This window comes from Chlorocebus sabaeus, chromosome 6 (assembly GCF_047675955.1).
Source record: "Chlorocebus sabaeus isolate Y175 chromosome 6, mChlSab1.0.hap1, whole genome shotgun sequence".
NCBI lineage: Eukaryota > Metazoa > Chordata > Mammalia > Primates > Cercopithecidae > Chlorocebus > Chlorocebus sabaeus.
The window spans coordinates 14,617,243-14,689,331 of NC_132909.1; the positions used below are offsets into that span (position 1 = coordinate 14,617,243).

General features: G+C 42.6%; 2 protein-coding genes across 2 annotated transcripts; both read left to right on the plus strand.

Annotated features, from left to right (window-relative positions):
- The first annotated feature begins 7,894 nt into the window (after positions 1-7,894).
- LOC140711841 (pregnancy-specific beta-1-glycoprotein 7-like) lies at positions 7,895-22,800 on the plus strand. Its single transcript, XM_073016361.1, has 6 exons — positions 7,895-7,958; positions 9,174-9,533; positions 15,198-15,476; positions 18,183-18,461; positions 18,845-19,099; positions 22,516-22,800. Exons 1-6 carry the CDS (start codon positions 7,895-7,897, stop codon positions 22,581-22,583), a joined length of 1,305 nt encoding a protein of 434 aa, XP_072872462.1. The 3' UTR covers positions 22,584-22,800.
- A 28,652-nt stretch (positions 22,801-51,452) lies between these two features.
- LOC103247068 (pregnancy-specific beta-1-glycoprotein 2-like) lies at positions 51,453-70,250 on the plus strand. Its single transcript, XM_073017251.1, has 5 exons — positions 51,453-51,846; positions 53,061-53,420; positions 61,683-61,961; positions 65,214-65,468; positions 70,029-70,250. The coding sequence occupies exons 1-5, from the start codon at positions 51,510-51,512 to the stop codon at positions 70,085-70,087; spliced, it is 1,290 nt and encodes a 429-aa protein (XP_072873352.1). The 5' UTR covers positions 51,453-51,509; the 3' UTR covers positions 70,088-70,250.
- The last annotated feature ends 1,839 nt before the right edge of the window (positions 70,251-72,089 follow it).

The window sequence follows — 72,089 nt, forward strand, 5'->3', positions numbered from 1 at the left end:
ATGGGGGCATGTGCCTGTGATTCCAGCTACTCAGGAGGCCAAGGCAGGAGGATCGCTTGAGCTCACAAGGTTGAGGTTGCAGTCAATTATGATCCCACCACTGCACTTCAGCCTGGGTATGAGAGTGAGACAATCGCTCTTAAAATTAAAAACAAAAAAAACCAGTAAAAATAATGTTCTAAGGTGAGATCTAGTACAAAAACTGCATCTTATTCTGTGATGTTTAGATGCTATAATTAAAATAGAACATGGAGGTGTTTCCATATGAATAGCTGACAGATGCTACATTTTTTATGCAGCTGCATCATACTCTATTGTGTAGATATAAGGTAATCTGTTGAATTAGCATCGTGCTGGTGAAAGTCTAGATTGTTCCCAACATTTTGCTGTTAAACAAACAATACAGTGAATAACCCTGATTAGGTGTCATTTTTCATGGCTGGTAGTGTGATAAATTTTTCCCAGTAAAGTTTGGGAGGCAAAAATATATATTTTTAAAATTTTGACATGCATTAAGAAATTTTACTCTCCAAGGTTTGTACATATTTTTATGTTCCAAGAAAAGTAGGGGAGGGTAATATCACCTCAGCTGCTCTCACACAAAAGTCCTGAGTGACAGGACGTTTAGGGACACAGGCACATGGCCATATCCCTGGTGCCCACACAGGGCAGGGGCATCTGGATCCTGGGAAGCTCCAGGAAAGGTGAGGATCCCCTCTAGAGGACACCCAGCTAAGGATCAGAAAGGGGCCAAGGAAGTCCAGAGATTACAGCAGGTCTTTAACTGGGGGAAAGTTCAAGTGGAGGGCACTAAGTTTCAAGGAGAAAGCTGAGGTGAGACAGTGGTAGAGACTGATGGAAGGAGAAGGTAAAAAGCTCCAGGGAAGTTAGGGGAGGCACATCAGGGTTCTCCACTCCTCCTCAGCATTGAACTTTGTAGTGGTCATGCTGGTGGGGCTCTATGAGCTCTAGAATGTTCAACACTATCTGGGGACTCTACCCACTCAAGGCCAGCAGGACTCCCTCCCCCAGCTCTGACAACCAGCAATTTCTCCAGACTTTGTGGAATGCTTTTCCCAATGAAAAACTTTACCCTGGCAGAAGCATTAATCTACACTAATCTATAAAAGCAAATCACCACTAAAATTCATCACCTCTTGGTAGAAGAATTACAAGTGTGAGGGGGTAAAATGGAAGTCTTCAATATCTACTGAAATGACTTTTACTTAATCAGCAATTTGATGTCCCAGAAGGCATGTTTAGCGGTGATGCCACATGGCTGCCTGCACCTCACAGCAGAAAGGGTGTGGGTTTTCCGAGGGTTTTAACCGTGAACTGGAAATGTCTGTAATTGTGAAAGGGAATGACACCCACTGGGTTACATTAAAAAATTGATGTAGGGAATTCTGTAGATATTGGGAGAAAAAAATACATAATGTAAACCCAAACCCCATTCTGATTCTCTCACCATCTTAGGGCCATCTTGTCTATCTATGAATGGTAGCACAGAGATTTTTGTATATTTCCAAAATGGTATACTGTTGGATCATTTTAAAAATAGGAATAAATCCCAAACTGGATGAGGTAACTGGACTCTGCTGGAGTCTCACTTTTGCCCAGGAGAGCTGACAACATCCTGCTCCCCCTGGCCTGGACACTGTCTGACTCAGGGGTCTAAATGCTCTCTTATTATGGAGAAAGATGTTTTGAACATTCTCATCATTCACCCATTCACCTCTCACACCCGTTGACCTCTCAAACCTCTTCCCCACTCCTGAATTTCATTCTCAATTTACTGAGCTCCATTTCTGTCCCTCATCCATTCCAACATGTGGTGGGTCCAGGTGGTGGCTTCTGCCCATGGTTTTGCAAAAAGCAAAAAAACAAAACACAAAACAAACAAACAGAAACAATGAAAAAGACTTTCAAAATTGCTTTGCCTGAATCCTCCTTAAACTGACCTCCACCTGCAGCACCATGATCATACGAGCAGAATTTGGACACTTTTTCTGGTAATCAGATGCTTTCCACCTCTCATTAGGAAATGTGACTCTCTCCACCCTGCATAAAGATTTCCCAGTAGAAATTAACACAGAGATACTGCCTGTGTGTTCCCAAAGGAAATGGATTCTATAAGAACATGTGAAAGCGGCAATTATAGAAAAGACCATGTAAAACATACATTATGTAGATGATTCTCACCATTCTTTTAAAAGATATATAGTAAAACATGACATTAATAATTATTCTAGAAGAATAAAGCATGCATACTGTTTTATTAAATTAATTTTAATAAGGTGGTTCCTCCCATGTGCCCAGGCTGGGACTCTGAACAAAATTCTCCATCTTCAGGGGCAATGCCTGAGAGGATGACATGGACTTAGGCCTGATATGCAGCCATTTCTGTCCACCGTGCCCCTGCTGCAGGACAGTACCAGCCCAGGGCCTAAATCTCCTGCTGAAGAGCTGAGAGAGAAAATGGAATATCCAAAGCCTCTTACCTTTCTCCAGTCTGCTTGAATGGGTACCAGTGCAGTCCATTTGCCCCTGAGGACACCCACCTGCTGGTCTCTGGCTTTTAAGAGTCAGACCTCACTGGCTTCTCTGGGTCCCAGCTGCTTTTACTCTGCTGAGCCCTGCTCTTTCCCATGGGGGTCACTTCTCTTCCAGGCATGTCCTCCAGCTCCAGCTGACAGGTCAGCCAAAGAATCAACAAAGATTTCAATATCTAGTGTGTCCAATAGAATCAACAAAGATTTCAATATCTAGTGTGTCCAGCAGAAATCTAAACTGCACAAAAAAATAAAGAAGTAGAGATGCACACAGCTCCCCTGACAACATTGTGTCCCAAAGCAATGTCTTCTGTGCCCCTCATTAAGGAGCTCACTGTCTCTCACCACATAAGCAAGTGCTTCCAGGGTCTTTCAATTCCTCAACGGGAGGCAACACACATTTTAACCCAGTACCTCAGCAAAGGAAGTGGTGATAATTTACCTATTTGTGATAAAGTTCCTGAAAAGATCCCTAGACTGCAAAATTCCCCTGCAAAATATGACAGAAAAAGCTTTCCAATTGCAAAACATTGGCCTCCTTGCTGTTAAAAAAAGTACCCCTGAAAGAGCCAAAACAATTTTGCCAAAATAAATTGCAGAACTTGAACTTTCTTATTTGAAATCTCACAAAACATTACAAGTACTAAAAACAGAAACTGCTGGCATAAGAATACAAATAGGGACCAAAGGGATAGAATTGAGAGTCCAGAAATAATCTCTCACCCTTATGGTTCATTGCTCTTGCATAAGGGTTTCAAGATAATTTAATGGTGGAACAATCATTCTCTCAAATAATGGTGCAGAAACAACTAGATAACCACATGCAATACAATAAACTTAGAGCACTATGCTTCCAACCATATCAAACAATTATCTAAAAAGGGATGAGTGAGTTAATTATAAGATCTATAACCACAAAAACATCTTAGAAAAAGACATAGGGGAAAAACTTAATGACCTCAAATGTGCAGTGGATTCTCAGGTATGACCCAAATGCATGAGAAAGAAAAAGGAAAAATAGATAAATTGGGCTAAAGATGCAAGCCTTTTGTGCATCAAAGGATATTATCAAGATAATAAAAAGACCAAACACACAATGAGACATAACAGTTGCAAATCACATAGACAATGGTTTCATGCCCAGAATATATAAAGAACTGCTACAACTCAATAACAAAGAGACAAACCGCCCAATTTATATAAATGGGCAAAGGACGCAAATAGGCATTTCTTCAAAGAAGATATACAAATCATCAAGAGGGACATGAAAAGAAAGTCAACATCATTAGTCATTAGGAAAACATAAAGTTAAAGCCACAATGGGATCCCACACCAAACCTACAAATATGGCTACCATTCTTTTCAAATGTTAAATAACAAGTGAAAGCCTTATGTAGAATTTGGAATCCTCATACATTGCTGGTGAGATTATAAAACTGTGCAGCCACTAGGAGAAATAGTTGTGCTGTTCCTCAAGAAGCTAATCTTAGAATTCTCATGTGTAGGCCGGGCACGGTGGCTCACGCCTGTAATCCCAGCACTTTGGGAGGCCGAGGCGGGCGGATCACAAGGTCAGGAGATCGAGACCATGGTGAAACCCCGTCTCTACTAAAAAATAGAAAAAATTAGCTGGGCGCAGTGGCGGGCGCCTGTAGTCCCAGCTACTCGGGAGGCTGAGGTAGGAGAATGGCGTGAACCCGGGAGGCGGAGCTTGCAGTGAGCCGAGATTGCGCCACTGCACTCCAGCCTGGGCCACAGAGCGAGACTCCATCTCAAAAAAAAAAAAAAAAAAAAATTAAAAAAAAGAATGCTCATGTGTAACAGCATCCATTCCTAGGTATATACCCAAAGAATTGAATCCAAGGACTGAAACAGGTACTCACATGGGAATGTTGATTGTAGCATTACTCACAAAAGATAAAATATAAAAACAATCCAAGTGTTCATCAGCACATGAATAAACAAATGTGGTCACACATATAAGAGAATGTTAATCTGCCATAAAGAGGAATGAAGCTCTGACATCCACTGGAAGATGCATGGACTTTGGAAACATTATGCTAAGTGAAATATGTCAGAAACTAAATAACATATGTATATATAATTCCATTTATATGAAACATCAAGAATAGGCAAATTCACAGAGACAGAGTAGAGATGATCAAGGTCTAGGGTGGAAAATACAGGGAGTTATTATAGTTTCAAAGATACAAAGTTTCAGTTTAAAATGATAAAAATTTTCTAGGAAAAATAGTGGTGATGGTAACTTAACACTGTGTTTGTGGTTAATTGCATTTGATTGCACATTTTAAAGTGGTTAAAATAGCACATTATTCACAGAACTGTGAAAAATGGATTTCTATTATTTAATTGACCCAGGCTAAGGTGTTTGTTATGGCAGCTGAAGCCCATGAATACATCATCTGACCCAGTGTTTTCCATGAAACATATCATTTTTTCAGTCAAGTTAGCTGGAAGCTCCTCTCCCCAGAAGAACTGCAGGTCCTGAAACAAGAGCTCCAGCAGGGGTTCAACCAGCACAGGTCCCACAGAGCAGCCTCGATGTGAGGCCCTGGATGGCATGTGAGGCTATAATGATAGAACCACAATGTGAAAGTGTAAGTGTTTTTAGTACTTAGAGACACTGGGGAGCACTCGGCACACCTGGAGACCACAGATACAGAGGTCAGCGACCCCTGGCAGGGAGGAGAGAAGAGAATGGTAAGCCAATGTCTTTAGTAAGTCCAGGTGTTATCTGACAGGTTTCCAGCAGGGAGCTTTAATGGACGTGTTTAACGCAAGCAGCAAACACTGGGATCAGGAGATCATGCTGTGATTGAGAAGTGGTCACTTTAAATGTAAGAGCAAATGTCAGAATATAAGTTTAAAGAAAGTAGATGGAGAGAGAGGAGCCCAGCACACCAAGCAGGAGAGATGCTTCTTAGATTTTATCGCTGGCCACCAACTGCAGCCACTTGAACCAGATACAGTATTGAAAACTGCCATGGTGAGCAAGGCCTGCCTCTGATGTGAGGCAAATAAATTTACACCTTAAAAAATGAATGCCAAGGCAGCATGACACTATGAGCACTCCTGACATCCAGGGACACCAGCAGGGTGTGGTACTCTGCCCTGGAGTCAGAATCCTGGGTTCTAGTTCCTGGGAGTGAAAAAATGAAAATGACTTATCCCTACTCCCCTGGCATTGACCCTCCCGCCCTGCTGCTCCGTCTTCTGTTCCCAAGCCCATGTGCAGTGCTCAGACCCAGACATCGCTGTCCCCAGGGTATACACAGTGCCGCCTACTGCACACACACACAAACTCACAGAAGGTGACAAACATCTGCGTTCGGGACATCTGATCGTGAAAGAGGGAGAACAGTGAATGTAGAGTCACAGAGACTGGGACTCACATGACTGGAAGGTGATGGAGCTGTAACATAACATATGTATGACCTCGTTTGAAACTTGCAGATCCTTGCGGAATAAAACAGGTAGCCTGGCCAGGGACTTCGACCACCCACACTTCCCTTCCAGTCCACCAGAGGGCGGCAGAGTCCCCCCAGCCTGGAGCCTTCCCAGGGGATGCCGACCTCCCTCAGCAGAACCTGTAAGCAAACAGGGTCCACGCTCCCCAGGGTCACCTCGGCCCAAGTCCTCAATGTCTTCCATACTCCCCACACGGATTCTGTCAGTTCCTCCCTGACCTGGCGGCCGCCAACCTAACACCACTCCCTCTGCAGGCAGCTCCTGCCCCACACACCTGCTCCTTCCCTGGGCTCAGTTAAACAGATATCTCCCAGGGCAGCGCTGGTGCACGCGACGCCACACTGCGCACTTTCCCCTCGTGACCTCCCTCCATCCTCATCAACTCTTTCTGTCACTGCTCCCTAAATGTCCGCCTCTGCTCCATCTGTCCTGTTCTGTGGGGCATCCTAGGCCAAGCCTAGCGCTGACACAGAACAGCGGCTGCCTGAGGGCCCACAGCCTCCGGGGAATCAGTCAGGCACCCTGTGACCTGCCTGCCCGCTGCACCCCGTGGGGCTCAGAGCCCGTATGATGATCACACAGGCACCACATAGTATGTAGCCGCCTGCCCCCGGCTGTCCCTTGGGAAGACAGACATCTCCTGTGTCCCTGCCAGGAGAAGGGGGGTATTATTGCTCTTGGCACAACTCACCCCCACCCGCCTTCTCAGGTTTGAGGAACGTCCCTCCAGACAGGCTCTCTGGTGACTGCCTGTTCCTCCTCTACAGAAAACATCTTGGCCGGGTGAAAACCTTCAGGACAGACCCCTGGGTATGTCAGCACATGGAGGGCTGAGCCCATCACGACCACGGAGTAAGTCGGGATGAATCTCTCCAGCTCTGAACCCCTGCTCTGTCCCAGGCTCTCCTTCGTGTGTCTCAAGGAACCATCTTCCACGGGGTTCCTGGGTAACTCCCCACTTCCTCCTGCACCACCACGGGGTCAATCAGATGGGCAGAGAAGAGATGACACCAAAGATGGTCAGGAAGAAACGAGAAACCCTGAGCCCCAGCTCAGCCACCAGTCCCCAGGGAGCAATAGAGTGACTGAGAACTGTCCCTTTGACCGTGGGACTCACAGCCCCCACTGAGCAACCAGCACAGGCCTCTCCTCCCAAGAGGCATGAGAGATTCACCCTGCACACCTCCAGGAAGGACACTTTCCTCTGAGACACCCAGTTCCTGAATGTCCATCCTTGGAAGCTGCAGCCAAGCTAGACACAATTAGAGAAAGGAAACGTCCCTCTCACCAGACGACACACAGCTCACCCACAGCACAATGGGGTGTCACTGTGACACGGACCTGGTAGAGCTCCAGCCTCCTTCACTGAAGGGGAGAGCCAGATGGGATTGAAGAGGGCAAAGGGCGTGAATGTTCACGCGACCCAGAGCCATGGGGATAACAGGAGGCTGAGGCCCAGGACTGCGCTTGCCCAACCTACAGGGTATGTGTGTGACTGTGTGTGTCTGTGCGTGTCTCTTTTGTGTGTGTGTTTGTGTTTCTGCACACAGTGTGTGCCGAGGTTTGGTGACAGAATCAGTGCTGAAAAAGACAGAGGCCTCCACAATTCCCGGGGACCTGATATACAGACAAAAGGAAAAAGAGAAGGAGGGACAAGGAGGCAGGACTGAGAGGGGAGGGGACAGAGAGATGCCCTGGGAACAGACCCCACCCATGAGCCTGAGAAGTGCTCCTGCCCCGGGAAGAGGCTCAGCACAGAAGGAGGAAGGACAGCACAGCTGACAGCTGTGCTCAGAAAGTTTCTGGATCTCAGGCTCATCTCTACAGAGGAGAACACGCAGGCGGCCCAAGCCATGGGGCCCCTGTCAGCGCCTCCCTGCACACTGCACATCACCTGGAAGGAGCTCCTGCTCACAGGTGAGGAGAGAACTTTCTGGGAGAGAACAGGAGGAGGAAGCAGAATGATTGGATGGGGTCTCCTGGAGAGGATGGGATTCTAAAAAATGAAATAAGCCAGCACTTTGAGAGGCTGAGGTGGGTGGATCATGAGGTCAGGAGTTCAAGGGCAGTCTGCTCAACACAGTGAAGCCCAGTCTCTACTAAAAATACAAAAAATTAGCAGGTGTGGTGGTGTGCTCCTGTAATCCTAGCTACTGGGGAATTTGAGGCAGGAGAATTGCATGAACCTGAGAGGCAGAGATTACAGTGAGCCGAGATCGCGCCACTGCACGCCAGCCTGGGCGACAGTACGAGAGTCCGTCTCAAAAAAAAAAAAAAAAAAAAAAAGGAAAGAAGGCACTGTTGGAGCCTGGATAGGGGAAAATATGCCAGAGAGGGATAGGGGTCAAAACAGGAAAATCACATTGAACTGGGAATTGGTAAGAGATAGGAAATTCTCAAGTGTTCTGTTTTGCTGGTTGATCATCACTGGTCACCACATTTTGAAAAATGATAATAATAACTATTATCAGATGACACTTCAAATGAACATATAAGCAGGGCATGAAACATTGTCCACAGCAAAAAACCTCAACAACTGGGGAAACAAAGAAGAAAAGCAAACAAAACACCCTGGGCATGGAGGGCCCTCTCACATGTACAGGAGTCTACAGTCTCTCTGAGGCACTGGGGTGCAACGAAGATCACAAAAGTCCCTGTCCTCACGGAACTCACGCTCTCATGGGCAGGAAGACAGACAAGCAAAGAGATCTAGAATGTGAGGTCAGGTGTTGACAAGAGTTCCGGAGGGAGCAGAGCAGGGAAAGGTCAGAAAGGGAAGACCCAGGATCTCTGAAGGAGGTGTCAGGAAAGAAGTCTGAGGATGTCCTGATGTGAGCAGGACCTGAGGGCAGTGTGGAGGGAGCCGTGCAGACCTCTGGGGAAGAGGATTTCCAAAGAGAAAAATGCCGAGGTCAGAAGCATTGAAGGAATGAGGGTGGTGCCACTGACCTTGACCAAGTAGGACAGTAGGACACAAACACAATAACACACACACACAAAATGGGCGTGTGTGTGTGTATGTGTGTGTCTTCAAGGTTGATGATTGAAGAGATCATCTCAGTACCCAGGGCCCCATCTTTTCACCCCAATACATAGTTCTCAATATTGACTGATACTCTTTCCACCTCCTAGTATTACTTTTCATCTTCTGGAACCCGCCCACCACTGCCCAAGTCACGATTGAAGCCCAGCCAACCAAAGTTTCCGAGGGGAAAGATATTCTTCTACTTGTCCAGAATTTGCCCCAGAATCTTACTGGCTACGTCTGGTTCAAAGGGCAAATAACGAACTACCATCAATTCATTATTGCATATGCAATAGACAGTAAAAATATTACAGTTGGGCCTGCATACAGTGGACGAGAAACAGTATATTCCAATGCATCCCTGCTGATCCAGAATGTCACCCAGAAGGACACAGGATCCTACACCATAGAAATCATAAAGCAAGGTGATGAGACTAAAGGAGTAACTGGACATTTCACCTTATACGGTGAGTGATTCCACATGATCCCTGGGTGTTGGGGGGTGGGGGTCACTTCTACTTTGCACACACAGGATGGTCAGGCCTGGACTGTGCCTGTGTCCCTCTCTGCGTTATGTCCCATGTTGGGATTTTGGCATTTAGTGCAGGACACACACAGAGGAGACAATCCTCAACAGATCAGAATTCCTTTCCTGCCTCCAGACCCTGCAGACACTTGCTGCACAGGAAGGACAGTCTGATGGGGGGTGGGGGGTGCTCAGCAGGAGGAGATCAGTCTCAGCCAAGAACCTCATGCCCTCTTCATAAACTTGACCCTGAGAAAGACCCTGGAGAACTGAGTAGGGCTTTGCCTAAGAGGCCCCCTGAGATACTCTCAGAAAAGCTCAGCCCTAGAAACCTCAACCCCAGACCCCTGTCCCTAAATCCCTACTCCAGATAAAGCTGAGGAGCCTGTGCCACGGCTCAGTTGTGGCAGGGCTTACTGGGACCAAGTATTTACCAGCTGTCTGAGGACTGTGTCTCCTGGAGCTGCTCACTGCCAGGGCTCAGCCCTCAGAGCCTCATCTGGGCAAGGACAGAGCTTCCTTCACCTGAGACTCAGAGTGGAGAGGACAGAAAGACAAGCTTTATAGGCCATCAGCCAACTGCTTTATGAGTCTTAGGACACTCCATAGAAACTCTAATGTCCCCAGAAGCAGAAACAGAAGAGAGAAAATGTACCTGGCAGCAGTTTGTCCACAGGGATCTGACCTAAAGGTGCTCTCTCATGAAAGTGAATAATAATAAATGCTGTTTGTGTGAACACCTCCACTGTGCCACGCATTAGGTCCGATGACTGTGAAGAATTTACAATTTATTCAACGATAGCATGAAAAGCCACAGTCCATTTGCCATTTAGCTTATTTGACTGAGAGAAAACTGAGGCACAGGAAGATACAGTCACTGAACCAGAGTCACACAAACACAAAAGGCAGATCAGGGTCACATGAGGTCTGTCTGCAGTCACAGGCCCATCCTCTCCTCCACCAGAAGTGAGGGCTTATTGGATTCCAAGGACCCCATAGTCATTTATTGGCTCAAATCCTCTCATCTTCGGCATCCAAACCTCAGAGGAGTGAGAGCAATTGTTCAGCTGATTAGTCTGCACTCCAGAACTAAATTACCTGCCTCAACTGTCAGAGTCAGTGCAAAAAATGTCCAGGCCTCCCCCTCAGATCTTAACTCCTATCACTGAACCCGAAATCCTCTGTTTACCAAAGTGTCCATGTCACTGGCATAACAGGATAAAGGACAGGACCTTGTTTTCCTTCCGCACTCACACCCCGCACCAGCACAGGCCCAGTGAGAGACACACACTCAGGAGCTCTCACATAACAAATGAAGGAATTGAATGAAGAAATGAATGACCGATAACCTCTTTAGAGGCTGAATCTTGGATGCAGAATCCTAGGAAGTTCTAGCCACACCTGTCCCTTGTCCTTCAGAGGCTGACACCCATGTTTCATGCCCCCACTACCTCTTGCCCCTAAAGCCACCCCACCTCATGTGTAACTCTGAAGCTCTTTGGTCACTGGAGGGTTTTCTGGATTCCCTAGTCCTGGACTGTGGAACTGGGGGTACCTGGTCCTTGGGGTCTCTGAAGTCACTGTAGGCCCCACTGTTCACTGCCATGCTGTCTCTGCCTCTCTCTGCTTCTCTGTGTCCCTCATCTTCCTCCCACTTCATTCTAACTGGCAAACCCTGTCCTGCACAGCTTCTTCCTCCACCCCTAGGCCTCCCCCAGACACTCCCTCTAACTAGGCTGACTGTTCTGTTCCCTTCCTGCTAACACTGTGGCCTGACCCACCTCCCAGGAAATAGGAAAGACATAGAAATCACCTTGAGTTGCACTCCTGCCAGGCTTCATCACAAGCCAATGTCCCCAGGTCGCTAAGAGAATGAGCTTCCACTGTATCCCCACCCAGGGCTCTTTCCTTTGTGAGGCTGATCTGTGGACAAGACCATGGGACAGGGATAGGCAGCTCCTCCATCCACTCTTATAATTCCCAGACAAGTTCTTCTGGCCTCCTGCACAAACAAAACCAATTTATCCAGATGGTGATTTGCAGTAAATGAAGATTTTAATGACTCCAAGTCTGCCAAACAGGAGGACGGAGGTTTATTATTACTCAAATCAGCCTCCCTAGTGGATCAGGGGTTAGAGATTTTCAAGGATAGTTTCAGGGGCACAGGACTAAAAAATATGTACTGCTGATTGTTTGGGGATGGAATCATGCGGGCGGAGGGAAATGATCTGTTTGTGCTCAAATCTGACTCTAGGTGGGGACCATGTGACTGGCTGGGCCATTAGTCATGGGTATGGATGAGGTCAGTGGGTTACCAGAATGCAAAGAATGAGAAACATCTCAGAAGACCAATCTCAGGTTCTACAATAGTGATGTTATCTAGAGGAGCAATGAGTTACAAATTTTGTAAACTCTGGCCAAATGACATTTGAGCAGTAAGGGATTAGAGAAACTGTGCCTCCATTTTAACAGAATTCAGTTCCCTCCTATAATCTTAGTCTCATGGTCTTTCACCAGTTTTACAAAGGCAATCCCTGGGCAAAATAAGGGAATTAGTGTTATGGAGGAACTGGTATTATTCTTGCTTCAAAGTTAAGCCATAGACTAAATTCCTCCCATGGTTAGCCTGGCCTATGTCCAGGAATGAGTGAGGACAGCCAGCCCGAGACTAGATGCCAGATGGAGTCAGCCATGCCAGTTTGCTGTTACTGTTGTAATCTTTGTACTGACTCACCAGGGTGTCAGAGGCTGGGCAGGCCTGCAGTCTCCAAAGCCCATGGGCTGATTTCACCCATTTCACTCGTGACTCCATCCTCAACCTACTGTGGAGCTCACATTCCCAGTCACTTCCTAGAGACTTCTGCTTTCCTAACAGGTATATAAGAAGCTTGAAATTTGTCACTCGGTTCTAACAGTAAGTAAAAAGCTGAACAATCTCAAAAGTCAACAACTCATTAAAATCCCTCAGAGATGGCCAGGCACAGTGGCTCACATCTGTAATCCCAGCACTTTGGGAGTCTGAGGCGGGCAAATCACAAGGTCAGGAGATCGAGACCAACCTGGCTAACACGGTGAAACCCCGTCTCTACTAAAAATACAAAGAAATTAGCCAGGCGTGGTGTCAGGCGCCTGTAGTCCCAGCTCCTCGGGAGGCTGAGGCAGAAGAGTGGCCTGAACCAGGGAGGCGGAGCTTGCAGTGAGCCAAGATCATGCCAGTACACTCCAACCTGGACAGCAGAGCGAGACTCCATCTCAGAAAAAAAAAAAAAAAAAAAAAAAAAAAAAGAGCTGTTAGAGAAATGAAGAATGCTTTTGATGCTTTCTGGTAGACTCCACACAGCTGAGGAAAGAATCCCTAGCTTGAGGATGTGTCAATAGAAACTTCCAAAAGTGAAACAGGAAAGTTCAAAAAGTGTGGGGGAAAAAAGTGGAACGACATGTTCTACTTCATATTCAACATTTTGTATTGACAATTTAAACTTTGTAGTTGTGGGATTACTACCAAGGCTCTAAAATACACGTAATGGGAATACTGGTGGTTTCGGGGAGCTGTTGCAGGTGGCCAGGTGGGTGCTATCTGGTGCTTTTACTGCCTGTGCCACATACAACTGTTTCCTCATGATGATGCCATTTTCATAAGGTGGGGTTCTTCGTGTTGGGGACACATGAGCCATTGGCGTCTCACTTAGACTCTTCCTAATTCACACAAACTGAAACTCGAGTTGTATTTTCTGAGATGAATAGAAAATGAAGTAAGCATCTCACATACCTATTCTGGGCTCCTCCCCATTTTTCCTAACTCTGCACAGAAATTAGAAACAGGAAGTTCCTTCTATATTTACTACCATAACACACATCACTTCTTTTAATTCGGCATCATTCCTCCTTTATGTAATTGACACACTGACCAGTTCTGTCCTTTTAACGGGATTCTCTCTACTTAAGGAGTTGCTAATTTCAAATCATGGTTGGTATCTTTCTTTGAGCATAATGTGATCCTGCTGGAATTCACCCCACACCTAAACCTTAATTGGGTGTCAAGAGAAATACTCCTACCAGCAATTGATCTTAGATGTTTGGACCATCAGTAAAAATTTCCACTTATGACAACATTTTAATGTTTCCTCCAATTTTTTTTTTTTTTTTGTTACTAGAGTCAGAACATAACATGAGGTCTAAACTCCAGAGAACTTTTTCGGGAAAATTGCAGTATTACAAATTGAGCATCCCAAATCCGGAAATTCAAAATCTGAAATGCTCCAAAATCCAACACTTCTAACCGCTGATGTGATGCTAAAAAGAAGTGCTTACTGGAGCATTTTGGATTTTAAATTTTTCAGATGTGGGATGCTGACCCAGTATATCTACTGCAAATATTCCCAAAAAAAAAAAAAAAAAAAAAAAATTTAGAAATCCAAAACACTTGGTTTTAAACTTTCTGCATAAGGAACACTTTATCTGCATGAACTATAGGCATGAAGCTGTACAGGAGATCTCTAGAACATCCTCAACCTGCCTAACTGAAACCACACAGCCATGGAACAATGCCCTATTCCCCTGACCCCAGCTCCTGGAAATTACTATTCTACTCTCTGATTCACTCTGGAATCCAGTGAGATGAGGTACATGGAGTAGTCAAACTCATAGAATCAAAAAATTGAACGTCTAATGAGAGAAAGCATCTGCAAGACTTCTTCCCAAATATTGTTCTAATAGCCACCAAACACATATGGTCCATGGAGGCCAGACTTCCACCATCAGTTCATGTTCGCCCTTTCCACCAGTCAGTTCCGCATTTGCAAACATCCCCATGTATTTCTAGAAAGATCCACATGGTCCTCACCTGCCTTCTACAGGGGGAAGGGAACATCATGGACACAGAACAGGGAACATGGTCTTGGTCCAAAGCTATCAGCTCTTGCCTGTCCCCTTCACTCTTTGTAGGTCATTCCTTGGACTCTGCTCTATCTTTAGAGGTCACTGGCTCAAGTCAGTCACTATGAGACAGCTGGGAAAACCGCCCCACCTTGTGGCTCCACTGCCTGATGATTGAACTGACCTCCAGGCTTGACTCTGGTCTCCCCTGTGTTATTTCTGCTGAAGTACCCAGTCCAGGCTAGGCTTCCCAGTACCCAAAGGGTTTAAGGACAATGGGAAGTTCCATCATCCATCTCTAGGATGTCCTTGAAAGGGAAACTGCAGAGAAAGCATACCTTGGGGACAAAGTAAGACTGAAACTAAGAAGATTCCAGCACTGCATGCTGCAGGTGAGGACCACAGGGTGGGCCAGGCAGGCAGTTGGAGAGGGAAGGACTCAGAGAGGCACCAGGGGCTGTGACTGCTGGTCATATGTCCTTCCATGACTCAATGCTGCTGCTCAATTCTCACTTGAGAAAATCTGTGCTTCTCCCACATAAAACAGGCAGCCTCACAATCTCTGAGCCCTCAGATTGCCATGCATCTGTCTTGTAACACACACACCTGCTGTGGGCTTTTAGGGACTTGGGTGGGCTGAGAGGTGGGAAATGTCATCTCTGATTGAAAAATGTCTTTGGAGGAATCAAAGGTGCCACACAGGGCAATCTTCTCTCTGTTATCTGCACAGTGGATATTCCCAAGCCCTACATCTCCAGCAGCAACTTAAACCCCAAGGGGGGCGCGGAGACTGTGATCTTATCCTGTGATCCTGACACTCAGGACGTAAGCTACCTGTGGTGGATAAATGGTCAGAGCCTCCCTATCAGTCGCAAGTTGCAGCTGTCCGAAAACAACAGGACCCTCAGTCTATTTGGTGTCACAAAGGATACTGCAGGACCCTATGAATGTGAAATGAAGAACCCAGTGAGTTCCAGCCGCAGTGACCCAGTCACCCTGAATCTCCTCTGTGAGTATCTTCTGTTCCTCTGTGAGCCAGGCTGCCATCCCAAATACACATGACCAGAGGCCAGGCCTCCCAGTCCCTCTCAGGTGCAAGTACAGAGACCTTTACCCCTGGATATCAAAGCTGGCCATGACTACTAAGACTAGTCTTTGGCTTGATCACCAATGGGAGAGAAGAGGCTGCTCCTGTCATGGGAGACTCAGGGTCTACAGCTTACGATGGGAAAAACAGGTGAATGTCTCAGGCTCCAGATCAGTGAACACAGCAGAGATTTGGCTGGGAGTTCAGTGTTGTGACTTAGCTCACAGGGTCACTGTGGCCCTTCCACACACCAGGATTTTCCCTTCCTTCTGACAACATCAGCTGTGCCTTTATTCTCTTTGCTCCAGATGGCCTGGATGCCCCCACCATTTCTTCTTCATATACCTATTAGCACACAGGGGAAGTCCCCAAGCTCTCCTGCCTCACAGACTCTCACTCACTGGCAGAGCATTCTTGGCTGATTGATGGGATGTTCCAGCAATCAGCACAAGTGTTCTTTATCCCCCAGATCACTAAAACATACAGGGGTCTATGTCTGTTTCATCCATAACTCAGCCGCTGGTGGGACAAATCTCATAATAAAAAGGATCGTAGTCCCTTGTAAGTGGATCCCTGGAGCACTGGCAATATGTTTTCCAGTGAATTCTATCTGCCTATCAGGGAAGAGCCACCTGCCCTCTGCTAAGGGAGAGGGAAAATCAAAAACCCAGGACAGGGAATATGTTTCTACTTCAAAACCACCATCTTTTGCCTGTCCCTTTGACTCTTTCTAGATCATTCTTTAGACTATACACTAACAGTGAACAATCTGAAAGGAAATTAAGAAAAGAATTTCAATTCACATTAACATCAAAAGGAATAAAATATTTTGGAATAAGTTTAACGAAAGAGGTCAAAGTGTTATACCCTGATAACTCCAAAACATTACTGAAAGAAATTAAAGATGACATCAATATATGGAAAGATATTTCACTTTCATGGATTGGAAAAATCAATATTGTTAGGATGGCAATACTACCCAAAGTGAGCTGCAGATTCAATGCAACCCCTACCCGAATCCCAGTAACAATTTTTGCAGAATTACAAACATCTGTATTAAATCTGACCTGACAGGCTCTTATTAATGATGGCCACAACAGAGTTACTGAGAAAAAGATACAACCATGAAAAGTCGGAAAGTTTTCATGACATAGAAAGTAGCACTCAGCCTCTCTCACATCCCAAAGCCTTCAAAAATATGAGTGCAGCTTGGGCAGTATGGAACTGACCAAAAACTAATTACCGAGCTACAATCATGGTGAGAGAAAAAAAAGGGCAGGAATGTATTTGGCCTATCACCTCCCACTTTGGCATAGTAATCTGATGTTGAAAAGAAATGTTCACTGGAGCATTTTAGATTTTGAATCCTTCAGATTTGGGATGCTAAACGAGTAAGTATATGACAAATAGTTCAGAATCAAGAAATGTCAGAAATCCAAAACACTTTTTGTCCTAAGCCTTATGCATAAGAAACACTCAATCTGTGTGAACTGTAGGCATCGAGCTGTACAGTAGATCTCTAGAACCTCCCTGTCATGCATAACTGAAACTGCACACCCATGAACAACTTCTGATTCTCCCCACTCCCAGCTCCTGGCAACCAGCAGTCTCTTCTCAGATTCACTCTAGAATTCACTTCCATGAGGTCCCTAGAGTAGTCAAACCCACGGAATCAGAGAGTAGAGCGTACAATAAAAGAAAATATTTCCAAAACTTCTCCCCAAATTTGTCTCATATCCATCAAACACACATGGTCCATGAGGACCAGATTTCCAGCAGTTCATTCCCACCCTTTCCACCAGTCAGTTCTGCATTTGCAAATATCCACATGTATTTCTGGAAAGATCCACATAGTCCTCACCTGCCCTCTGCAGAAGGAGAGGAAACTTAAAGAACCCAGAACAGGGAACATGGTTCTGCTCCAGGGTCACCAGCTGTTGTCTGTCCCCTTCACTCTTTCTAGATCATTCCTTGCACTCTGCTCTATCTTTGGAGGTCACTGGCTCAAGTAAGTCATCATGAAACACCTGCAAAAAACTGCCCCACCTTGTGCCTCCATGGCCTGATGACTGAACTGACCTCCAGGCTTGACTCTAGTCTCTCCTGTCTTCTTTCTGCTGAAACATCCAGTCCCAGGCCAGGCTGCTCAGTATCTTCAGGGTTTCAGGCCAATGGGAAGTCCCATTATTACTCATCTCTAGAATGTCCTTGGAAATGGAAGCCGTAGAGAAATCACATCTAGGGGGGCAAAGTAGGATGGAATTTGGAAGGGACTCAGCAGTTGCACATTCCAGGTAAGGAACCCAAGGTGAGCCAGCCAGTCAGTTCATTGGAGAGGGACTGGTAGGGGTACCAGGGGCTGTGACTCCCACTGAAGTGTCTGTCCATGACCCAACACTGCTGATGAATTCACACTTGAGAAAATCTGTGCTTCCCTAAGACAGAACAGGTGGCCTCACAGTCTTTGAGCCCTTAGATCATCATGCATCTGTCTCGTGACACACGCACCAGCTATTGACTTTCAAGGACTCGGGTGGGCTGAGAGGTGGGAGATGTTAACTCTGATTGAAGGATGCCTGTGGAGGAATCAAAGGTGCCACACAGGAAAAACTTCTGTTATCCACACAGCGGAGCTGCCCAAGCCCTACATCACCAGCAACAACTTCAATCCCATGGAGAATAAGAATGTTGTAGCCTTAACCTGTGAACCTAAGACTGAGGGCTACACCTACTTGTGGAGGGTAAATGGTCAGAGCCTCCCGGTCAGTCCTAGGCTAAAGGAACCCGGTAAAAACAGGATCCTTATTCTAACCAATGTCATAAGAAATGACACAGGACCCTATGAATGTGAAATATGGGACCGAGTTGGTAGCATCTGCAGTGACCCAGTCACCCTAGATGTCCTTTGTATGTTTGGTGGGCCAGGCCACCAGCTAAAATCCAAACAACCAGAGGCCAGGCATCTCAGTCTCTCAGGTTCAAGTACAGACATTTTATTTCTGGACACACGAGGTGGCCATGACTCCCTGCCCTGGGGAAATCTGGGTAGGCACAGCCTTAACCAAGAATATAAGGGGAGGGGCTGCTCATCATGGGAGACTTGGGGTCTACAGCCTGTGATGGGAGGAACAGGTGAATACCTCAGGCCTTGTCTCAGTGAAGACAGAAGGGTTTTGGCTGGGCCTTGAGGGTGCGTCTTGACTCAGAGGGACACTGTGTCCCTTTAAGAGACCAGGAGTATCCCCTTCCCTCGGACAACATCACCTGTGGCTTTATTCTCTTTACTCTAGATGGTCCAGACGTCCCCTTGGTTTTGCCTGCAACTACCTATTACGATGCAGGAACAACCCTCTACTTGTCCTGCTTCGCGGACTCTAACCCACCGGCAGAGTATTCTTGGACGGTTAATGGGAAATTTCTGCAATCAGGATCAGAGCTCTCTATCCCCCAAATTACTACAGAGCATAGTGGGATCTATCGTTGCGCTGCTCGTAACTCAGCCACTGGCAGGGAACGTTACAGATTCAGGAGGATCAAAGTCTTACGTAAGTGGATCCCTGCATCATTGTCAACAGTGTTTTAGGTGGAGTCTATCTGGCTTTCAGAGAAGAGTCAGGAAAACATTTTTATTCCCAGCCTGTGCCCCATAGGTAGAAGCAAATCCTAAATTCTCCTCCTGAACCCTCCCAATTTGTCTCTACAGACTCTTTTCTCCTTGTTTTTCTGTTTTCTCATGGTTGACCTTGTGTCCAGCCTGAGAAAGGTAGGGAGGGGGCTTTGTCAGCCCTGAGCCCTATGTGGTGGAAGAGGCTTCACAGAGGGACAAGAAGGAGAGTCCTCAAGATCAAGTTGCTTCTTGCTGTCAGCCACACATCCCTGTCCACCACGTCTTTGTTTTCTTTTACCTACTCCATGAGCTACAGGGAACATCTGAGGTTTTGAAACAAGCTCACATTTTTCCCCCAAATGAGAGGAGGAAGCCCCTTGGATGAGGGAGGAGCAGCTCAGACTGCTCCCTTCTCTGCTCCGGGCTTCTCTGGTGACTGGCCCTGCCTGACTCCACCTGGGGTGAGACCAGCATGTATGGAGAAAGAGCCCTGGTGGCCTGTTCTGAATTCAGCTAAATCGAGCTGCCAGTTGAAGTGAAGCCTAGGTTGCAGGGAATTAAGAAGAGAGGGAACCTCGGGGCAGACTCTTGAGTTGTGTCCTGGCTCTGAAGTCACCGGCTGTATGAGGCTGTGGGCACTGCATGTGGGACACAGCACAGAGGACAGTGAGTGATGCACACTTGGAGAAATAGTGAGATTCACTTCTGGGGCTCTTCATGGCAGGAAAGGGGCAATGAAAAAAGTGTGTATTTATAGAGTGTAAGACTACCAGGACACTTTATATGTATTAATATTAAGACTTATCATTAACTATTTCTAAATGTGCAATTTAGTGTTGTGTAACCATCACACTATCTATTTCCAGAGCTTTTTCCTTTTACCATATTAAACCTCTATACCCTATAAACAGTAACTCTCACTTCTTCTCCCCCTATGCCTTAGCACATACCATTCTACTTTCTGTCTCTATGTAACTGGCTATTCTATCTTTTATAAATGGAATTATAGAATAATTATCCTTTTGTGTCTGGCTTATATCAGTGAGCATAATGTCTTCAAGGTTCATCCACTTTGCACGATATATTGGAATTTTATTCCTTGTTAAGTTTGAATAACATTTTGATGTATACATATACCTCATTTGGCCTACCCACTTATCTTTCAATGGACTTTTCTGTTGTTTCCATTTTTTGGCTACTGTGAGTAATGCTTCTCTGAACATCAATGTGCAAATATTTGTTCAAATTTCCTTCCATTCTATAGGCAGTATGTCCAGAAGTGGAATTGCTGGGTCGAATGGTAATTTATTGTTTAATGTTTTGAGAAACAGCCACACCACTTTTTACAGTGGGTATAACATTTTTCATTCCCATCAGCAATGCACTAGAGCTCCAATTTTTCCATCTATTTGAAAACACTTGTTGTTTTGTGTTGTTGTCATTGTTGTTTATCAAAGCCATCCTAAAGTGTGTGAAGTGGTGTCACATTGTGGTTTTGATTTGCATATCTCTACGTATTCATGACGCTGAGGAATTCTGCATGGGCTTATTGGATATTTGCATATCTTCCTTGGAGAAAACTCTATTTTAATCGTTTGTTCATTTTTTAATTGGGTTTCTGGATGTTTGCTGTTGTTGACTTGTAGTTTTTCATGTATTCTGGAAATTAATTTCTTTTCACACTCATAATTTGCAATTATTTTTCTCATTTCATGGGTTGCCTTTTTACTTTCTTGATAATGTTCTTCAATATATAAAAGATTTTGATTTTTATGAAGTTCAATTTATCCATTTTATTTGTTGCCTATGCTTTTGTTGTTACAGCCAAGAAATCATTGTGAAATCCAATATCATGAAGGTTTTCTCCTATGTTTTCTTTTAAGAGTTGTATAGATTTTGCTCTTACATTTAGATCTTTGAGCTATTGTGGGTTAATTTTTGTATATGATGTTAGGTAAAGGTTCCACTTATTCTTGCCCTTGGATATCCAGCTTTCCCAATATCATTTGGTGAGAACACTGTCCTTTCCCCATTGAACGATCTTGGCACAGTCGATGAAAATCATTTGGCCATATGTGTAAGAATTTCTTTCTGGGCTCTCTGTTCTATCTCATTAATTTCTACGTCCTCCTTTATGCCAGTACCACACTGTATTGGTTACTGGGGCTTTGTAGTAAATGCTGAGATCAGGAAGTGTGAGTCCTCCAGCCTCATTGTTCCTCTTCAAAGTTGTTTGTCTATTTATAGTCATGAGATTTAATATAAATTTTAGGACGGATTTTTCTTTTAGTGTAAAAATGTCACTGAGATTCTGAAGGAATTGTATTGAATCTGTAGCTCACTTTGGGTAGCACTGTCCTAACAACAGTGAGTCTTCTATTTCATGAAAACAAAATGTCTTTCATTTTATTGATGTCATCATTAAGTAATATTTTATGGATTTCAGGTATAATCATTTCACCTCTTTGGTTAAACTTATTCCTAAGTATATTATTCTTTTTGATATTAATACAAATTAAATTGTTTTTCTTAACTTCCCTTCACATTGTTCATTGTTAGTGTATTGAAATACGACTGATGTTTGAACGTTGATTTTGTATTGTGGAACATTACTGAATTCATTTATTAATTCTAATAGGTTTGTTCCATCTTTAGGATTTTCTACATATAAGTTCAAGTTATCTACAAACAGATTAATTTTACTCCTTTCTTCCAATTTGAATGTCTTTTTAAAAATCTTACCTAATTTTTCTGACTAAACCTTTCAATATTACATTGAATAGAAGTGTCAAAAGCAGCATCCTTGTCTTGTTCCTGCTCATACAGGGAAACCTTTCAGTCTTTCTCCACAGAGTATGATGTTAGCATTGGGTTTTTCCCGTATTACCTTTATGTTGAGGTGGTTTCCTTCCATTCTTAGTTAGAATGCTTTTATTACAAAAAAATACTGAATTTCATCAAATGCTTTTACTGATTCAATCTTATTACTGATTATAGTTCCATTCATATTTTTGTGTTTTTCTAGGAATTTATCTATTTCTTCTAGGTTATCCAATTTATTGGCATACAATTATTTACAGTACTTTCATAATCATTATTTTATTAGAATTGGTAGTAATCATTTTCTGTTTCTTTACTTCACTTGTTTTTTTCTTTTTTTTTTTTTTTTAAGAGAGAGAGACAGGCTCTCACTTTGTAGGCCAGCCCAGGCTGAAATACAGTGGTGTGATTATGGCTTGCTGCAGCCTCAATCTCCTGGGCTCAAGCAATTCTCCTTCTTCAGCCTCCCAAGATACTAGGATTACAGATGCATGCCACCATACCCAGCTAATTGGTTTTTAAGTTTTTTTGTAGAGGGAGGGTCTCCCCAGGTTACCTATGCTGGTCAAAACACCGGGCCTCAAGAAATCCTCCCATTGTGACCTTCCAAAATGCTAGGATTAAGAGATGACCCACCATGCTCGGACTCCATTTTCATTTCTGATTTTGGTAATTTTAATCTTCTCTCTTTTTTTCTTAGTCAGTCTAGTTAATGGTCGTCAATTTTGTTGATTTTACTTTGAAGAATCAACTTTGGTTTCATAAATTTCCTCTATTCTTTTTCCATTCTCCATTTTATTTTTATCCACTCTAATCTGTATTGTGTCCTTCAATCACTGTGCTCGGGTTTAGTTTGTTCTTCTTTCATATCCTGAAGTAGGAGAGAGCTTGCTCATACCATTCTTTTAAAGGTTTCATGTAGTCAATGAAACAAGATGCCACACACAGACGAACCAATGTCAGCTGTTATATTACTTCCATCATCATTAGCCTTGAGGTCAATAGTCCTAGAATCAAATCTCAGATCCACCTATTACTAGCCATATGACACCAGGAGAGATTTTACACTACTCTAAGCTTGTGTCTTTTCATTGGCAAAATGGAAATAATGTCTACCTGACAGGGTTACTGTGTGAACTAAATGAGGTACAGGTAAAGTATTTAGCACAGGACCTGGCACATAGGACGTGCCCCTGAACAGTACCTATTTCCATATATATATAGAAAAAGAGGTACCATATAAAACGCTAGGACATGGTGACTGACTACTTGTGGGAGAGAAAGGAAAAAAGCTAAGTGCAAAGAATCAAGAGTGGTATGTTACTTTTTACCAACTGAGATGCATCCCGGTTGGGATTGGACATATGAGATAATTTATCATGGAAGACACCTGTGAGGGAATGTGGGGCAGGCATGAAGGTAGTATGGGAGAACCCACAGACCACTATGCAAAGCTGACTCGTGTGTAAAAGAAAGAGAAAGAAGTTTTAGGTATCAACGCAGTTCTAAGAGAATTTTTGAAAGGCTGATAGGGAATCCTCCAACCAGTCACCCATTAAAGTTAAAGAGAGCCTGAGAGAACTAGGATTGCTTTCACGCCCTTGCTGGGAGCCTGTGGGAAGAAAGCTTTCTGTGCAAAGGAGGTGGTGAATTTGAAATGCACTGACCTGGGCCTTCTGTCAATCAGGTCCCTGGCGTGGAGACCTGGCAGGGTCTGATTCATGGCTGCCACCACAGAGACACTGAGAAAAAGATGCAACCATGAAAAGGTGGAAAGGTCTAAAGTTCTAATGACATAGAAAATAGCAATCAGCCTTTCTCACATCTGAAAGTTTTCTGAAATATCTGAGTGCAGTAGAGAATTGACAGAGGACTGATCACCAACCTAGAAACATGGTGAGAGGGGAAAAAAACTGCAAGAATATAATCATCTCCCATCAACTTTCCAACAGAAATAATGTATTCCTTGAAGAAACAATTATAGAGTACCTCATGTTACATGCTTGTTCCTGAGGCTCCCCCCTGTAAAATAACATCAACTCCATTCCTTCTTTTCTTTGCTTTTCTTTCCATGACAGCTCCTGTAGAATTAGGACGTCCATCCTGGTCTTAATCTGATATAGCAGCCGTGATGTCATTTCTGTATTTCGGGAAAACTGGCAGGTATGATGGCCTTTTCTCTTGTCCCATTTCCTGAAGGGCTGACTGCCATGCTTGGGAGAGGGAGAAGACTTATTTGCCTGTATCTGGGACTGGATCTCCTCCTTCCTCCACCAAACTCCTGCTTCTTAACACTAATTCCTGCAGTTTCCTTTCTCCCTGGCCTTTATGCTCCCTGTACCCTAGTGTCTTTTAAACCTAATTATCTCCAGCCTCTGCTCGTTCAAATGAGAAACACAATTTCACATTTTGAAACCCTCTTCATTATTTTTCACATCTCTCAATAGTGTAATTCTCTCCATTCCCATAAAGCTCAACCACTTCTCAAAGTGTTGCTTGACTTTTTGCCTCCAGACTTTGAAACCTTCCTTGCATACGACTGCCTCATTACCTTCCTAAAATCTAGTTAATTCACTTAATCAGGAATCTCCAGGCATCTACTCTAGCCTATTTGGTAAGTTCACATTTTTTTCTATTTATTAATCCTTCTCACTTCCTTTACCTCTACTTCCTAGTATAATTCCTCCATCCTAGTTAGAACTGTCTCCTGACACATCTCTGCCCCTTCACCCACATAGACATAACATAACATTCTTACTTCCAATGCTATGCCTAAAACCAGGGTGAACTCCCCTCCACCATCTGCACTACAGACTTAACCACACCCTTCATCACAAGTAATCTCTGACCTCGTGCAGAACAAAGACTTTAGGATTAGCCTGTGTACCTGAGACTCAGAACACAATGTATGTGTGATTGAGACCTTTTCCTATGACCAATTCACGTGTTCCAAAAAGATACAGAAATGAAGAAGGCAAGGTCTCTACCCCAGGAGACATAAAGCCTAAGACAGGAAATGAGACCTGAAAATAATCATGATACCAAAATAGAAAAAAAGTGAAGGCCACAAGAAACCAGAGAAATCTGATGGGAAATATAGCTACACATTGGAATCACTGGAAAACATTTTTAAAAGTGGATGCTCGAGCCCCACGTATTAGTTCCAGTTTAAAGGTCTGGTGGGGGACCCAGGCACCGGTAATTTTTAAGTCTTCCCTGACACTACAAACATGTAAAGAGGATGGAGAACTCTTGTTGTAATAGGTAGAAATTAAAACTAAATCAATGATTTTCAGGTAAAAGTACCTGATATTACTTCTAAAGGAATTACTTAAAAAGTAATTAAAAAGGAATTACTTCTAAAGGAATTAGTTAAAAAGTAATTAAAAATACTTAAAAAGGAATTACCTAAGGACTTTTTTCAATGTACATAAGACTATACTTTTCGGCCCTAATTATTAATGGGCTACACGAAGAACTCAGTGATCCAGTTGGGAAACAGAAGCTGAATGGAAAAGCCACCTTATTTGGTATGTTATAATATATATAAAACATGTTCAAATGAGTGATAAGTGATGCTAAACCTTCTCTAAATAATATTTATGGGAATGTTGATAATATGAGTATTCTAGACTGGGCGCGGTGGCTCACGCCTGTAGTCCCAGCACTTTAGGAGGTCGAGACGGCAGATCATGAGGTCAGGAGATCGAGACCATCCTGGCTAACATGGTGAAACCCCAGCTCTACTAAATATACAAAAACAAAATTAGCCGGGTGTAGTGGCAGGGGCTTGTAGTCCCAGCTACTCCGGAAGCTGAGGCAGGAAATGGCATGAACCTGGGAATCGGAGCTTGCAGTGAGCAGACATCGTGCCACTGCACTCCAGCCTGGGTGACAGGGCGAGACTCCATCTCAAAAAAATAAAAATAAAAATGAAAAAATTAAAAAAAATTAGTACTCTGAAAACTATATGACATTTCTGGAAATCGAGTATGTTATCAGTCATAGTGTCATACACCACAGGAGTAACTAGATTTCTATGTGAGCTGTTTCTTTACCACAATCAGCCTAATAAAAACCTCATTAGATTTTTAACCATAGTCATTTTAAATCTTTGTCATTCCCAGACAGTTGCTTTGATTCTTCCTTGAAGTATTTATAATCAGTTACAGTCCAAAATTGCTTTTTCTTTGAGGAGATATATGGAAAAGACTCTGACAACGACTCTTGAATACAAGTTTCTGATAACTTCAAGATCATACCACTGGACTCTCTGAGAACTTTCAAAATTTTAATGAACAGTCTGATACCTTCATGAAATTTATGACAAAGAAGAAAAAAATCATCTGTTTTATTGGGCTAAATAATCAAAAAGATGTTTTCATAATTTTTTATTTGAGAATGTGCTGCTTCTTTGTATGTTTTAATCTCCAGATTTGTGAACTTTCTCTTTTAAGCTATTTATAGTTTACAGCAGTGTGATAAAGTATACTTTTGTAAACAAAAATGGAAACATTTGCTTTTGCTCCGAATCTGAGTGCCCCAGAATTAGGAAACTATTCATGAGGATTCATATGCTTACGGTAATAAAGTTATTTGCACAAGTTCAGTAAGAATCTACTCTCTTTATAACAGGATACATTTGAAAACATTGGTTATATTACTAAGGCTTTGACTGGGATGTTTTATTTGAGAATATACATAGAATAAACCCATAGGGAATGCAGGGAAAGTCTGAAGTTGGCCTTTGTTTGGCTTCCTAGTCTCAAGATATTTTTAAAAGTTTAATCTGAGAGTCTTATAAAACTTCTAGCAAAGCAAAGTTTAAAAAGGGCCTCTATGGTCCCTTGCTACTCTTGCTGCATTTAGGTAAAAAATCTAGGCAAGTTCGGTGAGACTCAACCTATTTTGCAAACAAATTCATCCTACTGGGATTATCCTTGGTAAAAATAGAGACCCCTATATAGAGACATTATTTTGAAAAGAAAAACTGTGGCACACCTGTTACCATATTGAACCACTGTTCATTATCTTTGAGTATTTATAATCCATTGGTAGACTGGACTGGACCCTGAATTCTTTTATTTCTTCCAATTCATTTTTTCCAATGAAATCATTAAGAGCAAGAACAGCTCTGTTCCTGAAGCCATATAAGCTGGAGGTGGACAACTCAATGTAAATTTCATGGGAAAACCCTCGTGTCTGAGGTGTGGGCCCTTCAGAGCTCACCAAATGTTCAACACCATAACTTAGAGACACTTAAACTGCAAAGACAGCAAGTTGATGACGTTACACTGTGGACAGCTTTTCTCAAGATGTCAGAACAAGACTATCAATCATGATGAGACTCTTACCTCTCTTAATTTGTCCTTGCTTATGCCTGTCTCCTTTGCTTTCCAAAATAATGCTGTACTTAGGATTTCACAAGAAGTAGCTTCTGAGAGTAAGTTAACAGTGTGAGATACATCATGTCAAACACACTTTTTTTAAAAGATGGAGTTCCTCTCTTGTTGCCCACACTGGAGTGTAATGGCACAATCTTGGCTCACTACAACCTCCGCCTCCTGGGTTCAAGTGATTCTCCTGCTTCAGCCTCCCTAGTAGCTGGGATTATAGGAATGTGTCATGACACCAGACTAATTGTGTATTTTTGGTAGAGGCGGGGTTTCTACCTGTTGGTCAGGCTGGTCTCGAACTCCCGACCTCAGGTGATCCACACGCCTTGGCTTCCCAAAGTGCTGGGATTACAGGCGTGAGCCACCACACCTGGCCCACACATTTTTACATAACAAGAGATCCTTTAGCCCACCCAAAAACTGCCCTTAGCTGCATCTTTAACTCAACTTTTTCCTCAAATGTATGGAGTTTTTTTTTTAGGCTTTACTTCTATACTTGCCTGTTCTTCTCACTCTCTGTTTTAATTTAACATAGACATGCAATGCTAGAAAATAGAATTGCTCTCTACCAGCTAACAAGTGGGAGCCTGTGCAGTTTCTGACACTTCTTGTTGCACATGGATAAATACATCGGGTATTATAGAGACTCAGTTGTAAAAATCAACAAATGTGCTGCCTGGTTAAAATGACTAGACTCTTCTGGCTTCTTCTTTGAATTATTCTATTGTAGTTGATTTGTATCTTGCCTAATCTGCTGATTAATATCTTGCTAATCATAGGATATAGATAGACTGTGTTTCTGTTTTACAACTGTGTTAGAAATTGCTGACGCCCACACTATGTTGTAAATTCTTATCTCTGTATACTGTACTTCTGCATACTGAGGTTATGTTAAAGAATTACTTCATCCCCATGTGACCATCTCACCTCATAATCAAACGACCATGAATCCCTCACTAACCTACCCCCGCCCTCACTAAACTTAATAATAAATGCTGGTATATCCAGTGTATTGGTGGCATCACAGGACCAGAAGGCAATGACCTCCCCTGTACCCAACTTTCACTATCATGTGTGTGTGTTTTATTTCTTGACCTGGCAATCCACCTGGGAACAAATAAAGAGGCCTGTTGCATTGTGGGCTGCTGGCCAGATGCCGCAATATAATCCCAGCTACCTTGGATGCTGAGGTTGGAGAATCACTTGAACCCAGAAGACAGAGGCTGTAGTGAGCCGAGATCATGCCACTGCAATACAGCCTGTGCCACAGAGCGAGACTCCATTAAAAAAAAAGAAAAGTGGGGGTGTGGCACCAACATGGCCAAATAGGAACAGCACCAGCCTCCAGATCCCAGCGTGAGCAACACAGAAGTCAGGTGATTTCTCCATTTCCAACAGAGATACCAGGTTCATCTCACTGGGATATCTTGGACAGTGGGTGCAGGACAGTGGGTGCAGCCCAACAAATGGGAGTGGAACAGGGTGAGGCATCACCTCACTTGGGAAGTACAAGGGGGAAGGGAATTCCCTTTCCTAGCCAAGGAAAATTGTGACACACAACACTTGGAAAATCAGGTCACTCCCACCATAGTACAGTGCTTTACCAAGGGTCTTAGCAAACGGCACATCAGGAGATCATATCCTGCACCTGGCTTGGCGGGTCCCATGCCCATCGAGGCTCCCTCATTGCTAGCACAGCAGTCTGAGATCTTACTGCAAGGTGGCAGCAAGGCTCGGTGTGGGGCACCTGCCATTGCTGAGGTTTAAGTAGGTAAACAAAGTGGCCAGGAAGCTTGAACTTGGTGAGCCCACTGCATCTCAAGGAGGCCTGCCTGCCTCTTTGACTCCTCCTCTGGGGACAGGGCATAGCCAAACAAAAGGCAGCAGAAACCTCTGCAGATGTAAATGTCCCTGTCTGACAGCTTTGAAGAGAGTAGTGGTTCTCCCAGCATGGAGTTTGGGATCTGAGAACGGACAGACTGCCTGCTCAGGTGGGTCCCTGACTCCTGAGTAGCCTAATTGGGAGACATCTCCACTAGAGGCAGACTGACACCCCACACCTCACATGGCCGGGTATACCTCTGAGATGAAGCTTCCAGAGCAATGATCAGACAGCAACATTGGCTGTTCAGCAATATTCATTCTTCTGTAGCTTCCGCTGCTGATACCCAGGAAAAAAGGGTCTAGAGTGGACCTCACGGAAATTCCAACAGACCTGTAACTGAGGGTCCTGACTGTTAGAAGGGAAACTAACAAAAACAGAAAGGACATCCACACCAAAACCCTATCTGTACGTCACCATCATTGAAGACCTACAGTAGATGAAACCACAAAGATGGGGAGAAGGCAGTGCAGAAATGTTGAAAATTCTAAAGCTGGGAGTGCCTCTCCCCGTCCAAAGGAATGCAGCTCCTTGCCAGCAATGGAACAAAGCTGGGCAGAGAATGACTTTGATGAGTTGAGAGAAGAAGACTTCAGACAATCAAACTTCTCCAAGCTAAAGGAGGAAGTACAAACCCAGCGTAAAGAAACTAGAAACCTTGATAAAAGATTTGACGAACGGCTAACTAGAATAACCAATGTAGAGAAGTCCTTAAACAACCTGATACAAATGAAAACCATGAAACGAGAACTACGTGACAAATACACAAGCTTCAGTAACCAACTCGATCAACTGATAGAAAGGGTATCAGTTATTGAAGATCAAATGAATGAAATGAAGCGAGAAAAGAAGTTTAGAGAAAAAGAGAGTAAAAAGAAATGAACAAAGCCTCCAGAAAATTTGGGAGCATGTGAAAAGACCAAATCTACATCAGATTCCTCTACCTGAAAGTGAGTAGTAGAATGGAACAAGTTGGAAAACACTCTGCAGGAAATTATCCTGAAGAACTTCCCCAACCTAGGAAGGCAGATCAACATTCAAATTCAGGAAATACAGAGAATGCCACAAAGATACTCCTTGGGAAGCGCAATTCCAAGACACATAATTGTCAGATTCACGAAAGTTGAAATGAAGGAAAAAATGTTAAGGGCAGCCAGAGAGAAAGTTCGGGTTACCCACAAAAGGAAGCCATCAGACTAACAGCAGATCTCTCAGCAGAAACTCTACAAGCCAGAGGAGAGTGGGGGTCAATATTCGACATTCTTAAAGAAAAGAATTTTCATCCCAGAATTTCTTATCCAGCGAATCTAAGCTTCATAAGTGAAGGAGAAACAAAATCCTTTACAGACAAGCAAATGCTGAGAGATTTTGTCACCAACAGGCCTGCCCTACAAGAGCTCCTGAAGGAAGCCCTAAACATGGAAATTATCAACCAGTACCAGTCACTGCAAAAACATGCCAAAATGTAAAGACCATCGATGCTAGAAGGAAACTGCATCAACTAATGAGCAAAATAACCAGCTAACATCACAATGAAAGGATCAAGTTCACACATAACAATATATATATATTTTTTATTTATTATTATACTTTAAGTTCTAGGGTACATGTGCATAACGTGCGGGTTTGTTACATATGTATACTTGTGCCATGTCGGTGTGCTGCACCCATCAACTCGTCAGCACCCATCAACTTGTCATTTACATCAAGTATAACTCCCAATGCAATCCCTCCCCCCTCTCACCTCCCCATGATAGGCCCCGGTGTGTGATGTTCCCCTTCCCGAGTCCAAGTGATCTCATTGTTCAGTTCCCACCTATGAGTGAGAATATGTGCTGTTTGGTTTTCTGTTCTTGTGATAGTTTGCTAAGAATGATGGTTTCCAGCTGCATCCATGTCCCTACAAAGGACACAAACTCATCCTTTTTTATGGCTGCATAGTATTTCATGTTGTATATGTGCCACATTCTCTTAATCCAGTCTGTCACTGATGGACATTTGAGTTGATTCCAAGTCTTTGCTATTGTGAATAGTGCCGCAATAAACATACGTGTACATGTGTCTTTATAGGAGCATGATTTATAATCCTTTGGGTATATAGCCAGCAATGGGATGGCTGGGTCATATGGTACATCTAGTTCTAGATCTTTGAGGAATCGCCATACTGTTTTCCATAATGTTTGAACTAGTTTACAATCCCACCAACAGTGTAAAAGTGTTCTTCTTTCTCCACATCCTCTCCAGCACCTGTTGTTTACTGACTGTTTAATGATCGCCAATCTAACTGGTGCGAATTGACTAGCCATAAGTAGAAAGCTGAAACTGGATCCTTTCCTTACTCCTTATACAAAAATTAATTCAAGATGGATTAGAGACTTAAATGTTAGACCTAATACCATAAAAATCCTAGAAGAAAACCTAGGTAGTACCATTCAGGACATAGGCATGGGCAAAGACTTCATGTCTAAAACACCAAAAGCAACGGCAGCAAAAACCAAAATTGACAAATGGGATCTAATTAAACTAAAGTGCTTCTGCACAGTGAAAGAAACTACCATCAGAGTGAACAGGCAACCTACATAATCAGAGAAAATTTTTGCAATCTACTCATCTGACAAAAGGCTAATATCCAGAACCTACAAAGAACTTCAACAAATTTACAAGAAAAAAAACAATCAACCCCATCAAAAAGTGGGCAAAGGATATGAACAGACATTTCTCAAAAGAAGACATTCATACAGCCAACAGACACATGAAAAAATGCTCATCATCACTGGACATCAGAGAAATGCAAATCACACATAACAATATTAATCTTAGATGTAGATGAGCTAAATGGTCCAATAAAAGGACACAGACTGGAAAATTGGATAAAGAATCCAGACCCGTCAGCGCGCTGTATTCAGAAGACCTAGCTCATGTGCAGAGACACACATATTTATAATCCCAAAGGATTATAAATCATGCTGTTATAAAGACACATGCACACATATATTTATTGTGGCACTATTCACAATAGCAAAGACTTGGAACCAACCCGAATGTCTATCAATGACAGACTGGATTAAGAAAATGTGGCATATATACACCATGGAATACTATGCAGCCTTAAAAAAGGATGAGTTCGTGTCCTTTGTAGGGACATGGATGCAGTTGGAAACCATCATTCTCAGCAAACTATTGTAAAAACAGAAAACCAAACACTGCATGTTCTCACTCATAGGTAGGAATTGAACAACGAGAACACTTGAACACAGGATGGGGAACATCATACACTGGGGTCTGTTGTGGGGTGGGTGGAGGGGAAGGGAAAGCATTAGGACATTAGGAGATATACCTAATGTAAATGACGAGTTAACAGGTGCAGCACACCAACATGGCACATGTATACATATGTAACAAACCTGCACGTTGTGCACATGTACCCTAGAACAGAAAGTATAAAAAAAATTTGTAAAAGACAAAGGAAATTAAAAAGAAAAGAAAAGAAATCATGGAAGCCCAAAATTACTTTTATTGAGACTAATGGTGATTCTTTAAGTTTTGGTCATATTCTCACCTAAGTGAGAGTACAGACACTCCAAAATAGAGCCACACATGCTAGATGTTATACACTGCCACTGAAAATTTAAGGAAGCAGGTCGCTCTCAAAACAGATCATAATTTTCTGTAAAATAAAGACTCCAGTCTACCTGAGTGAGCATAATCAGGAAGTTCCCTCTGCTTTAACTTTTACCAAAAAAAGTGACCTGAAGTACTCTGATGTTAACCAATCAATTTATTTCTATGGCTTTGTTTACTGATACGCATTTGACAAAACCCACTGTTATGTTATTGTATTGCCTAGGGGGAGTCATCACTGTATCTGTAGAGGGAGAGCTGTCCCAAATCATAAATGACAAATAAAAGCCAATTCCATATATAACTAAATTAGTTGTAATTTTGTCTTGTCACACATGTTCACAGCAAGCAATGGCCAGGGGAGTCTCTCAGGCGGTATCATTCTCACTCTGACCTTCCTGCCTCTGTCTTTCACTTAGAAGGACCTTTATGATGACACTGGGCGCTACCCAGATAATCGAGAATAAGCTTTCCATCTGAAGATAATCAACTGCATCACCGTTGAACAGTGCATTTTTCAAGAAAATAAATGCATGTGTTCCAAGTCTTAGGATGTGGATTTTTTTTTGAAACAGAGTTTCACTCATGTTTCCCCAGCTGGAGTGCAGTGGGGTGATCTCAGCTACTGTAACCTCCACCTCCCAGGTTCAAATGATTCTCCTGCCTCAGCCTCCCAAGTAGGTGGGATTACAGGTGCCCGCCACCATGCCCAGCTAATTTTTGAATTTTTAGAAGAAACAGCATTTCACCATGTTGGCAAGGTTGGTCTCGAATTCCTGACCTCGTGATTTGCCCATCTCATCTTTCCAAAGTGCTGGGATTACAGGCGTGAGCCACCGCACCCTGCCCGGATGTGGACATTTTTAAGAGGCCATTATTCTGTCTCATACAGGTCACTTTCATAATATTACCCACAACAAAAGTACGTTTTGCCTTCCTTCCATATCTCACTTTTCTGTCTGCACAAACCACAGTGAAACATACTAGCTCTGCTATGTAGTGGCTGGATGACCCTAAGTTCCTCATTTGACCTCCCTCAGCCTCTTTCCTCATCTGCAGTGTAAGGCTGACTCTTGCTGCATCAGAAAATGACAGTGGAAGAGTAAATTAACATGTCTGAGACATTAGTCACAGAGCCTGGTACCTGATGAGCCCTTGGTAAACATTCCTTTCAGTCCTTTCCTTTCACCACCCCAATTTTCTTGCCCTCACCTATCTTCTCCTTCATCTCCTTTCTCTTTAGTAACTTTCTCAGTGTAACCTGCCAATTAAAGAAGCCACACTACCCATTTTCTCATTATTTTGATGGTGTGTTCTTGTGATAGAGTCTGCTATGCACTAAAGGCAATGAGTATTATTTATATGGAGAGGTCGGCTTGCAACAAGAAATCCTTTTTATGTTCGCACAAAATGTATACATGATTTCTCTTAACTTACGCATACCAGTCTCAATTCAACCTGTTATTTCATACATGCACTTCATTATTTTATTCTTCAGTCTTTCTCCTTACACCTTAAAAATTAGGATAGTACAAAAACAAAAATAATGGTCTGGGCCGGAAGAGGGTATTCTTTTAGCAAGATGAATGTTTTCTTTTTCAAGATGAATGCTGTCTGCAAGGCAGCCCTGATGCCCATTTCTGGGTTTGGCTTCATCAAAGCCATTCAACCCTAGGACATATTCTTAGATTCCAAGGAGATAATGATTGTCACGGAAGCCACACCCACTCTGAGCATTCCTACTGTTGGGTAAAGGAATGTTTACAGAATGTTGTGCATGAATTAGTCCTCCTAAATTCTTCTACTCCTGGAAGTTCAGCTTCCCCACTAACCAGCTTTATCTCCAGCTGGCCTGCCTGGACCCTCACTGGAAAGTACCTCCACACTCTGGATGGCCAGGGTGGTACTTGTGCCTATTCCCATAATTATAATAGCTCACACACTGATGCAGCACTCACTATGCACCAGGCACTATCCTAAGAGCTTTTCATGTACCTACCGTCCTGACAAAAAAATCCTAAGTGCCACCATCCCCATTTTTACAGATTAAAAAAAAAAAAAAAAAACTGTGACAGAGAAGTATGTGCCCACTGTCACCTAACTCCATAATATAACCTCATCCTCCACTTCATCTGGTAAGAGGGCACTCTAAGATTTACATGGTCTCCTGAATGACATCCACCTTCAGGAATGATTTTTACCCATTTACTTTCAGGATTTGACAGCCAGCATTTTGTTTTCTGTCTCATCCTTCACTTATGCACCTGTTCCCTAACACTACACTCACAACTGCACAGCCCCGCATAAAAGCTAGCTTTTAGAAACCTCAATCTTTTTTGGAAAAAAAAAAAAGGCCAGGTTCCAAGTCTCACAAAAGGTCATTTTTTATTCTATTGTCAATGATTTTCATGACCATTCTCTGGACATAAACAAGTGCAGTTTTAAAATGAAAAATCTAAAGTATTTCTGTCTCCGTCTATCTTTATGTGTACATGCATATGTTCTATTTGGTATCACATATATGTATATGTCTGTACCTATGTTTATATATTGTTTGTACATGTTGTCAAATTAATGTAAAAATAAGTGAGTACTCATCAATTAAGGGAATAATCCCAAATGCTTTTCAACACATGTGATATTAGTAATCTTCAATAATGGAAGAACACCTCAAATGGGCATGCATACCTATCTGCAGCCTCCTTAAAAGAAATTATCAGCCAAGAATTTTATATCCAGCAAAACTAAAGTTCACAAATAAAGGACAGATAACAGTCTTTTTCAGACAAACAAATGCTGAGAGAATTTGCCACTACCGAGCCAGCACTACAATAACTGCTCAAAGGAGCTCCATATCTGGAAACAAATCCTGGAAACACATCAACACAGGACCTCTTTAAGCATGAATCTCACAGGACCTATAAAACAAAAATACAATAAATAAATGAATAAAACCAAAGTATTCAGGCAACAAATAGCAGGTTGAATGGAACAGTACCTCACATCTCAATACTAACATTGAATGTAAGCGGTCTAAATGCTCCAGTTAAAAGATACAGAATTGCAGAATTGATAATAATGCACCATGCAAGTATCTGCTGCCCTCAAGAGACTCTCCTAACCATAGAGGGTCATATAAACTTAAGGTAAAAGGGTAGAAAAAGATACCCCATGCAAATGGCCACAAAAGTCAGCAGGAGTAACTATTCTTATATCAGAAAAAACTAACTTTAAAACAACAGCAGTTAAAAAAGACAAAGAGGGACATTATATAACAATAAAAGGATTTGTCCAACAGAAAAATATCACAATCCTAAATACATATGCACCTGACACTGGATCTCCCAAATTTATATAACTATTACTACTAGAACTAGGAAATGAAATAGAGAGTAACACAATAATAGTGAGGGACTTCAGTACTCCACTGACAGCACTAGACACATCACCAAGACAGAAAGTCAAGAAAGAAACAAGGGATTTAAACTATGCCCTAGACCAAGAGACTTAGGAAATATTTACAGAATATTTTACCCAACAACCCAGAATGTACATTCTATTCATCAGCACATGGAACTTTCTTCAAGATAGGTCATATGATAGGCCACAAAACAAGTCTCACAAAATTTAAGAAAATTGAAATTATATTAAGTATTCTCTCAGACAACAGAGAATTAAACTGGAAATCAACTCCAAAAGGAACCTTCAAAACCATGCAAACACATGGAAATTAAATAACTTGCTCCTGAATGATCACTGGGTCAAATGTGAAATCAAGATGGAAATTTAAAAACTCTTTGAACTGAAAAATAGTGACACATCCTATCAAAACCTTTGTCATTCTGCAAAGAGTGTGCTAAAGGTTCATAGCTTTAAATGCCTACATCAAAATGACTGAAAGAGCACAAATAGACAGTCTAAGGTTACATTTCTAGAAATTCAAGAAACAAAAAGACACCAAAGCCAAACCCAGCAGAAGTAAGAAAATAACCAAGATCAGAGCAGAACTAAGTGAAGTTGAAACAAAATAATACAAACTACAAATAAAATGTAAAGCTTGCTTTTTGGAAAAATAAATAAAATTGATAGACCATTGGCAAGATTAACCAAGAAAAGAAGAGAGAAGAGCCAAATAAGCTCATTTAGAAATGAAATGGGAGCTATTACCACCAATGCCACAGAAATACAAAAGATCATTCAAAGGTAGTATGAACACATTTATGTGCATAAACTAGAAAACCTAGAAGGAATGAATAAATTCCTGGAAATGTAAAACCCTCCAAGATTAAATCAGAAAGAATTCAAAACCCTGAACAGACCGACAAAAAGCAACAAGATGGAAAAGATAGTTTAAAAATTAACAACAAAACAAATTCCAGGACAAGACAGATTCACAGCTGAATTCTACCAGACATTCAAAGAAGAGTTGGTACCAATTCATTTGACACTATTCCACATGCTAGAGAAAGATGGAATTCTCCCTAAATCATTCTATGAAGCCAGTATCACCCTAATAACAAAACCAGAAAAAAACATAACAAAGAAAACTACAGACCAAAATCCCTGATGCACGCAGATGGAGAAATTCTTAACAAAAGACTAACTAACTGAATCAGAAATATAACCCACCATGATCAAGTAGGTTTCACATTAGGGATGCAGGAATGCTTCCACATACACGAGTGAATAAATGTGGCACACCACATAAACAGAATTTAAAAATCTCATGATCCTCTCAGTAGACACTGAAAAGGTACTCGACAACATCCAACATCGTTTTATGATTAAAACGCTCAGGAAAATTGGCACACAAACCCACAGCCAACGTAATACTGAATGAGAAAAAGTTGAAAGCATTCACTATCAGCAGGGGATCAAAACAAGGATGGCAACTCTCACCACTTTTATTCAATAGAGTACTGAAAGTCCTAGCCAAATCAATCAAACAAGGGAAATAAATAAAGGGCATCCAAACTGGTAAAGAGGAAATAAAACTGTCACTGTGTGCAGATGATATAATCATATACCTAGAAGACCCTAAGGACTCCTCCAAAAAGCTGCTAGAACTGATAAATGAATTCAGCAAAGTTTCAGCATACAAAATTAATGTGCACAAATCAGAAGCTCTACTACACACCAACAGTGACCAAGCAGAGAATGAAATCAAGAACTGAACCCCTTTTACAACAGCAGTTTTAAAGAAATAATAACTCAGAATATATCTAAGCAAGGAGGTGAAAGACCTCAAGAAAAGCTACAAAACACTGCTGAAAGAAATCATAGATGATGCAAAAAATGAAAATGCACCCCATGCTCATGGATGAATAGAATCAATGTTGTGAAAATGACCACACTGACAAAAGCAATCTAGAAATTCAACGCAATTCCCATTAAAATGCCACCATCATTCTTCACAGAACTAGAAAAAACAATTCTAAAATTCATATGGAACCAAACAAGAGCCAACATACCAAAAGTGAGCCAAACAAAAAGAACAAATCTGGTGGTGTCACATCACCTGACTTCAAAGAATTCTCTAAGTCCAGAGTCACCAAATAGCGTGGTACTGGTATAAAAATAGGCAGATAGACCAACGGAACAGAATACAGACCCCAGAAATAAACCTAAATACTTACAGCCAACTTATCTTTGACAAAGCAAACCAAAACATAAAATGGGTAAAGGACACCTTATTCAACAAATGGTGCTGAAATAATTGGCAAACCGAAAGTAGGAGAATAAATCAACTCCAGATGAATCAAGGACTTAAATCTAAGACCTGAAACTATAAAAATTCTAGAAGATGATATTGGAAAAATCCTTCTGGACATTGGCTTAGACGAAAAGTTTATGACCAAGAACCCAAAAGCAAATGCAACAAAAGCAAAAATAAGTAGGTGAGAATTAAACTAAAGAGCTTCTGCACAGCAAAGCAACAGTCAGCGGACTAAACATATAATCCACAGAGTGAAAGAAAATCTTCACAATCTATACATCTGAAAGGTAACCAACATCCAGAATCTACAAGAAGCTCAAACAAATTAGCAAACAAACAATCCCAAAAAATGTGGGCCAAGTACGTGAATAAACATTTCTCAAAAGAAGATATACAAATGGCTAACAAACATATGAAAAAATGCTCAGTATCACTAACGATCAGGGAAATGCAAATGAAAACCACAATGTGATACCACCTTACTCCTGCAAGAATGTTCATAATCAAAAAATGAAAAAATAATAGTTGTTGGACGGGCACAGTGGCTTACACCTGTAATCCAAGGTGGCCAAGATGGGCGGATCACTTAAGGTCAGGAGTTTGACACCAGCGTGTACAACATGCTGAAACATGGTGAAACCCTGTCTCTACTAAAAATACAAAAAAATTACCTGGGTGAGGTGGCACATGCCTGTAATCTCAGCTACACCAGAGGCTGAGGCAGAAGAACGGCTTGAACCTGGGAGGCAGAAGTTACAGTGAGCCAAGTTCATGCCACTGCACTCCAACCTGGGTGAAAGAGCAAGACTCCATCCATCTCAAAAATAAATAAATAAAAATAATAGATGTTGATGTGGAAATGGTGAAAAGGGAACACGTCTATGGCGCTGGTGGGAATGTAAACTACAAATGAGTGGATAAAGAAATTGTGGTATATATATGATTGAATACTACTGAGCCATAAAAGGAATGAATTAATGGCATTCGCAGCAACCTGGAAGACACTGGAGACTATTATTCTAAGTGAAGTAATTCAGGAATGGAAAACCAAACGCTGAATATTCTCACTCGTAAGTGGGAGCTAAGCTATGAGGATGCAAAGGCATAGGAATGATAAAATAGACTTGGGGAAAAGGGTGTGAAGGGGGTGAGGGATAAAAGACTACAAATTGAGTTCAGTGTCTACTGCTCTGGTGATGGGTGCACCAAAATCTCACAAATCACCACTAGATAATTTATGTAATGAAATACCAAATCCCCAAAATCCTATGGAAAGAAAAGATTTAAAAATAAAATAAAACAATAAAAAAATTAAAAACATAGTTACTAAAAAATTCTTCTAAAATGTAAAAAAAATAAAAAAAATAAAAAAAAGTTCCTGAAGGTCATATACCACAAACTCTATTATGTTGCCTCTTAATGCGTATATTTGAGCCCACTTCCTCAACTTCTGAGAACTTATCAGGAAGCTGCTGATCACCTGTTTCAGGTGTTTTCTATCTATTGTGAGACTGTATCTCCCTGTACCTAACTGTAACCAATATTACTTTAGAATTAACAACCACTTGACTTGACCATCACCTGGTGATGAACACTTGACATTTCTAGTGTTTGGAGGTGGAAGGATCTCTCCTGCCCTGCTCATGTCTGACCAGCTACCTACTGCAACACTTTCAGTTTTTTTGTTTTGTTTTGTTTTGTTTTGTTTTGTTTTTTTTAAGATGGAGTCTCGCTCTCTCACCCAGGCTGGAATGTAGTGGCGCAATCTCAACTCACCGCAACCTCTTCTTCCCGGATTCACACCATTCTCCTGCCTCAGTCTCCCCTGTAGCTTGGACTACGGGCGTGCGCCACTATGTCTGGCTAATTTTTTGTGTTTTTAACAGAGACGGGGTTTCACTGTGTTAACCAGGATGGTCTCGATCTCCAGACCTAGTGATCTGCCCGCCTCGGCCTCCCCAAGTGCTGGGATTACAGGCATGAGCCACTGCACTGGGCCTCAGATTTCTTATTATCAGATTTTAGGTAGGACAAACAGCTGATATTCCTGGCTTTTCATTTTTTTTTTTTTTAACCAAAAGCATTAGTTCCCAAATGAAACTAATAAGCCTTAACCAAGATTACAGCTTAGCCAAGCATCTATGAGGCATCTCCAAAGAGGTGAAGGAGCACCTCAGAAACTCAAAAATCACACAAATATCAAAACAAATAAGGCTGGTTCCTTCATCTGAAATTAAATCCAGGATACAGCAGTAAAAGTACAAGATTTTAAACTATTCGATGACAAGGTAAAGTGGATTTTATTCTTATTTTCTCATAGGTTCTAAGGCAAGGAGTTTGAGTTTATAAAAAAAATTAACTTTGTTTTAGGTCATATTTTTGCTCTGTAATTTAGTTAAAAGAAAATTTAAGGCTAGCCATAACACTATTAGGTAGGTATCTTTCTTTGAAATTAAATCCTCTGATCAACCATTTGGAATAAGAGAGCTCTAAAATATTTTTTAACTTAGAAGTCCCAATGTAAAGAATCCATCTTCTGGCCATGGACAATTAGAATTTCCAGAGATGTATTGATTCTAAGTGACTCAATCCAACAGCCTCTTTGGTGAAAAACCAACCCCAATGATCTTTTCCCACACCGCAACAAAATAAAATAGGTACTCTCAGGAACTGGCTTAGGAAAGCAAAAGCCATATTTCCTAGGGCTATTGTCACAGCCCTATCCAAGCAAAAAGACTTGGGATGACCAAAGTCCAAGATGGATGGGATTTCTTATGACAAGCCCTCCTGGGAGCTTAACACATTTGGAAAACAAAAGAAAAAATAAAAATCCTCAGGTTCTCAGCCATGTTAAGGCTAGTCACCTAATGTGACTCAAAAATGATTCCTATCCCTGATGGTACAGACCAAGAGTGAGTGCTCTGATTTGGTCATAAATCAAGTTCTCAAGGACATATGACCACTAGAGTGTAATTGACATTACCGACCTGCCGAGTAGAGAGCAATCATACACCTGCAGATAATCAAAGGTTGTTCTTAAGACCATCTGAGTAAACTCCTCTACAATCCTATGTATCTACACCTTTTAAGAGAATTCAGCTGCCTTCAGCCAAATCTTTTACTGAAGCTATGCAACCTCCCCGGCCTTCCGAGAAGGTTTGTGACTATTTCCTATAACTATCTTTATAATTTTTCCTCTAAAATCGTTTCCACCACCCTGACTGAACTGCCACATCTCCCCCTTTTCTGTTTCTTTTGTCTCTCTCAAAACAAAACAAAACAAAACAAAACAAAACAAAAGAAAACAAAACAAAACAAAAAGATTTCTCCCCCCTTGTTCCCAAAGCTCTATGTCTAGCTTACCTTCTTCTGGGAACCATGGGTTAAGTGATACAATTTGCATTGTGTCCCTTAATTGAGTCTGCAAAACCGAGGTTCCAGTGACTTGAAGCAGCTGTTTGAATACTTTTAGATACTGCTCCTGTTGTGCTGATAACTATTGTCCCGTGATAAAAGCCTACCCTGAACAATTCCCTCGAAATTGAGATCCCAAGCGGGCACTGATGACCTACTGACTTACTGACTTATCCACTTACTGGCTTACCAACCACATAGTCTTCTCCTTAGTTTTCAAAGGTTCTGTCATGATTATTTGCAGGTATACCTCAGACCTGGGCACCAACATGCCAGGTCCTCACATGGGGCACCAACTGTCTGCATCCAACCGGCAGACCCTGACCCAGCAATGGATGAAAAATACACTCAGACACTAATATCCAGTGAAAGAGCAGGCTAGGTGGCCAAGTCACTCACAGATACCTAGAAGGGCCCAGTAAAGAGTTAACAGCAGTGGCCCTGATCTGCCAGTGAAATTCGCATTTATTTAGTTCAGATTAAATAACAAAGGTCTTGAGTAAAGACCACTAGAAGGTAATTGAAATTGCCAACCTCCCCAAGAGTAGTTCCCCCAGCATAAGATTAAATGTTGGCTTTAGAACCGCCTGAGTAAACAGGCTATTTAGATAAAGTCCTCTACATTCTTGTGTATCTATGTCCTAAGCGTTTAAGATAATTCAGCTACCTTCAGCCAAACTTTTTATTGAAGCTATGCAAACTCCCAGGTTCCAAGAAGGTTTGTGACTATTTCCTATAACTATCTTTATAATTTTTCTTCTAAAATATTTCCCACCACCTTGACTGAAGTGCCAAAGTTGAGAAGACAGGGAAGGGCATCAAACAAGTATGAAAAAATTAGAACAAGTTTGGCCATAAGAAAGTAAAATGTTGGTCAGGTCTTTCAACACAGATAAAAAAAAAGGGAGATTAGAGCCATGCTATGGGGACACTGAATGGCAGCCTACGTAATGGGAACTTCATCCCACAGATAAAAGAAATCACTGGAAAGCTTTGAGAAGGTCACAAACATGACAAACAGCATTTCCAGGAAGATTACTCTGACCAGCACTAGGCAAGAGAAGTTGGGAAATGATCTTCAACTTTGGACACTTAATAGAAATATTTAAAAGATCTGTATTTCTTTTCTTTCCTTTTCATGTTTAATTTTGAAATAATTTCAAGCTTTCTAAAATGTTCCAAAACTAGGCGAAGTCCTCATATGCTTTTCATTCAACTTCCCCAAATATTAACATTATAGATATAAACCTAATAATGAAAATCAATAAATGATTATTAACACTGTAAAATGAATGCTTGTAGAGACCTTATCCAAATCCCCTCTATGTTCTGACTAATGTCCTTTTTCTGGACCAGGATCCAATCTAGTATCACATATTGCTCTTCATTGTACTTTTCTCTCAGTCTTCTTTAATCTGGGAAAGTTAGGATTTCCCTTTAAGAGCTTACTTATTTTGTAGCATGACCCTCATTTGGGACTTTTCTAACATTTTCTCATGATTAAATCCAGTTTATACAGTTTGTAGAAGAATACCACAGGGATGATGCTGCACCTTCTCAATCCATTATATTAGAATGCCCTGAGATGTCGTTATCTCTGACTACTGGAGACATTAACTTTGATCACTGGGTTAAAGTTCCTCCACTGCAAAATGACCCGTTTCCTACAAAGCAGTTTTAAACAACCAATCTCTGGGCTACACCACCCATCAGCCAAATCAGATAGGCTTGAGGGATGGTACAGGCATTGGTAGGCTTTAAATGCTCTACAAGTGACTCTAATCAATATCTGGAAATGCAAACATGTGGCTTAGACAGTGAAGATTAGAATCCTGAAAATCAGCTAGGAGACCATTCCTAAGGCTTGTCTTAAAAAAAAAAAAATCTAATTCTAAATAAAAGCAAATACATGTGGATTTTGGCATAGACATATGGTTGAGACATTGAGGAAAAATAGAAATCACCTGATGGGGAAAGAGATGCGTGAGCAGACTTCAGTCCAATTAAAAAAAAGAAAAGGCAGAATCAGGTGTGGTGACACTTGCTTGTAATTCCAGTATTTTGGGAGGGAAAGTGGGCAGATAGATCACTTGGGCCCAGAAGTTTGAGAAAAGCCTGGGATTTCACCTGCCTGGGTGAAAGCCCATCTCTCCAGAAACAATCACAAAAAATTAGCTAGACATGGGGGCACGGGCCTGTGATTCCAGCTACTCAGGAGGCTGAGGCAGTAGGATCGCTTGAGTTCACAAGGTTGAGGTTGCAGTCAATTATGATCTCATCACTGCACTTCAACCTGAGTATGAGAGTGAGACAATCGCTCTTTAAATTAAAAACAAACAAACAAACAAACAAAAAAACCAGTAAAAACAATGTTCTAAGGTCAGATGTAGTACAAAAACTGCATCTTATTCTGTGATGTTTAGATGCTATAATTAAAATAGAACATGGAGGTGTTTCCATATGAATAGCTGACAGATGCTACACTTTTTATGCAGCTGCATCATATTCTATTGTGTAGATATAAGGTAATCTGTTGAATTAGCATCGTGCTGGTGAAAGTCTAGGTTGTTCCCAACATTTTGCTGTTAAACAAACAATACAGTGAATAACCCTGATTAGGTGTCATTTTTCATGGCTGGTAGTGTGATAAATTTTTCCCAGTAAAGTTTGGGAGGCAAAAATATATATTTTTAAAATTTTGACATGCATTAAGAAATTTTACTCTCCAAGGTTTGTACATATTTTTATGTTCCAAGAAAAGTAGGGGAGGGTAATATCACCTCAGCTGCTCTCACACAAAAGTCCTGAGTGACAGGATGTTTAGGGACACAGGCACATGGCCATATCCCTGGTGCCCACACAGGGCAGGGGCATCTGGATCCTGGGAAGCTCCAGGAAAGGTGAGGATCCCCTCTAGAGGACACCCTACTAAGGATCAGAAAGGGGCCAAGGAAGTCGAGAGATTACAACAGGTCTTAAACTATGGGAAAGCTCCAGTGGAGGGCATTAAGATTCAAGGTGTAAGCTGAGGTGAGAAAGTGGTAGAGACTGATGGAAGGAGAAGGTAAAAACTCTAGGGAAGCTAAGGAAGGCATATCAGGGTTCTCCACTCCTCCTCAGCATTGAACTTTGTAGTGGTCATGCTGGTGGGGCTCTGTGAGGTCTAGAATGCTCAACACTATCTGGGGACTCTACCCACTCAAGGCCAGCAGGACTCCCTCCCCCGCTCTGATAACCAGCAATGTCTCCAGACTTTGCCGAATGCTTTTCCCAATGAAAAATTTGCCCCTGGCAGAAGCATTAATCTACATTAATCTATAAAAGCAAATAACCACTAAAATCCATCACCTCTTGGTAGAAGAATTACAAGTGTGAGAGGGGTAAAATGGAGGTCTTCAATATCTACTGAAATGACTTTTACTTAATCAGCAATTTGATGTCCCAGAAGGCATGTTTAGAGGTGATGCCACATGGCTGCCTGTACCTCACAGCAGAAAGGGTGTGGGTTTTCCGAGGGTTTTAACTGTGAACTGGAAATGTCTGTAAATGTGAAAGGAAATGACACCCACTGGGTTACATTAAAAAATTGATGTAGGGAATTCTGTAGATATTGGGAGAAAAAAATACATAATGTAAACCCAAACACCATGCTGATTCTCTCACCACCTTAGGGCCATCTTGTCTATCTATGAATGGTAGCATAGAGACTTTTGTATATTTTCAAAATGGTATACTGTTGGATCACTTTAAAAATAGGTATAAATCCCAAACTGGATGAGGTAACTGGACACTGCTGGAGTCTCACTTTTGCTCAGGAGAGCTGACAACATCCTGCTCCCCCTGGCCTGGACACTGTCTGACTCAGGGGCCTAAATGCTCTCTTATTATGGAGAAAAAAGATGTTTTGAACATTTTCATCATTCACCCATTCACCTCTCACACCCGTTGACCTCTCAAACCTCTTCACCACTCCTGGATTTCATTCTCAATTTACTGAGCACCATTCCTGTCCCTCATCCATTTCAACATGTGCTGGGTCCAGGTGGTGGCTTCTGCCCATGGTTTTATAAAAAACAAAAAAAAAAACACAAAACAAACAAACAAACAAAAACAATGAAAAAGGCTTTCAAAATTGCTTTGCCTGAATCCTCCTTAGACTGACCTTCACCTGCAGCACCATGATCATATCAGCAGAATTTGGACACTTTTTCTGTTAATCAGATGCTTTCCATCTCTCATTAGGAAATGTGACTCTCTCCACCCTGCATAAAGATTTCCCAGTAGAAATCAACAAGAGATACTGCCTGTGTGTTCCCAAAGGAAATGGATTCTATAAGAACATGTGAAAGCTTCAATTATAGAAAAGACCACGTAAAACATACATTATGTAGATGATTCTCACCATTCCTGTAAGAGATACTTTGTAAAACATGACATTAATAATTATTCAAAAGAATAAACTGTAAATACTGTTTTCTTAAATTAATTTTAATAAGGTGGTTCCTCCCATGTGCCCAGGCTGGGACTCTGAACAAAATTCTCCATCTTCAGGCGCAGTGCCTGAGAGGATGACATGGACTTAGGCCTGATATGCAGCCATTTCTGTCCACTCTTCCCCTGCTGCAAGACAGTGCCAGCCCAGGGCCTAAATCTCCTGCTGAAGAGCTGAGAGAGAAAATGGAATATCCAAAGCCTCTTACCTTTTTTCAGTCTACTTGAATGGGTACCAGTGCAGTCCATTTGCCCGTGTGGACACCCACCTGCTGGTCTTTGGCTTTTAAGAGTCAGACCTCCTTGGCTTCTCTGGGTCTCAGCTGCTTTCACTCTGCTGAGCCCTGCTCTTTCCCATGGGGTTCACTCCCCTTCCAGGCATGTCCTCCAGCTCCAGCTGACAGGTCAGCTAACCCAGAACCAAGAGAATCAACAAAGATTTCAATATCTAGTGTGTCCAGCAGAGATCTAAACTGCACAAAAAAATAAGGAAGTAGAGAGGCACACAGTTCCCCTGACAACATTGTGTCCCCAAACAATGTCTTCTGTGCCGCCTCATTAAGGAGCTCACTGTCTCTCACCACAGAGGCAAGTGGCTCCAGGGTCTCTCAATTCCTCAACGGGAAGCAACACACATTTTAACCCAGTACCCTCAGCAAAGAAGTGGTGATAATTTACCTACTTGTGATAAAGTTCCTGAAAAGATCCCTAGACTGCAAAATTCCCCTCCAAAATACGACAGAAAAAGCTTTCCAATTGCAAAACATTGGCCTCCTTGCTGTTAAAAAAAGTACCCCTGAAAGAGCCAAAACAACTTTGCCAAAATAAATTGCAGAACTTGAACTTTCTTATTTGAAATCTCACAAAACATTACAAGTACTAAAAACAGAAACTGCTGGCATAAGAATACAAATAGGGACCAAAGGGATAGAATTGAGAGTCTAGAAATAAACCCTCACCTTTATAGTTCATTTCTCTTGAATAAGGGTGTCAAGATAATTTAATGGAGGAACAATTATCCTCTCAAATAATGGTGCAGAAACAACTAGATAACCACATGCAAAACAATAAACTTAGAGAACTATACTTCCAACCATATCAAACAATTATCTAAAAATGGATGAGTGAGTTAACTGTAAGATCTATCATTACAAAAACATATTAGAAAAAGACATGGGGGTAAAAGTTAAAGTTAATGACCTCAAATGTACAATGGATTCTCAGGTATGACCCAATTGCATGAGAAAGAAAAAGGAAAAATAGATAAATTGGGCTAAAGATGCAAGCCTTTTGTGCATCAAAGGATATTATCAAGAAAATAAAAAGACCAAACAGAATGAGACATAACAGTTGTAAATCACAGAGACAATGGTTTCATGCCCAGAATATATAAAGAACTGCTACAACTCAATAACAAAGAGACAAACCACCCAATTTATATAAATGGGCAAAGGACGCAAATAGACATTTCTTCAAAGAATATATGCAAATCATCAAGAGGGACATGAAAAGAAACTCAACATCATTAGTCATTAGGAAAATACAAAGTTAAAGCCACAATGGGATCCCACACTATACCTACAAATATGGCTACCATTCTTTTCAAATGTTAAATAACAAGTGAAAGCCTTATGTAGAATTTGGAATCCTCATACATTGCTGGTGAGATTATAAAACTGTGCAGCCACTAGGAGAAATAGTTGTGCTGTTCCTCAAGAAGCTAATCTTAGAATTCTCATGTGTAACAGCATCCATTCCTAGGTATATACCCAAAGAATTGAATCCAAGGACTGAAAGAGGTACTCGCATGGGAATGTTGATTGTAGCATTACTCACAAAAGAGAAAATATGAAAACAATCCAAGTGTTCATCAGCACATGAATAAACAAATGTGGTCACACATACAACAGAATCTTAAACTGCCATGAAGAGGAATGAAGCTCTGACATCCGCTGGAAGATGCATGGACTTTGGAAACATTATGCTAAGTGAAATATGTCAGAAACTAAATAACATATATATATATAATTCCATTTATATGAAACATCAAGAATAGGCAAATTCACAGAGACAGAGTAGAGATGATCAAGGTCTAGGGTGGAAAATACAGGGAGTTATTATAGTTTCAAAGATACAAAATTTCAGTTTAAAATGATAAAAATTTTTTAGGAAAAATAGTGGTGATGGTAACTTAACACTGTGTATGTGGTTAATTGCATTTGATTGCACATTTTAAAGTGGTTAAGAAAGCACATTATTCACAGAACTGTGCAAAATCGATTTCTATTATTTAATTGACCCAGGCTAAGGTGTTTGTTATGGCAGCTGAAGTCCATGAATACATCATCTGACCCAGTGTTTTCCATGAAACATATCACTTTTTCAGTCAAGTTAGCTGGAAGCTCCTGTCCCCAGGAGAACTGCAGGTCCCAAAACAAGAACTCCAGCAGGGGTTCAACCAGTACAGGTCCCACAGGGCAGCCTCGATGTCAGGCCCTGGATGGCATGTGAGGCTATAATGATAGAACCACAATGTGAAAATGTAAGTGTTTTTACTGCTTACAGACACTGGGGAGCACTCGCCACACCTGGAAACCACAGATACAGAGGTCAGTGAGCCCAGGCAGGGAGGAGAGAAGAGACCGGTAAGCCAATGTCTTTAGTAAGTCCATGTGTTGTCTGACAGGTTTCCAGCAGGGAGCTTTAATGGATGTGTTTAAGGTAAGCAGCAAACACTGGGACCAGGAGATCATGCTGTGATTGAGAAGTGGTCACTTTAAATGTAAGGGCAAATGTCTGAATATCAGTTTAAAGAAAGTAGATGGAGAGAGAGGAGCCCAGCACACCAAGCAGGAGAGATGCCTCTTAGATTTTATCACTGGCCACCAACTGCAGCCACTTGAACCAGATACAGTATTGAAAAGTGCCATGGTGAGCAAGGCCTGCCTCTGATGTGAGGCAAATAAATTTACACCTTAAAAAAGGAATGCCAAGGCAACATGACACTATGAGCATTCATGACATCCAGGGACACCAGCGGGTGTGGTACTGTGCCCTGGAGTCAGAATCCTGGGTTCTGGTCCCTGGGAGTGAGAAAATGAAAATGACTTGTCCCTACTCCCCTGACATTGATCCTCCCGCCCTGCTGCTCTGTCTTCTGTTCCTAAGCCCATGTGCAGTGCTCAGCCCCAGACATCACTGCCCCCAGGGTATACACAGTGTCGCCTACTGCACACACACACAAACTCACCGAACGTGACAAAAATCTGCGTTCGGGACATCCGATCGTGAAAGAGGGAGAACAGTGAACGTAGAGCCACAGAGACTGGGACTCAGGGCTGGAAGGTGGTGGAGCTGTAACATAGCATATGTGTGACCTCCTTTGAAACTTGCAGATCCTTGCGGAATAAAACAGGTAGCCTGGCCTGGGACTTCAACCACCCACACTTCCCTTCCACTCTACCAGAGGGCGGCAGAGTCCCTCCAGCCTGGAGCCTTCCCAGGGGATGCCGATCACCCTCAGCAGAACCCATAGCCAAGCAGGGTCCACCCTCACCAGGGTCACCTCGGCCGAAGTCCTCAACGTCCTCCATGCTCCCCACACGGACTCTGTCAGCTCCTCCCTGACCTGGTGGCTGCCAACCTAACACCACTCCCTCTGCAGGCAGCTCCTGCCCCACACACCTTCTCCTTCCCTGGGCTCAGTTAAAAAGACATTTCCCAGGGCAGCGCTGGTGCAGGGGACACCACACTGTGCGCCTTCCCCTCGTGACCTCCCTCCATCCTCATCAACTCTTTCTGTCACTGCTCCCTAAATGCCCACCTCTGCTCCATCTGTCCTGTTCTGTGGGGCATACTAGGCCAGGTCTAGTGCTGACACAGAACAGCGGCTGCCTGAGGGCCCACAGCCTCCCCGGGAATCGGTCAGGCACCCTGTGACCTGCTTGCCCGCTGCACCTCGTGGGGCCCAGAGCGCATGTGATGGTCACACACAGGCACCACATAGGATGTGGCCACCTACCCCCGGCTGTCCCTTGGGAAGCAGACCTCTCCTGTGTCCCTGCCGGTAGAAGGGGGTATTATTGCTCTTGGCTCCGAGAACACAACTCACCCCCACCCGCCTTCTCAGCTGTGAGCGACGTCCCTCCAGAGAGGCTCTCTGGTGACTGCCTGTTCCTCCTCTACAGAGAGCATCTTGGCCAGGTGAAAATCCTCAGGACAGACCCCTGGGTATGTCAGCACATGGAGGGCTGAGCCCATCACGACAATGGCGTAAGTCGGGATGAATCTCTCCAGCTCTGAACTCCTGCTCTGTCCCAGGCTCCCCTTCCTGTATCTCAGGGAGCCATGTTCCACGGGGTTCCTGGGTAACTTCCCACTTCCTCCTGCACCACCACGGGGAAGGTGTGGTGACCACAGGACAATCAGACGGCCAGGGAAGAGAGGACACCAAAGATGGTCAGGAAGAGATGAGAAACCCATCCACCAGTCCCAAGGGAGCAATAGAGTGACTGAGAACTGTCCCTTTGACTATGGGAATCACAGTCCCCACTGAGCAACCAGCACATGCCTCTCCTCCCAGGAGGCATGAGAGATTCACCCTGCACACCTCCAGGAAGGACAGTTTCCTCTGGGACACCCAGGTCCTGAATGCCCATCCTTGGAAGTTGCAGCCAAGCTAGACACAATTAGAGAAAGGAAGGGTCCCAGTCACCAGGCAACACACAGCTCACCCACAGCACAATGTGGTGTCCCTATAACAGGGACCTGATGCAGCTCTAGCCTCCTGCACTGAAGGGGAGAGCCAGATGGGGATGAAAGAGGGCAAGGGGTGTGAATGTACACCCCGACTCAGAGCCACTGGGTCAGTAGGAGGCTGAGGCCCAGAACTGTGCTTGCCCAACCTACAGGGTATGTGTGTGACTCTGTGTGTCTGTGCGCGTCTCTTTTTTGTGTATGTTTGTTGTTTTGCACAGTGTGTACCGAGGTTTGGTGACAAAGATCACTGATGAGAAATGTAGAGGCCTCCACAATTCCCAGGGACTTGACACACAGACAAAAGGAAAAAGAGAAGGAGGGACAAAGAGGCAGTACTGAGAGGGGAGGGGATAGAGAAGTGTCCTGGGCTCAGACCCCGCCCATAAGCCTGAGAAGTGCTCCTGCCCCGGGGAAGAGGCTCAGCACAGAAGGAGGAAGGACAGCACAGCTGACAGCTGTGCTCGGAAACATTTTGGATCCCAGGCTCATCTCCACAGAGGAGAACACACAGGCAGAAGAGGCCATGGGGCCCCTCTCAGTGCCTCCCTACACACTGCATATCACCTGGAAGGAACTTCTACTCACAGGTGAGGAGAGAACTTCCTGGGAGAGGACAGGAGGAGGAAGCAGAATGATTGGATGGGGTCTCCTGGAGGGGATGGGGTTCTAAAAAATAAAATAAGCCAGCACTTTGGGAGGCTGAGGTGGATGGATCATGAGGTCAAGAGTTCAAGACCAGTCTGATCAACACAGTGAAGCCCCGTCTCTACTAAAAACAGAAAAAATTAACCAGGTGTGGTGGTGTCCTCCTGTAATCCTAGCTACTCAGGAGGCTGAGGCAGGAGAATTGTATGAATCTGGGAGGCAGAGGTTGCAGTGAGCCAAGATGGCACCACTGCATGCCAGCCTGGGAGACAGTATGAGACTCCATCTCAAAAAGAAAAGAAAACAAATAAATAAAGGAAAGAAGGCTCTGTTGGATCCTGGATTGGGGAAAATATACCAGAGAGGGACAGGGTCACAACAGGAAAATCACATTGAACTGGAATTGGTAATAGGTAGGAAAATCTCAAGTGTTCTGTTCTCCTTGTTTAGCATCACTGGCCACCATATTTTGAAAAATGATAATAATAACTATTATGAGATGACACTTCAGATGAAAATATAAGCAGGACATGAAACATTGTCCTCAACAAAAAACCACAACAATTGGGGAAAGAAAAAAAGTATCTCTGGCTTGGAGGTCCCTGGGAACCCTCACATCTGCAGGAGTCTGCAGCCTGTCGCAGGCACTGGGGTGCAACCAAGATCACAAGTGTCTCTGTCCTCACGGAGCTCACGCTCTCATGGGCAGGAAGACAGACATGCAAAGAGATCTGGAATGTGAGGTCAGGTGTTGACAAGAGCTCCGGAGGGAGCAGAGCAGGGAAAGGTCAGAAATGGAAGATCCAGGGTCTCTGAAGGAGGTGTCATGAAAGAAGTCTGAGGACGCCCTGATGTGAGCAGAACCTGAGGGCAGTGTGGAGGGAGCCATGCAGACACCTGGGGAAGAGGATTTCAAAGAGAAAAATGCCGAGGTCAGAAGTGTTGAATGAATAGGGGTCGTGCTGCTGACCTTGACCCAGTAGGACAGTAGGACAAAAACACACACACACACATACACACAAAAAGGGGTGTGTGTGTTTGTGTGTGTGCGTCTACAAGGCTGATGATTGAAGAGATTTTCTCAGGACCCAAGGCCCCATCTTTTTACCCCAATACATAGGTGTCAATATTGACTGATGCTCTCTCCACCTCCTAGCATCACTTTTAATCTTCTGGAACCCGCCCACCACTGCCCAAGTCACGATTGAAGCACAGCCAACCAAACTTTCTGAGGGGAAGGATGTTCTGCTACTTGTCCACAATTTGCCCCAGAATCTTATTGGCTACAGCTGGTACAAAGGGCAAATAATGGACGTCCACCATTACATCACATCATATGTAATAGACACTGAAATGATTGTATTTGGGCCTGTATACAGTGGACGAGAAACTGTATATTCCAATGCATCCCTGCTGATTCAGAATGTCACCCGGAAGGACACAGGATCCTACACCATACAAATTATAAAGCGAGGTGATAAGATTAAAAGAATAACTGGACATTACACCTTATACCGTGAGTGATTCCACATGATCCCTGGGTGTTGGGGGGTGGGGGTCACTTCTACTTTGCACACACAGGATGGTCAGGCCTGGACTGTGCCTGTGTCCCTCTCTGCATTATGTCCCATGTTGGGGTTTCGGCATTTAGTGCAGGACACACACAGAGGAGACAAACCTCAACAGATCAGAATTCCTTTCCTGCCTCCAGACCCTGCAGACACTTGCTGCACAGGAAGGACAGTCTGATGGGGGGTGGGAGGTGCTCAGCAGGAGGAGATCAGTCTCAGCCAAGCACCTCATGTCCTCTTCATAAACTTGACCCTGAGAAAGACCCTGGAGAACTGAGTAGGGCTTTGCCTAAGAGGCCCCCTGAGATACTCTCAGAAAAGCTCAGCCCTAGAAACCTCAACCCCAGACCCCTGTCCCTAAATCCTTACTCCAGATAAAGCTGAGGAGCCTGTGCCAGGGCTGGGTTTTGGCAGGGCTTACTGGGACCAAGGATTCACCAGGTGTCTGAGGACTGTGTCTCCTGGAGCTGCTCGCTACCAGGGCTCAGCCCTCAGAGCCTCATCTGGGCAAGGACAGAGCTTTCTTCACCTGAGACTCAGAGAGGAGAGGACAGAAAGACAAGCTTTGTAGGCCATCAGTCAACTGCCTTGTGAGGCTTAGGACACTCCATAGAAACTCTAATGTCCCCAGAAGCAGAAACAGAAGAGAGAAAATGTACCTGGCAGCAGCTTGTCCACAGGGATCTGACCTAAAGGTGCTCTCTCATGAGAGTGAATAATAATAAATGCCGTTTGTGTGAACACCTCCACTGTGCCAAGCATTAGGTCAGGTGACTGTGAAGAATTTACAATGTATTCACAGATAGCATGAAAAGCCACAGTCCATTCGCCATTTAGCTTATTTGACTGAGAGAAAACTGAGGCACAGGAACGCACAGTCACTGAGCTAGAATCAGGCAAACACAAAAGGCAGATCAGGGTCACATGAGGTCTGTCTGCAGCTACAGGTCCATCCTCTCCTCCACCAGAAGTGAGGAATTACTGGGATCCAAGGGTCCCGTAGTCATTTATTGGCTCAAATCCTCTCATCTTTGGCATCCAAACCTCAGAGGAGCGAGAGCAAATGGTCAGCTGATTACTCTGTACTCCAGAACTGAATCACCTGCCTCAACTGTCAGAGTCAGTGCAAAAAATGTCCAGGCCTCCCCCTCAGATCTTAACCCCTATCACTGAACCTGAAATCCTGCTTCCCAAAGTGTCCATGTCACTGGCATACCGGATAAAGGACAGGACCTTGTTTTCTTTCCCCACTCACACCCTGCACCAGCACAGGCCCAGTGAGAGACACACACTCAGGTGCTCTCACATAACAAATGAAGGAATTGAATGAAGAGATGAATGATCCATAACCTCTTTAGAGACTGGATCTCAGATGCACAATCCTAGGAGGTCTAGGTCACACCTGTCCCTTGTCCTTCAGAGGCTGACACCCATCTTTCATCCCCCCACTACCTCTTGCCCCTAAAGACACCCCACCTCATGTAAGTCGAAACCCTTTGGCCACTGAAGGATTTTCAGGGCTCCCTGGTTCTGGACTGTGGAAATGGGGACACCTAGTCCCTGGGGTCTCTGAAGTCACTGTAGCCCCCACTGTTCACTGCCATGCTATCTCTGCCTCTCTCTGCTTCTCTGTGTCCCTCATCTTCCTCCCACTTCATTCTAACTGGCAAGCCCTGCCCCGCACAGCTTCTTCCTCCAACCCTAGGCCTTCCCCAGACACTCCCTCTATCTAGGCTGCCTTCTATTTCCTTCCTGTTAACACTGTGGAATGGTCCACCTCCCAGGTAATAGGAAAGGCATAGAAATGACCTGGAGTTTCCACTCCTGCCAGGCTTCATCTCGAGCCAATGTCCACAAGTCACTAAGAGAATAAACTTCCACTGTATCCCCATCCAGGGCTCTTTCCTGTTGTGAGGCTGATCTGTGCACAAGACCGTGGGACAGGGATAGGCAGCTCCTCCATCCATTCTTATAATTCCCAGACATGTTCTTCTGGCCTCCTGCACAAACAAAACCAATTTATCCAGATGGTGATTTGCAGTAAAGAAAGATTTTAATGACTCCAAGTCTGCCAAATAGGAGGACGGAGGTATATTAATACTCAAATCAGCCTCCCTAGTGGATCAGGGGTTAGAGATTTTTTCTTTTTTTAATTAAAAAAATTTTTTTAAAAATATACTTTAAGTTCTAGGGTACATGTGCACAACGTGCAGGTTTGTTACATATGTATATATTTGCCATGTTAGTGTGCTGCACCCATCAACTCGTCAGCACCCATCAACTTGTCATTTACATCAGGTATAACTGTCATTGCAACCCCACCCCCAACCCCTCCCTATAATAGGCCCCCATGTGTGATGTTCCCCTTCCCGTGTCCAAGTGATCTTATTGTTCAATTCCCACTATGAGTAAGAACACACGGTGTTTGGTTTTCTGTTCTTGCGATAGTTCGCTGAGAATGATGGTTTCCAGCTGCATCCATGTCCCTATAAAGCACACGAACTCATCCTTTTTTATGGCTACATAGTATTCCATGGTGTATATACGCCAAATTTTCTTAATGCAGTCTCTCACTGATAGACATTTGGGTTGATTCCAAGTCTTTGCTATTGTGAATACTTGTGCAATAAGCATACGTGTGCATGTGTCTTTAGAGCAGCATGATTTATAATCCTTTGGGTATATACCCAGTAATGGGATGGCTGAGTCATATGGTATTTCTAGTTCTAGACCCTTGAGGAATCGCCATACTGTTTTCCACAACGGTTGAACTAGTTTACAATCCCACCAACAGTGTAAAAATGTTCCTATTTCTCCACATCCTCTCCAGCACCTGTGGTTTCCTGACTTTTTAATGATTGCCATTCTAACTGGTGAGAGATGGTATCTCATTGTGGTTTTGATTTGCATTTCTCTGATGGCCAGTGATGACGAGCATTTTCTCATGTGTCTGTTGGCTGTATGAATGTCTTCTTTTGAGAAATGTCTGTTCATATCCTTTGCCCACTTTTTGATAGGGTTGTTTGTCTTTTTCTTGTAAATTTGTTTGAGTTCTTTGTAGGTTCTGGATATTAATTCTTTGTCAGATGCGTAGATTGCAAAAATTGTTTCCCATTCTGTAGGTTACCTGTTAACTCTGATGATAGTTTCTCTTGCTGTGCAGAAGCTCTTTAGTGTAATTAGATCCCATTTGTCAATTTTGGCTTTTGTTGCCTTTGCTTTTGGTGTTTTAGACATGAAGCCTTAGCCCATGCCTATGTCCTGAATGGTATTACCTAAGTTTTCTTCTAGGGTTTTTATGGTATTAGGTCTAACATTTAAGTCTCTAATCCATCTTGAATTAATTTTTGTATAAGGAGTAAGGAAAGAATTTAGTTTCAGCTTTCTTCTTATGGCTAGCCAATTTTCCCAGCACCATTTATTAAATAGGGAATCCTTTCCCCATTTCTTGTTTGTGTCAGGTTTGTCAAAGTTCAGATGGCTGTAGATCTGTGGTAGTATTTCTGAGGGATCTGTTCTGTTCCAATCTCTATATCTCTGTTTTGGTACCAGTATCATGATGTTTTGGTTACTGTAGCCATGTAGTGTAGTTTGAAGTCAGGTAGCGTGATGCCTCCAGCTTTGTTCTTTTGACTTAGGATTGTCTTGGCAGTGCAGGCTCTTTTTTGGTTCCATATGAACTTTAAAGTAGTTTTTTCCAATTCTGTGAAGAAAGTCATTGGTAGCTTGATGGGGATGGCATTGAATCTATAAATTACCTTGGGCAGTATGGCCATTTTCACGATGTTGATTCTTCCTATCCATGAGCATGGTATGTTCTTCCATTTGTTTGTGTCCTCTTTTATTTCACTGAGCAGTGGTTTGTAGTTCTCCTTGAAGAGGTCCTTTACACCCCTTGCAAGTTGGATTCCTAGGTATTTTATTCTCTTTGAAGCAATTGTGAATGGAAGTTCATTCATGATTTGGCTCTCTGTTTGTCTGTTACTGGTGTATAAGAATGCTTGTGATTTTTGCACATTAATTTTGTGTCCAGAGACTTTGCTGAAGTTACTTATCAGCTTAAGGAGGTTTTGGGCTGAGACAATGGGGTTTTCTAAATATACAATCATGTCATCTACAAACAGGGACAATTTGACTTCTTCCTTTCCTAACTGAATACCCTTGATTTCTTTCTCTTGCCTGATTGCCCTAGCCAGAACTTCCAACACTATGTTGAATAGGAGTGGTGAGAGATGGCATCCCTGTCTTGTGCCAGTTTTCAAAGGGAATGCTTCCAGTTTTTGCCCATTCAGTATGATATTGGTTGTGGGTTTGTTACAAATAGCTCTTATTATTTTGAGATACGTTCAATCAATATAGAATTTATTGAAAGTTTTCAGCATGAAGAACTTTTGAATTTTGTCCAAGGCCTTATCTTCATCTATCGAGATAGTCATGTGATTTTTGTCTTTGATTCTGTTTATATCCTGGATTACGTTTATTGATTTGTGTAGGTTGAACCAGCCTTGCATCCCAGGGATGAAGCCCACTTGATCATGGTGGATACGCTTTTGGATGTGCTGCTAGATTCAGTTTGTCAGTATTTTATTGAGGATTTTTGCATCGATGTTCATCAGGGATATTGGTCTAAAATTCTCTTTTTTTGTTGTGTCTCTGCCAGGCTTTGGTGTCAGGATGATGCTGGCCTCATAAAATGAGTCAGGGAGGATTCCCTCTTTCTATTGATTGGAATAGTTTCAGAAGGAATGGTACCAGCTGTCAACATTAGACAGAGATATTCAAGCATAGTTTCAGAGGCACAGGACTAAAAAATCAGTACTGCTGATTGTTTGGGGATGGAATCACGGGGGCAGAGGGAAATGATCTGTTTGTACTTGAATCTGACTCTAAGTGGGGACCACGTGACTGGCTAAGCCATTAGTCATGGGTATGGATGAGATCAGCGGCTTGCCAGAATGCAAAGAATGAGAAACTCCTCAGAAGACCAATCTCAGGTTCTACAATAATGATGTTATCTATGAAAGCAATTGATTACGAATTTTGTAAATTCTGGGCGAATGATATTTGAGCAGTAAGGGATTATAGAAACTGTGCCTACATTTTAGCAGAATTCACTGCTCTCCTATAATCTTACTCTCACGGTCTTTCACCAGTTTTGCAAAGGCAATCCCTGAGCAAAATAAGGGTATTAGTGTTATCGAGGAACTATTATCATTGTTTCTTCAAAGTTAAACTATAAAGTAAATTCCTCCCATGGTTAGCCTGGCCTATGTCCAGGAATGAGTGAGGACAGCCAGCCTTAGACTAGATGCCAGATGGAGTCACCCATGCTAGTTTACTGTCACTGTTGTAATCTTTGCACTGACTCACCAGGGTGTCAGAGGCTGGACAGGCTTGTAGTCTCCAAAGTCCATGGGCTGATTTCACCCATTTCCCTCGTGACTCCATCCTCAACCTACTATGGAGCTCACATTCTCCAGTCACTTCCTAGAGACTTCTGGTTTCCTGTCAGGCATATAACAAGCTTGAAATTTGTCACTCGGTTCTAACAGTAAGTAAACAGTTGAACAAACTCAAAAGTCCACAACTAGTTAAAATACCTCAGAGATGGCCAGGCATAGAGGCTCACGTCTGTAATCCCAACACTTTGGGAGGCCAAGGCGTGCGGATCACGTGGTCAGGAGATTGAGACCTTCCTGACGAACACGGTGAAACCCCATCTCTACTAAAAATACAAACAAATGAGCTGGGCGTGCTGGCGGGTGCCTGTAGTCCCAGCTACACGCGAGGCTGTGGCAGGAGAATGGCATGAACCCGGGAAGCAGAGCTTGCCATGAGCCAAGATCATGCCACTGCACTCCAGCCTGGGCAATAGAGCGAGACTCCATCTCAGAAAAAAAAAATGCTGTTAGAGAAATGAAGAATGCTTTTGATGCTTACTGGTAGAATGCACACAGCTGAGGAAAGAATCCCTAGCTTGAGGATGTGTCAATAGAAACTTCCAAAAATGAAACAGGAATGTTCAAAAAGAGTAGGGAGAAAAAATGGAGCAATATATTCAACTTCATATTTTTCATTTTGTATTGACAATAGCAATTTTTAAATTTTGTAGTTATGGGACAACTACCAAGGCTGTACCATTCACATAATGGGAATACTGCTGGGTTCGGGGACCTGTTGGAGGTGGCCAGGGGGTGCTATCTGATGGTTTTCCTGCCTGGGCCACATTCCATTGTTTCTTCATGATGATGCCATTTTCATAAGTTGGGATTCTTCGTGTGGGGGACACATGACCCAATGGCATCTCACTTAGACTCTTCTTAATTCACACAAACTTAAACTCTAGTTGTATTTCCTGAGGTTGAGAGAAAATGAAAACAGCACTTCACATACCTGTTCTGGGCTCCTCCCCATTTTTCCTAACTCTGCACAGAAATTAGAAACAGGGAGTTCTTTCTATATTTACTAACATAACACACATCACTTCTTTTAATTCAGCATCATTCCTCCCTTTTTGTAATTGACACACTGACAAGTTCTGTCCTTTCAACGGGTCTCTTCTACTCACCTTTGGCATCTTTCTTTGAGCATAATGTGATCCTGCTGGAATTCACCGCACACCTAAACCTTAATTGGGTATCAAGAGAAATACTACTACCGGCAATTGATCTTAGATGTTTGGACCATCAGTAAAAATTTCCACTGATGACAACATTTTAATGTTTCCTTCAAATTTTGTTTTGTTTTGTTTTGTTACTAGAGTCACATCGTAACATAAGGTCTAAAATCCTGACAACTTTTTATGGGAAAATTACAATATTACAAATTGAGCATCCCAAATCCAGAAATCCAAAATCTGAAATGCACCAAAATCCAACACTTCTGACCACTGATATGGTGCTAAAAAGAAGTGCTCACAGGAGCATTTTGGATTTAAAATTTTTCAGATGTGGGATGCTAACCCAGTACATCTACTGCAAATATTCCAAAATAAAAAATGTTGGAACTCCAAAACACCTGGTTTTAAGTTTTCTGCATAAGGAACACTTTATCTGTATGAACTATAGGTATGAAGATCTACAGGAGATCTCTGGAACCTCCTCATCCTGCATAACTGAAAGCGCACACCCATGGAACAATGCCCTATTCCCCTCACCCCAGCTCCTGGAAACTACTATTCTACTCTCTGATTCACTGGAATCCACTGAGATGAGGTACATAGAGTAGTCAAACTCACAGAATCAGAGAGTAGAATGTCTACTGAGAGAAAGTATCTGCAAGACTTCTTCCCAAATATTGGTCTAAGAGCCACCAAACACATATGGTCCATGAGGGCCAGGCTTCCATCATCGGTTCATGCTCGTGCTTTCCACTAGTCAGTTGTGCATTTGCAAACATCCACATGTATTTCTAGAAAGATCCACATGGTCCTCACCTGCCCTCTACAGGGGGAAGGGAACATCGTGGACACAGGACATCATCCACAGAAAAACATGGTCTCGGTCCAAAGCTATCAGCTCTTGCCTGTCCCCTTCACTCTTTGTAGGTCATTCCTTGGACTCTGCTCTATCTTTAGAGGTCACTGGCTCAAGTCAGTCACTATGAGACAGCTGGGAAAACTGCCCCACCTTGTTGCTCCACTCCCTGATGACTGAATTGACCTCCAGGCTTGACTCTGGTCTCCCCTGTGTTATTTCCGCTGAAGTACCCAGTCCCAGTCCAGTTTTCCCACTACCCAAAGGGCCTAAGGACAATGGGAAGTTCCATCATCCGTCTCTAGGATGCCCTTGGAAAGGGAAGCTGCAGAGAAAACATACCTTGGGAGCAAAGTAAGACTGAAACTAAGAAGATTCTAGCACTGCATGCTCCAGGTGAGGATCACAAGGTGGGCCAGGCAGGCAGTTGGAGAGGGAGGGACTCAGAGAGGCACCAGGGGCTCTGACTGCTGAACCCATGTTTTTCCATGATGCAAAGATGCTGCTCAATTCACACTTGAGAAAGTCTGTGCTTCTCCCACATACAGAAGGCAGCCTCACAATCTCTGAGCCCTCAGATTGCCATGCATCTGTCTTGTAACACACATACCTGCCATGGGGTTTTAAGGACTTGGGTGGGCTGAAGTGGGAAATGCCATCTCTGATTGAAAAATGTCTTTGGAGGAATCAAAGGTACCACATAGGACAATCTTCTCTCTGTTATCTGCACAGTGGAGACTCCCAAGCCCTACATCTCCAGCAGCAACTTAAACCCCAGGGAGGGCACGGAGACTGTGATCTTATCCTGTGATCCTGACACTCAGGATGTAAGCTACCTGTGGTGGATAAATGGTCAGAGACTCCCTATGAGTCCCAGGTTGCAGCTGTCCAAAAACAACAGGACCCTCAGTCTATTTGGTGTCACAAAGGATACTGCAGGACCCTATGAATGTGAAATGAAGAACCCAAGGAGTTCCAGCCGCAGTGACCCAGTCATCTTGAATCTCCTCTGTGAGTATCTTCTGTTCCTCTGTGAGCCAGGCTGCCATCCCAAATACACATGACCAGAGGCCAGGCCTCCCAGTCCCTCTCAGGTGCAAGTACAGAGACCCTTATCCCCGGATATCAAAGCTGGCCATAAGTCCTAAGAGTAGGCTTAGGCTTGATCACCAATGGGAGAGAAGAGGCTGCTCCTGTCATGGGAGACTCAGGGTCCACAGTTTATGATGGGAGAAGTAGGTGAATGTCTCAGGCTCCAGATCAGTGAACACAGCAGGGATTTGTCTGGGACTTCAGTGTTGTGACTTAGCTCACAGGGTCACTGTGGCCCTTCCACAGACAAGGATTTTCCCTTCCCTCTGACAACATCAGCTGTGACTTTATTTTCTTTGCTCCAGATATCCTGGATGCCCCCACCATTTCTTCTTCATATACCTATTACCATCCAGGGGAAGTCCCCAAGCTCTCCTGCCTCACAGACTCTCACCCACTGGCAGAGCATTCTTGGCTGATTGATAGGAAGTTCCAGCAATCAGCACAAGTGTTTTTTACTCTCCAAATCACTGAAACATATAGAGGGGTCTATGTCTGTTTCATGCATAACTCAGTCACTGGTGGAACAAATCTCATAATCAAGAGGATCATAGTCCCTGGTAAGTGGATCCCTGGAGCACTGGCAATATGTTTTCCAGTGAAGTCTATCTGGCTATCAGGGAAGAGCCACCTGCCCTCTGCTAAGGGAGAGGGAAAATAAAAAACCCAGGACAGGGAATATGTTTCTGCTCGAAAACCACCAGCTTTTGCCTGTCCCCTTCACTCTTTCTAGATCATTCTTTAGACTATACAGTAACAATGAACAATGTGAAGGGAAATTCAGAAAAGAATTTCCATTGTCATTAACATCAAAAAGGAATAAAATATTTTGGAGTAAGTTTAACCAAAAAGGTCTAAGGGTTATACCCTGAAAACTACAAATCTTTACTGAATGAAATTAAAGATGACATCAATATGTGGGAGGACATTTCATTTTCATGGACTGGAAAAATCAATATTGTTAGGATGACAATACTACCCAAAGTGAGCTGCAGATTCAACACAACCCCTACCAGAATCCCAGAAACATTTTTTTTTTGCAGAATTACAAAAATCTGTCCTAAATCTGACCTGACAGGCTCTTACTGATGACTGCCACAACAGAGACACTGAGAAAAAGATGCAAACATGGAAAGGTGGAAAGTGTTCATGACATAGAAAATAGCAATCATTATTTCTCACATCCCAAAGCCTTCAAAAACATACAAGTGCAGCATGGCCAGTGTGGAATTGACCAAAAACTAATCACCAAGCTAGAAACGTGGTGAGAAAAAAAAGGGGCAAGAATGTATTTAGCCTATCACCTCCCACTTTTGCTGACTAATGTGATGCTGAAAAGAAATACTCACTGGAGCATTTTAGATTTTGAATCTTTGAGATTTGGGATGCTAAACCAGAAAGTATGTGACAAATATTTCAAATCAAAAAATGTCAGAAATCCAAAACACTTTTTGTCCTAAGTCTTATGCATAAGAAACACTCAATCTGTGTGAACTATAGGCATCGAGCTGTACAGCAGATCTCTAGAACCTCCCCGTCTTGCATAACTGAAACTGCACACCCGTGAACAACTTCTGATTCTCCCCACTCCCAGCTCTTGGCAACCAGCAGTCTCTTCTCAGATTCACTCTGGAATCCACTTACATGATGTCCCTAGAGTAGTCAAACCCATGGAATCGGAGAGTAGAGGGTCCAATGAAAGAAAATGTTTGCAAAATTTCTCCCCAAATTTGTCTCATATCCATCAAACACGTATGGTCCACGAGGACCAGATTTCCAGCAGTTCATTCCCACCCTTTCCACCAGTCCGTTCTGCATTTGCAAATGTCCACATGTATTTCTGGAAAGATCCATTTAGTCCTCACCTGCCCTCTGCAGAAGGAGAGGAAACTTAAAGAACCCAGAACAGGGAACATGGTTCTGCTCCCAAGCCACCAGCTCTTGCCTGTCCCCTTCACTCTTTCTAGATCATTCCTTGCACTCTGCTCTATCTTTGGAGGTCACTGGCTCAAGTAAGTCATCATGAAACACCTGCAGAAAACTGCCCCACCTTGCGCCTCCACGGCCTAATGACTGAACTGACCTCCAGGCTTGACTCTGGTCTCCCCTGTCTTCTTTCTGCTGAAACATCCAGTCCCAGGCCAGGCTGCTCAGTATCTTCAGGGTTTCAGGACAATGGGAAGTCCCACTATTACTCATCTCTAGAATGTCCTTGGAAATGGAAGCCGTAGAGAAATCACATCTAGGGGGGCAAAGTAGGATGGAATTTGGAAAGGGCCCAGCAGGTGCACACTCCAGGTAAGGAACCCAAGGTGAGCCAGCCAGTCAGCTGATTAGAGAGGGACTGGGAGGTGTATGAGGGACTGTGACTCCCACTGATGTATCTGTCCATGACCCAACACTGCTGCTCAATTCACTCTTGAGAAAGTCTGTGCTTCCCTAAGACAGAGCAGGTGGCCTCACAGTCTTTGAGCCCTTAGATCATCATGCATCTGTCTCGTGACACACACACCAGCTATTGACTTTCAAGGACTCGGGTGGGCTGAGAGGTGGGAGATGCCAACTCTGATTGAAGGATGCCTGTGGAGGAATCAAAGGTGCCACACAGGACAATCTTCTCTCTGTTATCCACACAGTCCCAGGTTAAAGCAACCTGGTGATAAGAGGATCCTCATTCTAGGCAATGTCACAGAAATGACACAGGCCCCTATGAATGTGAAATATGGGACCAAGTTGGTAGCACCCCCAGTGACCCAGTCACACTGGATGTCCTTTGTATCTTTGGTTTTTGTGTGAACCAGGCCACCCGCTAAAATCCAAATGAACACAGGCCAGGCCTCTCAGACTGTCTCAGGTCCAAGTACAGACACTTTTATTTCTGGACACCAGGGCTGGCCATGACTCCCTGCCCTGGAAAATTCTGGGTATGCACAGCCTTAAACAAAAATATAAGGGGAGGAGATGCTCTTGTCATGGGAGACTTGGGGTCTACAGCCTGTGATGGGAGAAACAGGAGAATACCTCAGGCTTCGGCCCAGTGAACACAGGAGCGGTTTGGCTGGGCCTTGAGGGTGTGTCTTGGCTCAGAGGGACATTGTGTCCCTTTAAGAGACCAGGAACATCCCCTTCCTTCAGATGACATCACCTGTGACTTTATTCTCTTTACTCCAGATGGTCCACACATCCCCAGCATTTTGTCTTCATCCCCCTATTACCGTTCAGGAGAAAAACTCTACTTGTACTGCTTCGCGGACTCTAACCCACCGGCAGAGTATTCTTGGACGATGAATGGGAAGTTTCTGCAATCAGGACAAGAGCTCTCTATCCACGAAATTACTACAAAGCATAGCGGAATCTATGGTTGCTCCGCTCGTAACTTAGCCACTGGCAGCGTAAGTTCCACATTCAAGACGATCCAAGTCTCTGGTAAGTGGATCCCTGCATCACTGGCAACAGGGTTTTAGGTGGAGTCTATCTGGCTTTCAGAGGAGACCCAGGAAAACATTTTAATTCCCAGCCTGTGGCCCATTGGCAGAAGCAAATCCTAAATTCTCCTCCTGAACCCTCCCAATTTGTCTCTACGTACTCTCTTCTCCTTGTTTTTCTGTTTTCTCATGGCTGACTTTGTGTCCAGCCTGAGAAAGGTAGGGAGGGGGCTTTGTCAGCCCTGAGCCCTATGTGGTGGAAGAGGCTTCACAGAGGGACAAGAAGGAGAGTCCTCAAGGTCAAGTTGCTTCTCGCTGTCACCAATACATCACTTTCTGCCACATCTTTATTTTTTTTCTCTACTGCATGAGCTACAAGGAGCATCCGAGGCTTTGAAACAAGCTTACATTTTCCCCCCAAATGAGAGGAGGAAGCCCCTTGGATGAGAGGAGCAGCTCAGACCGCTCCCTAATCTGCTCCGGTCTTCTCCGGTGACTGGCCCTGCCTGACTCCACCTGGTGTGGGACCAGCATGTGTGGAGAAAGAGCCCTGGTGGCCTGTCCTGAATTCGGCTAAATCGAGCTGTCAGTTGAAGTGAAGCCTAGGCTGCAGGGAAATTAAGAGAGGGAGTCTCAGGGCAGACTCTTGAGCTGTGTCCTGGCTCTGAAGTCACAGGCTCTATGAGGCTGTGGGCACTGCATGTGGGACACAGCACAGAGGACAGTGAGTGATGCACACTTGAAGAAATAGGGAGATTCACCTCTGGGGCTCTGCATGGCAGGAAAGGGGTTATGCCAAAAAGTGTGTATTTGTAAGGGTAAGACTACCAGGACACTTTACATATATCCAATATAAGTCTTATCATTAACTATTTCTAAATGTGCAATTTAGTGTTGTGTAACCATCACACTATCCATTTCCAGAACTTTTTCCTTTCACCATATTAAACCTCTGTACCCTATAAACAGTAACTCTCAGTCCTTCTCCCCCTAACCCTTAGAACCCACCATTCTTCTTTCTGTCTCTATGTAGCTGGCTATTTTATCTTTTATAAATGGAATTATAGAATAATTATCCTTTCGTGTCTGGGTTATTTCAGTTAGCATAATGTCTTCAAGGTTCATCCACTTTGCACGATGTATTGGAATTTTATTCCTTGTTAAGGTTGAATAATATTTTGATGTATAGATATACCTCATTTCCCTACCCACTTATCTTTCAATGGACTTTTCCATTGTTTCCATTTTTGGCTATTGTGTGTAATGCTTCTCTGAACATCAATGTGCAAATATTTGTTCACATTTCTTTCAATTCTGTGGGGAGTATGTCCAGAAGTGGAATTGCTGGATTAAATGGTAATTTATTGTTTAAATTTTTGAGAAACAGCCACACCACTTTTTACAGTGGCTATAACATTTCCCATTCCCATCAGCAATGCACTAGAGCTCCGATTTTTCCTTTTATTTGAAAACACTTGTTGTTTTGTGTTGCTGTCATTGTTGTTTATCAAAGCCATCCTAAAGTGTGTGAGGTGGTGTCACATTGTGGTTTTGATTTGCATATCTCTAAGTATTCGTGATGCTGAGGAGCTTTGCTTGGGCTTATTGGATATTTGTATATCTTCCTTGGAGAAAACTCTATTTTAATCCTTTGTTCATTTTTTAATTGGGTTTCTGGTGTTTGCTGTTGTTCACTCGTAGTTTTTTGTGTATTCTGGAAATTAATTTCTTATCACACTTATAATTTGCAAATATTTTTCTCATTTCATGGGTTGCCTTTTTACTTTCTTGATAATGTTCTTTGATATATAAAAGGTTTTGATTTTTATGAGGTCCAATTTATCCATTTTATTTGTTGCCTATGCTTTTGTTGTTACAGCCAAGAAATCATTGTGAAATCCAATATCATGAAGTTTTTATCCTGTTTTCTTCTAAGAGTTGTATAGATTTTGCTCTTACATTTAGATATCTGATCTATTGTGGGTTAATTTTTGTATATGATGCTAGCTAAAGGTTCCACTCCTTCTTGCCCTTGGATATCCAGCTTTTGCAATATCATTTGGTGAAAACACTGTCCTTTCCGCATTGAACGATCTTGGCACACTTGATGAAAATCATTTGGCCATATATGCAAGTATTTCTTTCTGGAGTCTCTGTTCCATTTCATTAATTTCTATGTCCTCTTTTATGCCAGTACCACACTCTATTGGTTATGGGGGCTTTGTAGTAAATGCTGAGATCAGGAAGTGTGAGTCCTCCAGCTTCATTCTTCCTGTTCAAAGTTGTTTGTCTATTTAGGGTCATGAGTTTCAATATAAATTTTAGGATGGATTTTTCTTTTACTGCAAAAATGTCACTGAGATTCTGAGAGGAATTATATTGAATCTGCAGCTCACTTTGGGTTTCATTGTCCTCCTGACAACAGTGAGTCTTCTATTTCATGAAAACAAAATGTCTTTCATTTTATTGATGTCATCATTAAACAATATTTTATGGATTTCAGGTATAATCATTTCACCTCTTTGGTTAAACTTATTCCTAAGTATTTTATTCTTTTTGATATTAATACAAATTAAATTTTTTTTCTTAATTTCCCTTCGGATTGTCCATGGTTAGTGTATTGAAATACGCCTGATGTTTGAATGTTGATTTTGTATTGTGGAACATTACTGAATTCATTTATCAATTCTAATAGGTTTGTCCATCTTTAGGATTTTCTACATATAAGTTCAAGTTATCTGTGAGCAGAAATAATTCTACTCCTTTCTTCCAATTTGAATGTCTTTTTAAAAATTCTTGCCTAATTTTTCTGACTAGACCTTTCAATACTACATTGAATAGAAGTGTCCAAAGCAGCAACCTTGTCTTGTTCCTTCTCATACAGAGAAAGCTTTCAGTCTTTCTCCGTTGAGTGTGATGTTAGCATTGGGTTTTTCACATATTGCCTTTATGTTGAGGTGGTTTCCTTACATTCTTAGTTAGAATGTTTTTATTATGAAAAAATATTGAATTTCATCAAATGCTTTTATTGATTCAATCTTATTACTGGTTATAGTTCTATTCATATTTTTGTGTTTTTCTAGGAATTTGTCTATTCCATCTAGGTTATACGATTTATTAGCATACAAGTATTTACAGTAATTTCATAATCATTATTTTATTAGAATTGGTAGTAATCATTTCATTTTCTGTTTTTCTTTTTAACTTTTATTTTAGAGAGAGAGCGCCGCTCACTCTGTAGGCCAGCCCAGGCTGAAATGCAGTAGTGTGAATGTGCCTCACTGCAGCCTCAACTTCCTGGGCTGAAGAAATTCTCCTTCTTCAGCCCCCCAAGATAGTAGGACTACAGATGCATGCCACCATGCCCAGCTAACTGGTTTTAAATTTTTTTTTGTAGAGACAGGGTCTCCCGAGGTTACCTATGCTGGTCCAAACACCTGGCCTCAAGAAATCCTCCCATTGTGACCTTCCAAAGTGCTACGATTAAAACATGACCCACCATGCTTGGACTCCATTTCATTTCTGATTTTAGTAATTTAATCTTCTCTCTTTTTTTCTTAGTCTAGTTAATGGTCGTCAATTTTGTTGATTTTATTTTGAAGAATCAACTTTGGTTTCATTAATTTACTGTATTCTTTTTCCATTCTCCATTTTATTTTTATCCACTCTAATCCATATTGTTTACTTCATTCACTGTGCTTGGGTTTAGTTTGTTCTTCTTTCATATCCTGAAGCATGAGAGAGCTTGCTTCATACGATTCTTTTAAAGGTTTCATGCGGTCAATGAAACAAGATTCCACACACAGACGAACCAGTCAGCTGCTATATTACTACTGTCATCATTAGCCTTGAGGTCAAATAGTCCCAGAATGAAATCTCAGATCCTCCTATTAGTAGCCATATGACACTTGGAAAGTTTTTACACTACTCTAAGCTTCTGTCCTTTCATCGGCAATACGGAAATAAATTGTAACTGACAGGGTTATTGTGTGAATTAAATGAGGTACAGGTAAAGTATTTAGCACAGGGCCTGACACATAAGATGTGCCCCTCAACAGTACCTATTTCCATATATATATAGAAAAAGAGGTACCACAAAAACACTAGGACATGGTTACTGACTACTTGTGGGAGAGAAAGGAAAAAACCGAAGTGTAAAGAATCGATCCTGGTATGTTTTTTCTTTTCTTTTTTTTTTTTTTTAACCAACTGAGATGCATCCAGGATAGGACTAGACAAATAAGATAAATTATCAGGAAGACACCTGTGAGGGAATGTGGGGCAGGCATGAAGATAGTGTGGGAGAACCCACAGACCACTATGCAAATCTCACTCCTGTGAAAAAGAAAGGGAAAGAAATTTTAGGTATCAATGCAGTTCTAAGAGAGTTTTTGCAAGGCTGATGGGGAGTCCTCCAACCAGTCACCCATTAGAGTTAAAGAGAGCCTCAGAGAACTAGGCTTGCTTACACGCCCTTGCTGCAAGCCTGTGGGAAGGAAGCTTTCTGTGCAAAGGAGGTGGTGAATTTGAAATGCGCTGACCTGGGCCTTCTGTCAATCAGGTCCCTGCCACGGAGACCTGGCAGGGTCTGATTCATGGCTGCCACCACAGAGACACTGAGATAAAGATGCAATCATGAAAAGGTGGAAAGGTGGATAGTTCTACTGACATAGAAAATAGCGATCAGCCTTTCACACATCCGAAAGCTTTCTGAAATATCTGAGTGCAGTAGAGAATTGACAGAGGACTGATAAAAAACCTAGAAACATGGTGAGAGAGGAAAAAAAACTGCAGGAATATAATCATCTCCCATCAACTTTCCAACAGAAATAATGCATTCTTTGAAGAAACAATTATAGACTACCTCATGTTACATGCTGTTTCCTGAGGTTCCCCCCTGTAAAGTAACATCATCTCCATTCCTTCTTTTCTTTTCTTTTCTTTCCATGACAGCTTCTTCAGGAAGAGGACGTCTATCCTTGCATTAATCCGACATAGCAGCCGTGATGTCATTTCTGTATTTCAGGAAGTCTGGCAGGTATGATGGCCTTTTCTCTTGTCCTGTTTCCTGCAGGCTGACTGCCATGCTTGGGAGAGGGAAAAGACTTATTGGCCTGTATCTGGGACTGGATCTCCTCCTTCTTCCACTAAACTCCTGCTTCTCAACACTAATTCCTGCAGTTCCCTTTCTCCCTGGCCTTCATGCTCCCTCTACCCCAATGTCTTTTAGACATAATTGTCTTGTTTATTTCTCAGATTCAAATGAGAAACACAATTTCACATTGTGAAACCCTCTTCATTATTTTTCACATCTCTCAATAGTGTAATTCTCTCCATTCCCATAAAGACCAACCGCTTCTCAAAGTGTTGCTTGACTTCTTGTCTCCAGACTTTGAAACCTTCCTTGCATATGACTGCCTCATTACCTTTCTAAAATCTAGTTAATCCACTTAATCAAGAATCTCCAGGGGTCTACACTAGCCTATTTGGTAAGTTCACATTTCTTCTATTTACTAATCCTTCTCACTTCCTTTACCTCTACTTCCTAGTATAATTCCTCTATCCTAATTAGAACTGTCTTCCTACACATCTCTGCCCCTTCACCCATATAGACATAAAATTCTTAGTTCCAATGCTATGTCTAAAAACAGGGTGAACTCCCCTCCACCATCTGTACTACAGACTTAACCACTCCTTTCATCACAAACAACCTCTGACCTCGTGGAGGAAAAAGACTTTAGGATTAGCCTGTGAACCTGAGACTCAGAACACAATGTATGTGTGGTGGAGACCTTTTCCTGATGACTAATTCACTTGTTCAAAAAAGATAAAGAAATGAAGAAGGCAAATTCCCTACCTCAGGGGACAGGAAATGCTTAAGACAGGAAATGAAATCTGAAATTCATCATGATACCAAAATAGAAAAAAAGTGAAGGCCACAAGAAATCAGAGAAATCTGATGGGAAATATAGCTACACGTTGGAATCACTGGAAAACATTTTTAAAAGTGGATGCTCAAGCCCCACCCATGAGTTCAAGTTTAAAGGTCTGGAGAGGGACCCAGGCATTGATAATTTTTAAGTCTTCCCTGACACTACTAACATGTAATGAGGATGGAGAACTCTTGTTATAATAGGTAGAACTTACAACTAAGTCAATGATTTTGAAGTAGAAGTACTGGAATTACCTAAGGACGTTTTTGAACATATATAAGACTATACTTTTTTGGCCCTAATTATTAATGGGCTACACCAAGAATTCAGTAATCCAGCTGGGAAACAGAAGCTGAATGGAAAAGCCACCTTATTTTATATGTTAAAATATATATAAAGCATTTTCAAATAAGTGATAAGTGTTGCTAAACCTTCTCTAAATAACATTTATGGGAATGTTAATAATATGAGTATTCTAGGCTGGGCGCAGTGGCTTATGCCTGTAATCCCAGCACTTTGGGAGGCAAGGCTGGCAGATCACGAGGTCAGGAGATCGAGACCATCCTGGCTAACACGGTGAAACCCCGTCTCTACTAAAAACACAAAAACAAAATTTGCCAGGTGTGGTGGCAGGCACCTGTGGTCCCAACTACTCCGGAATCTGAGGCAGGAGAATGGCGTGAACCCGG

Bases quoted from the DNA above. Each gene is read 5' to 3' on its own strand.
- LOC140711841 (XM_073016361.1), top strand. From the start codon at position 7,895: ATGGGGCCCCTGTCAGCGCCTCCCTGCACACTGCACATCACCTGGAAG. The intron at 7,959-9,173 runs GTGAGGAGAGAA...TCCACCTCCTAG, and splicing joins GAAGGAGCTCCTGCTCACAG to TATTACTTTTCATCTTCTGG. The intron at 18,462-18,844 runs GTATGTTTGGTG...TCTTTACTCTAG, and splicing joins AGTCACCCTAGATGTCCTTT to ATGGTCCAGACGTCCCCTTG.
- LOC103247068 (XM_073017251.1), top strand. From the start codon at position 51,510: ATGAGAAATGTAGAGGCCTCCACAATTCCCAGGGACTTGACACACAGA. The intron at 61,962-65,213 runs GTGAGTATCTTC...TCTTTACTCCAG, and splicing joins AGTCATCTTGAATCTCCTCT to ATGGTCCACACATCCCCAGC. The intron at 65,469-70,028 runs GTAAGTGGATCC...TCTGTCAATCAG, and splicing joins CAAGACGATCCAAGTCTCTG to GTCCCTGCCACGGAGACCTG.